The sequence below is a fragment of the Drosophila miranda genome, chromosome 3 (assembly GCF_003369915.1).
Source record: "Drosophila miranda strain MSH22 chromosome 3, D.miranda_PacBio2.1, whole genome shotgun sequence".
Taxonomy (NCBI): domain Eukaryota; kingdom Metazoa; phylum Arthropoda; class Insecta; order Diptera; family Drosophilidae; genus Drosophila; species Drosophila miranda.
The window spans coordinates 15878810-15950898 of NC_046676.1; the positions used below are offsets into that span (position 1 = coordinate 15878810).

Genomic DNA, 72089 nt, shown 5'->3' on the forward strand with positions numbered 1-72089 from the left:
CAGAGCTGGCCACAAAGCCGCCACCAATTGAAATTATCAGTGGAAAGATATTCTTCGGGGTCGATTCGTAGGAGGAAGGGCCACACAGTGGATCAGATACCGAGTTACTCCAAGCTTCAATCTTTAACCGTATCTAGTGGAAAATATTCAACGAGGACACTTATATTGTGGCTCCCCTGAAGCATCAGTAAACGCATTCATTCGATCTAAATCCCATTTTGCACATCCATCGTGTTGTATTTCATAAAATCTCTCTCCAATTTGCCGCCCATTGTGCGGGGCTGCTGGTGTCTTTTGCTGACTTTGGGGCTGTCTCCACTATTTGCTGGTGCACCTCCGAAACGCACAATTATGAGTAGATGGAGGCAACGCGACTCCAACAGCGCCAGAGCTCACAAATTGGCAATTTGACTTCATCCAGTCGGTGCCGGGCAGCACCGCCCTGCTGGGTACCCGACAACGTCGTCCGGCCAGTCAATACGATGATTTAGAGCACGGAAATCGTTGTCGCACAGCGCTGGGGCAGGGAACTAGAACTGGAGCTGCAGCCGGAGATAGAGCATTGGGTTGGGGTCGGGATTGTGGTGGGTGCTGACAGCGTCGTCTGGAAATTTGAGCTCTTGTTTTCGCCTGGTTTCATAAAAAACGCATTAATTCTAATTGGCAGCAATTGCATTGAGCCGCCCGCCCGGTGAGCGTTTAGTGTGGCTAGACCAAACCCACAACTGACTCACGGACCGACAGACCCCACCCATCATCATCATCATCATCATAGTCTTCGTCGTCAGTGTGAGAAAGTGTTGAACTGGTCAGAGAAAGATACACACCACACTAGCATAGAGAGAGGAAAAGAGAGACAGAGCCTGCCTTGCGTTCGGTTTTGTTTGCCTTTCGGTGCGCGGAGCGGCAAATGTACAAAAGGTAACACAGAAATATAGTTACACTACGATTTAGCGGCAGTTCAATCGATGAACAAATAAACTTTCTGTCTCTCCCTCCGAGGGTTTCGGGTCTTCTGTGTGTCCTCCCAATTCTCGTCTGTCTGCTAATTGTGTTTTGTGTGACTGGGTCGAATGCGTGCACTTTGTTTTAAGTGCAGCCCCGGAGATCTGTCCATCGTTCCAAGGTTGAACGGCATGAAAATATGAAAATTGTGCGTTCAATGCAATTTTCCATGGAATAGTATATAAGGCAGCAATGGGTTTAAGTGGGAATCAATGGGAACCAGCTTAACTATCAAAATCATGAGATTCTATGGCGCTGTAGGTCTTTCACATTCTAAGGACCTTTGGTGGATCCTCTTTGTTCCGCTTTGAGATGAGGAGAAGAACTTTCTCGACTCTTCGTTATGCAAGCTGTTTTCAATCCAATTCGGCGATGCGCAAAAATCAGAGGCCAAAGAGCGGAATGGCAACCGGGCTGCACTTAAAATATCAACCGCAAAGTGTCAAAGAGTTGGACACTTGAAACGAAGCACTTCTTCACCCACATGAGACCCCTTTCGACCCCTGAAGGCAGAGCGGCATTAACTTTTCGCTTTTCCTAAGGAATTTCAACCGAGCGATGGCTTAGCGCGGATGCGTAGGGTGGGGGCTGGGGAAGACATGCGATAATTAATTGCTTCATTACCGCAGCCACTGAAAGTAATGCAAAAGAACCACAAGAGGCAGCAGCGGCAGCAGCAGCACAAATGGGGGCAAGTTTGGAGCAAGACAGAGGGAGAGAGCAGTCCGATTTGATGGACGGCCATACACCGGGAGTTTGACAGGGCAGCTAATTGAATTGTCTTCCCGCAACGTCAGCCGGAGCGATTCTAAGATGTGTAGCTATCAAAAAATAAAATAAAATTCAACCGCAGAACCGAAAGAAAGCCAGCCGCAAGAAAAGAAATATTAACTCGGTCGCAGCCATTTTCAAAATGAATGGCAGCCACCGGCACCGCAGAGGGGCAGATGGGCAAAGCGGGTGAACGAAATAGTTTTGAAAATGTTTTCAAATTATTTTAATGCCCCACCGATGATGATGAACTAAATGTTTGCCGACTGCCGCCGCGTTGGCACAACAAAGCCCCGTTACCGCTCCCTTTGCCATCCCAATCCCACCCACTAATAGTGTCAAAAGTTTAATGATGAGCCACCGGCTGTCAGTTTTTGGGGCCGTTTACCATTAAGAAGTACAAAAGAGGCTAACGGACGGACTGACGGACGGACTGCCTTCATTCCGCTCGCTGCCAGCCATGTTCGTGTGCGGAGCAGCTGTCAGTGAAGGAAGTGACAGCCACTGGCCTGCTGTCCGTCTGTCACTTTGCAGATGGCGGCGTAGCGTCCTGCTCCATAGATCGCGGAGAACGGAAGTGCTTGTGGGGGAAAGGGAAGGAGGGACAGAAATACGGTTAATTAATGTATAGGAAAAAAAAATTTAGCAAACCCATAGATTCTATTCTGGGTACCCTGCGTACTTCTTAAAACCTATGCACATGGCACAGGACATTTCCTTTAATATTCACATATCCTCGTGATCTATTCCTAAAGATCTCCGCAAGCAAACCTAATCTTGATTAAAGAGTGCCATCTGTGGCACAAAAACCGCACATTTGTGGCCCTATCTCGATCCCACCCATGCCTCAATCTCTTCCATTAAATCTGGAGATCTCACATTTGCCTATCAAACAGTTGTGCGGTGACCTCAGAACTAACCTCAAGCCTGGGGATAAAAAGAACAGCGTCTACCGACTGTCTCTTTTACCTCGAGAGAGTCTCGTGAACACACACAGATAGCCATCGGAAGGATCCTCATGTGGCTGACACCTACAAGGGACCAGCAGCATGCACACAAATCCGCACATGTTGCTGTAAGACGAGGTGCTGGAGGAAGAGGATAAAGGATAGGGGGAGGAGCTGTGTACGTGCGTGTAAGGAGAGCACAGATCCGATCCCTATGCATATTCTGGCTACTATCGCTCGCCTGTGATCGCGCTGTGGATGTGCCTGGATCCAGATAGCATCAGGTTGGGTTTCTGCCGGTTCACATGTGTGGAAGCGAAGCCCAAATTGCGTTGTTAAAATGCGTAAGGCGTTGACAATGGGCATATCACAAGCAGCAGCAGCACACATGGTCGGGTTAGCTCTGCCCAGGAGTCTAGTCGCAGGACTTGTTCTGGATCGTTTACAAAGGCAAACAAAGAGCGCTGTCTTATCGAGGATCGGCTAGGGCCCCGAGATGGCCCTATGAAAGCAGTTGATAAACGCTCTGTCTTGGTCTCGTTCCCAGTCCCAGGGCCGATCAATGATAGCCAGACCTTCCCAGAGGAAGCAGCTGCTGCAGCTCAGCACCTTCTCGGGTTTGCCAAAAATCTGTCAGCCTTGATCGAGGCGTGAGCTTGGTGCGCATACCCTGTAATTACGGGCCGCGACTTGCGTCCCAGCAGGTGTCAAAATAATTAGGCGCCTACTTAGCGTTTGCTGCAACGGATGCCAAAGGAGAGCTCAGGGCTCAGAGCTCACAGCTCAGAGCTCGTAGGTATCCTAAGAAGAGCTTTCAAGTGACCGATGTCTGATGTCTGATGTCCGACCAATTACCGATGATTATCGTCAACACCTTGCACTCAGGGTGTCAAAATGTGCGCAGGGCATCATGCAAAATGGCAAAAGGCACTAAAACCCGAATACCCCGAAACACTAATTACGTGAGTGGCCCCGTCAGTCAGTCAGTCAGTCATTCAGCCAGACAGCCACCAAGTCAAAGTGAACGAAATGCAGTCTGAAATTATTTCAGCGAGTGTGAAGTTGATAGTCGGGCACCATCCATTAATCATTTGGTTGTTAACAAGGCACTTGATGGAAGTGACAGACCCTGCCTGGGACGCGGACTGGAACTCGGGTCCGCTCTCAATCTGTTTTTGGCTTAGCCACCTAATGGTATCTGCTGTTTTGGCAGCCTGGAGTCCTGGTGGATATATTCACTGGAGTTATGGATATGGGAACTCCTTTATTATAATCTTTCTGCGGTTTAAGAGTAGATCCATCATAGTTTCTTTCCAATTACTTATATTTAGTTTATGTTCGAAACTAGTTTCGGGCTTCTTTCAAGGGTTTCGCTGAAACTCCAGTTTGTCATTTGACGAAACCTACAAAGGGGCATTTCGCGAGGAGTGCAAGCTGTCCTCTGCACTACCACGAATACTAGAAGACAGAGTCAGTGACTAAACCAAGTTTAAGCCATATTTTTACTCACTTTTTAAGCTATTTGCAGTTTGCTGTCTGTTGAATAGATTGCGAATACATTCGTTGGCAAAGGTTACGTAGCATGTTCCATTCTTGCCACACATCGGGCTGTGTCTGCCAGGGCAGACCTCGTGTCCGTGTATTGTTAAACAAAAAAGAAGCACTAAGAAAAGCAATTTAAAGAAGAGTTTTTCGAAAATTTGAAACTGGCAAATACCATTTAATAGAGCTAAATAGAACCTCATCTTAACACGGCTTCTGGATTTTAGATGCGTTAGTTCCACTTGAACTGCCATTCTTTTCATGGATGATCTTTGAAATCGATTTGGTCATACTATTTAGAGATTACTGTACTCACTACTGTTAGCAATTAGTGCTACTCTTTCCGTATGAGAGTTTGCCTCGTATAAGATATTTTTACACGATAAAAAGCGAATTGATTAAGGCTCATTTAAGCCACGAATTGAGCCGCAATAAATAACACAATTAACGATAAAAAAATACCCGATGCGATGCCCAGTAACCTCTTTTTCGAGTTATTCGCGCTTACTTACCCACTTTCACCGTATCTATGTACGAGTATCTCTTTGTCTCTGCGTCGCGGAGTTTGTGGCCCACTACTACTAACCCAGTGGCTTGGCCTGGCCTGGCCTGGCCTGGCCGAGCAGTCTGATTAATGTTTATGGTCACACCTCCATCTCGCTGTTGTGCTCCGAGTGGTGCTGCTCCTGCTGCAAAGGTGCCAAAATTTTACACCTGCAGCACACGCAAAATTGCAAGTCAGACCTCGCCGAAAGCAGCAACGGCAACAGCGGCCACAATCTGCCCTGAGATACGAATCCAGAGTCGGAGTCGCAACAGGAAACCATAAATAAAAATTAGACAACGCGTTATAAGAACTACTGTCAGACAACATATGATTTGGAAACAATTTTCTAACGCCGACTGAGGATGGGACGCGCTCCTTTCCATTCCCATTCCGATTCCGATTCCCATTCCCATTCTGAGTCGGTCGCTGCAGGTGCCTTGGCTGCTGATTGGCCTCCATTTAACGCTGCGTGAGTTGGCTCTCTGTCTGCCCTGGCGCCCTTGGCCAAGGCAGTTTTTCTAGGCGTTAACTGTAGTTCGAGGGGCAGGCGGCAGGGCATGAAACAAACGCAGCAGGATCTGGCACCTCAGCGGCAGCCAAGCCAGCGGCACCGACGCGCAACTGGATGCGGATGCGTTGCCAAAAGTGTTTTCCTAAATTATGGGTTCGCTTTTTGGTTAATTAAAAAGGTTCGGGCGCAGCTGATGATGATGATGCGGATGATGGAGGATATCCTTGACCAGCAACACCTTCGGTTCACAGCTCGCTGTGATACGGCGCCGGCGGGCAATTAAAGTCTTGTTATAGCTCGGTAATACACGTTTATGATCCCCCATGGAGGGGGGAAATACTACATATATGTATGTATCCAAAATGATAATTTTTATATTATGAAAAGAAAAAGTGAAAGGAGTGATTCCTACGGCTCTGGCAGACTGATCTGCAATTAGTGATCATCTCTGGGATTGGCGAATCAGCCCAGCTGCCAGCGGATGATCCTCACAAAGAGATCCGCTCGTAAAGCATCACTTGAACTGATGACAATCAGCGGGCACTTAGACTTGGTTCAGATCTTTGCGTAAATTGATATTTTCCACTCTTCAAAGAGAAATCTAGAACGATGAAATCATCGTCTCAAGTCTAACCACGTCAAACGACAAAAAGATGACATAGAGAGGCATTCTTTGGTTTTCAGTTTTCTGTTCTCTTCTCTCGATTCCCATATTCACGATCGTAATCACATCTCGGGCTCCTCCCTACCTGTTCCAACAGAGATAACCACAAATTGTTTGCTGGCTCTTGCGAGGCTGTTTTCAATGTTTTCAATATTTTCCCTTGTGCGTTTCCAGATTCTCATCAGCATGCATCGTTGTCCTTTGGGTTCGACCGGGGCATTGTCAACGGCTCTTTGTCAACGCAATGTCTGAGAGGGGCTGGCTCACGTACGAGGCCGGGAATGGAACTGGTAATGGAACTGGGAATGGGTCTGGGTCTGGGACCTGGGAGGAGTTGGACAAACCGCCGTGGCAGTTACCCAGAGATTGCCTATGTCTTTGTTCTAGCAGATATCGATCATTAGATAGTTGCCTCCTCCATTGTTCCATGCGCCTCTGCCCCCGCCTCTGCCCCGTCCCTGTTTGTTTTCTTCCCTCACTGACACACACATTTGGACATGTCCGGACTCTACGTGTGTCCTATGTCATCAATTATTATGTAAGTCTTATGTGTTTGCCTCCTCTGCTCGTACCGTCCGCGGCGGACAGGTCTTGGGCTAGAGGCACATCGGCATTCGTGGAATCTGTCGCATGCCGCCCCTGCCTCCAGGACCACAAGCATGATTAACTGGAAATATTTTGGGGCGTGTGTGTTTGGGCCATGCATCTTCTCTCTGTCTGTCTTGCAATGTTTTGATTAGATGTTGATTTGGGGTTCTGTACAGTTGCCATACAATACATCGGTGGATCCAAATATGTCGTGTGAATATATAGTAAATGCCATGGCAGACTATAGGCGGTTGAATGAACAGTAAATTTCAACTGGAATTTCATTTTTGAAATCATGAAATTAGAGCGAAACGGACTGGCAGTCACCTCTTAATGGCCCATTGGCAGTGTGAGAACGGGAGAGGGCTCTTTAAAGCCAATCCCGTTTGCATGTAATCGATGCAAATTATCAGCTCTTTTGATAAACGTCCCGAGTGCTGCCCCCGACCTAACTGTACTGCTGGAAATTGAAAACTGATACCATTAGTGCGGTCAGCTCAAACTCCTCAGAAAGGTATCGTGCAGCATGCAACACGTGCTCGAATGAGTTATGGCCAGCAGAGTTCTTTGCTTTAATATGCAACAGACTCTGCCGCTGCTTGGGAGGGAGGAAAAGCTCTTTTCACTCTGTCTCTGCTGTCTCTACTCCTCTGTGGCCTCTTGAGACCATCTCCTGGTCATCTTGCACTAACGAACAGAATGCTTGCACGCTCTGAATGGCCAGGATGGTCCGGAGGCGAAGCAGTTACGCACCGGCAAATATGAGAGGCAGCGCCGCAGATCTGCGAATGTCAGCGATGGCCCTCCAACTGCACATCTCGTCCCTGTCGTCGATAATAAATAAATATGTGTCTATGCGGTGGTATGCCAGCAGGACACTCGGGGAGCCAGCTCCTTGGACCTGGTTAAATAAACGGAACAACAAAGCAAGGGACCAGGTAAGAAACTATTGCCAGTCCAGCCTGTCTGGGAGGCAAACAAAGGAAACAGAATATAAAATAAAACATAGGAAAAAAATAGAATAAGAGGGAACGTTATGGCATCACCGTTTTATGGCTGGGGCCACGGGCACGGAGGTCCGTATAATAAGGACATCGGGCCAGAACCCTTGACTTGTCGTTGCCCTGCCCAGCCCTGACTTGCCCGCGTACTAATGATGACACACATTTCATATCTTGATCCCTCTCAAGGACTGGGACTCGGACACTGCGCGCTTGTCAAAATAAATTGAAGCACATGCTCGAGCGCTCCACAATACTATTGGCATTGTGATGTGTACTCCAGAATGCCAGGAGCCGTAGCATGGCCAGGACGAGAGCATGAGCACTCGCACACTCGCACTAGGTAGACACTCCACTGCCCCACAGACACAGAATTGTGGGCGGCGACAAGGACTATCAGCGGTTTATGATCTCGGCTCTCGAATAATTTGTTGTGGACACTGCGTACTGGATGGTGGACTGCGAGAGTGGGGAACTGGAAGGGGCGTACAAATTGGCTACCTACGGAGTCCAAGTCCATGGCTTCCCATGGCTCGACTACTGTTTAGTGGCGCAGCTTCTTACAGGTGCTCGAACTACTGTGCGATGATGCTGCTGTAGCTGTAGCTGCAGCTGCAAGGCTCTGCTGGAATCCGTTTTAATGAACTTGGACGAGGGTTTACTTCATTTTAGCTGGCTGGAAGGAAGATGATTAAATTCGATATTCTCCTCCCCAATTTCATTGTCGTTTCAAGTACTTCCAATTATGTAAGCCTCTTCTTGTTAGGTCAGGGCTCAAGAGTTCAGGAAATTTGTCATTTCCGCAAAGATTGAGAATTGAATTTGCTGCCCCCCAGTAAGCGTATCTTGCTGCAGTGGCCTCGTGTATTCTTAATTACTTCATCAGCTTTTTGGGATGATTTCCATGTTTAATATATGATTGATGACATGCACAAATTTGTCCGAGATGCAGATACGGATACGCAGATACATGTGGACACTGCCCACAACAACATGTTGATGAATGAATCAACGAATGAAATTCTAATTCAGTTTCAAATTCAAAACACAGCTGTTCCAGCAAGTGCAATTGGCCAAGTGCAACATTATCCGGCGGCGGGGGCGTTCCAGCAAACAGATAATAAATCATAATTCACAGATGAGTTGTTGCATGCGTCAAAACAATACCGAGCCGCGCTTCGACATTTTTGGGCTTATGGAAAGTTCTGATCTATGCGAGTAGCAGCAGCAGCAGCAGCGGGCAGCGAGCCAGTACAAAAATTCTTTTCAAATGTCAAAAATTAAGTTATGACAGATGACCGGCCGCTCGGTTGGATCGGTTGGGCCTTCCCCCCCTCCCCCACCATCTCCCAGTCCCCCTGTCTCTGGTCGGCTGTCATCTCATCCGCTGCTTTACAACTTTGGGCGCGTTCATAAATTGTTCGAAAAGTTTCATTCATTTGGCTCTCATTTAAAGGGCGGTCCCCATATATAAAACGTATCCGAACAAGGGCAGGGGCCGTAACATGATGGATTAGTTTCAAAAATGCCCGCCGTTTTTCTACTTAGTTGGATATGTGAACTGTCGGTGGAGTTTGGTGCTTTTGAGTCGTAGCAAGAGGAGGAGGAGCAGGAGGAGTAGGCTGATGATAATCGCATCGCTTTTGTGAAATTGAGCTGTGAACCTGATTCTTACGTTTCTTTTGTAGAGAATGATGATGGTCTGATATGATGTGGGAATGGCCTAAATGAAATGGAAAATGTAATTAGGGAACGAACGCTTTTGGTTTTTTTGGGGCCAACGAACGGAGTAAAGATTTGCATCAATTTATGACTATTTTCCCTTCTGATTGGGGAATACCAATTGGCTTCAAAATAAGACACCCTCTGGCGGATTTTAAAGGAACAGATTGAGTTGAATTTCATTTTCGGATGGTGTGGTGAGTATGATTTTCTGATCCGATTTTGTGTGTATTCTAGCTTGATGCGAAACCATTAATGTGATTAAAGAGTGCATCTAGATGTCCTCCCAGTCGTGATATGCTCCAACGTTAGCCAACTTTAATGCCGCATGCCCTGGGCGATGCATTTTATCACTTCTGTCAGACCGTATAATTGAACGTAAAATCTCTGAGGCCAGGCGGAACGGAGGAGCGCATGTTCCTGCCACAAATGGTGACAACTATTTGCACAGTTGCCTAACTGAGGCGTGCCCCGTTGTGTTGGCCTAGGCATGCGGCCAGAAAGACACTGAGAGACAGCGCAGATAGGCCCTGAGGGAATAAGGGGTACACATTATCCGCGAGAGTTTTCTCTCAGTGGAATGCATCAGCAGGCATCTGTGTGCATAAATTAATATGAAAACATTTGCAAAAACAATTAGCACTCAGAAAAACAAAAAAAAAAGAAATGCTAATTAGCCGAACCGAATAATGGACGAGCAAAAGCATTTGTTTCGAATGGAAAATGTTTGGGGCGGCGTCTCCGTCAATTAATAGAAAAGGGCTGTACAAATTATGGAAAAGCAAAACAAAACAGAGAAATCGTTTATTTTTAGGCGCGAATGGGATGAAGCAATTAGACATTATGCTAATTTGAAGGCGGATGAAATGAACTCCCTGCCCCTGCCCCTGCCACTGCCCCACTCTTAGGCATATAGTTTAACTTCCGCCACTGAGCCGCTCACTGCCAAAGTTTAGTTATTATATCTTCTTTGGTTGGTTTCCGCTTGAGCCCCAGTTGAAGTCTAAAACAAGATTTATGTTTCGACTTCAATTTTTAATATGTTTTTTATTTTGTTTGCTTCAAAGACTCTGCTTTTTTGTTTGGTCTTGGTCTTGGTCATATAATTGCTTTCAAAGGGGTTCTTCTTCTGGCTTTTGGGTTCTCGGCCTTTCTGGGCTCTGTTCCCCCTTTGGTCCGTTCGGTTTGCGGCTGAGGTGTGTCTGCAGTTTTATTTGGAGCACTTCAAAGCGTTCCGCCGTGTCTCTGCTCTCGTCTACCCCATCTTCCATTGTTCGAAACGATATTTTAGTTATTTTTCCATATTTATTTTCTTTATCTGTGCGCCGCCCTTGGCCCCCAACCACCACCACCAACACCAGCAACAGCAACAACAGAAGCAGCACCGAGGCCGCACGACCGTCGGGAGGAGCGGCACATAATTAGTGTAATTAACGCTTTTTGGCTGAGTGCGTGCAGAAAATTGTGTGTGAAAGTGCGTGGCGCTCGTTGGATGTTGTTTTCCCTCCCGTGTGTTGGTGCTTCTTCGATTCTCAATTCCCGATTTCTCAGCTTCGGTTTCTGGGGTTTTTGTTTTCCATTCTGTGGGTTCTGTTTCGTTCCGATCCGTTCGGTTCGTGTTCCCCTGATTCATGCCCGCTCCAAGCCATGTGGAGGTGCAGCTCCAATGGCCCGGCCTGGCCGAATAAATGGCCATGCGGAGCTGTCGTGGTGTTAATTTGTGAATAATCTGTGTTGCACGATAGGCCAGACAGTGCATTGCAGTTGCAGTGTCTGTTGCTGTTGCTGTTGCAGCCGCCAAACGGGATATCAACATAGCTAACTGTATTAAGAGTTAATTAGCGCAGAGCAGATTGGCAAATAAAACGAACGATAAAAGATAAGGCCAGGCCATATTTCGGCGCAGTAGAGTGGACTGGCAGACCCCCCCAGAGACGCCTGGACTCCGCATTGATCTGGCCTCAGCTGTTGTCTGTCATCAGGGGATCCAACTAATAGAAACTATAAATTAATATGCGAACACAGTCCGATGGCGGGGCGGGGCCGTGCCCAGAGAGACAGTAATGGCCCCTTGTGAGAGATAATTAAAAACGAAAGGGAAACACGCCGAAGCCCCGTTTCGGGGACGACAAATATTAATTGCAGAGGAGTGCACCCTAGATGCTGTGCCACAGAGGCAGCAGACATGGAAATGAGCAGCAATTAATATGCTTACCAACAAGCACCGCCAAATGCATATTGCCTTCGTGCAGACCCGATCCCATGCCCGTTCCCTATCCCATTCCTATTCCCATATTCATCCCAGAAAAACACTCAAAGCAATTTGGCAGGAGAGACGTCTCAGTGCAGCTCTAAACGAAATCTAATTTACACCAACGGGTGCGGGATCTCCTTTTTGGATATTCGTTCCCAACTGAGCTCCATTTTCCATTCCCTTCATTTCATATTTTGTGCTCTTGTTTTTCTGTGGCAGCCGTATCATGGCTGAGTGTCATAAGTTTGACAGCACACAATTTACACGTTGATGGAAAAGGATACTGGGGATACAGATACAGATACAGATGCTCATGCTCATGCAGATACACACTCGAGAGAGTGCGAGCGATGGATACATAGATACGTGGAGAACGCGTCGCGTCGCATTTCTCGTCCACGCAAAGTGTGAAAACTCATTTGTATCAAATTTCTCTCGTTTCTGCTCTGGATGGATGGTTGGATGGATGGCAGGGCGGTACTGGGACTTGGACTGGGATTGGGACACACAAATTGATGTAATAAACTCTGTGCGACGGTGGCGCTGACAGGACAAACTTGTCGAAGTTGCGGCGGCTGACGGCGACGATGACGATGAGTTTGACACTGCCCTGTGGGGGTGCAAATCCATAGTCAAAGCCGATCCGATGCGTTGTGGCAGCATGCGGACTGACGACCCACTCACACTGCTCTCACGGCTCCCCTCAGCCACCCGCCCGTGGCCAGTCACTCACAGACTTTGACATTTTTGACACGGTTTGTAATTGACACTTGCACTTTGAAGAGCAAAATACGCGTATGTAGTCGTATCTGTGTATGGCTGTATATGTATCTGTCTCTGTATCCGTACAGCAGAAGCATCTCCATCTTATCATCACGTGCAGAGCGAAATGATTTATTTCATCACTTGCCGAGGTAGCGCCAAAAAGATTTTCTATACCATCCCCAGTTGCTCTTTTCGGTGAATGTCTGTAAGAGCAAAATAATGGAATGAGCCATTATAAAAGTAACTTTCTTGCAGTACAGGAGTGTGCGCCATAGATTTGTCAAACGAGTCGAGGGCTGATACGAGTCTCAACTGTCATCTGCTGCATGCCCCAATTGACAGCTACAAATTGTGCGTGGTGATTTTTATTAGATTTAATGTGGTAAACAAGTCGTTTGTGGGTCCGAGGGTACAACAGAACAGAACAGAGCAACTCTACTCGAAGATGTCGTTTTGAGTATGCCACTAAGGAAAACGATCCATTTATCAGCAAGAGAGGGGCGTAGATATGGAATTCGCCCAGCTATAGATACATTTAGTAGTGCCTCTCTGTCTGGCAGTCCCAGGAGCAAAACGAGTGTTCTTAAATGTCATGTTTTCCAATATTCCCCTTCACTCAATAGACACATAAAAATGATTCCCCATTAGCCAGCCAGCAGCACACTCTCCGGTGCAGCCGTCTTAACTGCCACGACCCAGAGAGAACTGTCAAAGGAAAACTCACTGTTACGCTGCTTGGGCTAATTAATGAATCTCTTTAAAGCAGTCATCGCAAAAGGAACCAACCCGAAAACATCCAGTCGAGCGCCGCCAGAAGCTCCCTAGGCAAAGCACGTTGGGACCTCGGCGAGAATTCTGCGTAAATTTCGACGTACCGATGCGACGCCCATGTAATGGACAGGTTGGGACTGGATTGGAGATTCATGTGGATGGGTGGCGTTGCCGAGGACTTTAATTAGGGCAGGCGAGGCTTTGCCTTCGGGTCATTCATTTGGGGGGATTTCTGGGTGCGCCGCCGCCTCTGTGTCGCTGTCGATGTCGTGGTCGTAGTTGTGGAAAAGAGTAAACTGCAAGTGAAATTCACTTATCGCTGATGGCAATTTCTTTTCGTGTGATTCAACAAGCATTCAGTGCATTATAAGGCTGATTATTGATCGGTCTGGGTGCTGGGGCTCTGGAGCTGTGGACCTCTTGAAGTGTTGGAAGCGGGAGCCATTATGTTTCCGCTTTAGTGATTCGATTCAATTGGAAAGCGCGCAGGCGCGCACCTTTAATTTGGCCCACGAGAGGCGGCGCATTCAGAGTGGCATTCACATTCGCAATCGGAGCTGCCTCGCTCCATTCATGCACTCCTCCGGTACACCGATACACTGATGCAGTCGGGCAGGACGGGCAGGCTTACTTGTCATTTGATTAATGAGACCACGCTCGGCCATCGATCTCCATTTAGCAGAGTCTGAGACTGCTCCATACCGAAAACGAAAACGAAGACTGAGTCGCAGTCAGTCAAAGCATGAATAATGGGGGCGTTACCGGCAATAAGAGAGTATTCGCAGCACCGGCCACATTGTAGGTCCCCTTTTAATGGCGTTCTAATTGCGCAAGTGTGAGGCCATCTCGCTCTGGCCATCTCTCTCTCTCTGTATATCTCGCTGCCTTTCTCCCTCTCTTTAAGCCCGAGCTGCCATGTTGCCAGCGACTGATGCGTGAAATTTCTGGTGCCTGGCGGGAGGGAACCAGCCGAGGGGCGTGCCCAGTGACATGTCTTAACTGTCCAATATCTTAAAGCCAACGCAACGCGTCATGCGAGCTGAGCCATTGTCCAACATCCAACAGCCATTTGCAGCAGCTCAGAGACAAAGGAGCTTTGTAGGCTGCAGCCTGAGATACCCTTGCAGATCCATCGTCCGAAGAGCCGTCATTCGAGTGGCAACCGACTGCTGCCGCCAGGCTTACTTAATGCTCAATTCAGTGCCAGTTTTAATCAGTTTAAATCACAGATCTATCCGTATGTTTTGAATGCTATTATATTTCGAATAAATTTTGGATTAAAATCCCTCGCTTAGAATTTCGAATTAATTTCACTATTTTTGTATTTATGCTATTTTTCTGTCAGTGTATAACTTCCATAATCCATCACAACAATAGTTCCTTTTACTTTACTTCACTTAAAGACGTCATGTGGTGGAAATCTCTCAATTAAGGCCCCGTTGAGGGAATGCATTCCAAAGTTGTACTGCCTCTGCTGTGGATATCCCAACAGTAACAGAACAGAAGTGACAATTTCCCGAATCGTCTTAGCCCCATTCCCAGGGTGTAGCCCAATGAGAAAGTTGTGAGCAGAAATTTGTATTTCTCTCGCCTTTTCTCGCTTGTTTTTGATCTGTAATTGGCTGCAGGGCAATATCTGGGCACTATATCATTGCTCTGTCGCGATTAATGACAGCTCATGAACTAAGCCACAACTAAATTGTCGCTGCTGCTGCTGCTGTTGCTGTTGTGACTGGGCCATCCCAAGGCACTGCTAAAGTAGGTCCCTGCGACGACGCTATGGTCCGTTGTGTGCCCAGTTACCCACTAACACAGACTGCAGCTGACAATTAAGATGCACATACATAGATTGTAGAGCCAGCCCCACATCTTCTGGCACCAGCAGCAGCAGCCGCAGCAGCTACGATGTGCCACCTTTTATCCAATCCAATCCAATCGTATCCCATCCCGTCCCAGAGTATTCTATCCCATCCCATCCCATCCCATTCAGTACGCAATTTGGGCGAGCTGACAGTCGAGACTAAAGAGCCAGGCGGATGTGGCCCGAAAGTAACGGATAAATGCAGCAAGGCGACATGCAACCCAGCTCTCTACTCTCGACTCTCCGCAGAAAAACAGACACCAGAGGAATAGGAAAGATAGACCCAAGTAACACCGATTCGTGTGTCGAGTGCTGGGGAAGTTGTTGAAAATTGCGCAGGCGCACCTTTCGCCACAGAGCGAAGGACAGCCGGCCAGTCGGACAGACAGACACAATTGTCGCCCCATCGCCATCGTAAATCGTGTAATTCTCCCTGACATCCAAAAAACAGAAAACAAAAAACATAAGGAGAAGAAAACTGCAGCAAAAAACGGGAGAGACTTTTCCTGTGAACACTTTGAACTCAATGCTTGGGCCTCGTGGGCGTTGAAAGACGATAGAAGCCTGGCAAGTTTTTTAATTGATTTGTAGTTGTTGCTGTTGTTGTTACTGTTGCAAGCCCCTTGTAATTGCCTCCAGTACGAGTGCGAGTCGAGGCTGGGACTGGCATTAGTCATAAGTACACGCGGCATGCAACGTCAAGGAATTCGCTGTGCAATTTTCCGCTTGCCACTTAAATGTTTTGGGGTCTCCGAATGTTAAATTATTGCCAAATCATTAACTCGACCAGTCGAGCATATGGTCGATAAGTCTGTCTGTGTGTCTGTCTGTCTGTCCATCGGCTGGCTGGCCTGCCTGTCGGCCAGCAATTTTGTTTGATAATTTATTGGCACACAGCGCACAACGACATCAATCACTTTGTTGGCTGACTCTCAGCTCTGTGCTTTTCGGGTACGCTTTTCAATGCAACTTTTCCACTGAATGAAAACAAATGTTCAATATTGCCGCCAAAGTATGTAAAGTTTTTTCTTCTCCTCTCAGTCCTTCTCACTCTCTCTCTCTCTCTGCCTCTCTTTCTTCTCCGACAACATACACTATCACAGTGGGGTGGTTGAGTAATTGAGAAAGGCATCAATCAACTGGCTGTGGTACTCCTGGTGTAACTCAATTTGGACCCATTTCTAAAATGGTTTTTTAAGAGGATGAACATACAGGTACTTTTAACTTTAAAGCTTATCCAAAATCAAAATCTTTGCCCATTATTCCGTGTTAAAGAGCATTTCGACTTCGACGATATGGTAGTTTCCCTCGCATTAGTATTGTTTCTGCTGCTGTCTTCGTCTTTGTGCTAATGGTTTTTGCTTTTGATTTCAACATTGTTTTGTGGGCCATGTGCATGCGAGTCGAAACCCCACCTCGGACCCAAGTCGAACCTGCTTTATTGATGATTTCTTTCGTCGCTGACAGCACAAAGGAGTCTCGGAACTTACCCTTATCCTCAGAGTCCACCAGTCCACCAGTCCAGCAGACCATGCTGGGTCCACGTCCACTCCTTCGGGGTCGGGTCGGGTTTTTCTGATTTGACTTACTGCTCGACTTGAGTTGCAGTCGCCCCGACAAACAAAAAGCAAATTTGCATACAGTTGAGGTTGAGATCTTTGCTGACCAAAAATGGCAGAAGCCGCCATGCAAATGAGTCGGGCAGAGACCTTCTTCCTCAGCAGCCAGATCTGCATCCATCTCCCGTAATAAAGTGATATGCGTGCATTGGAACAATGGAAGTATAAAATTAGCATAATAAAAGCCAGAGGCCAACGCTCGAAGAAAGTACGCCCAGGATCCATCCAGAGAGCACTCAATCCCCGGCTCCCATCTCATGGTCAGGTCGACAATGGGTCCACTACAACCATTTCACGTTAACTGTCATCGGAGCAATTTGGGCCACGAAATAAAAATCATCTAAAGTGTGACACGCATTTTAGTCACGCGCTCCCTGCCCGGCTACGTGACGTGGTCTGTGGCCAGTAGCCAGTGGTTCAGCCTCGAACTCGTACTCGGATTCGGAATCGGATCCAGTGCTCTGCAGAGTCCAGAGAATCGACACCCAGCACCCAGTGCCCGCCTCCAAGTTGCGTGCGAAGTCTGGCCAAGAACTGGGCGACTAGGTCGGACTCGCGCCGCATACATGACACAGTTATGCGATTTATGTAACTGAGAATTATGCGTCAAAGCTGCAAAAGTGACAATGATGCAGTCCTTTGCTTTTTGTCTGCGCTGCTTGTGTAGCTGTTGGCAAGAAAAATTAGTCCCCAAACCCAGCGGAATGCAACAACGAAAGGGGAATGCCCTACCAGCTGTAGCCAAAGATCACTGCGGATGGGGAAAACATCCCTTTTTCCTTTTTCCAACCCAATGAAGGGAGATCATTCTAGAGAGCGCAACAGTCTGCAGCCTTGCGCTTTTCAACTTTCCGCCCTGTTCTAGTGGACAAATCAACGGCCAACAAAGCGGACCAGCAATAAAGTTGGGCCCGGGCACACAGGCACACAGGCACACAGCACACACAAAGCAATGAGGCAGTCAGTTGAACGCTGGGCGGCGACAGACGTGAAACGCCGTTCAAAGCCTATCGCCAGACTCCCGGACACAGTGGATACTGATATGCAAATTGCTTGCCCCGACTTCAAGTGACAAAGCTAACATGCGGACCACTCCAGAGCCAGTCGGAATAGGAGCGATGGCTGGGCAGGGCAGGGCAGGGCCGACAGATAGCTCCAAAGCGAAACAAAACAGTCACTTCAAATGGGTCAGACCATGGGCCACTGGCTGCATGGGTGCTGCACCGTTTAATTAAGGGGTCTGGCCTGAGAGGGAACCATTACGGGATGGATGGAGAGCCACGGTATGAAATTGAAAGTCGGCGCGAGTACGCGGCTCTCTGTAGAATGGTAGTTACGTTCGGTATTCCCTCATGTTGCAAGCCAAACAGTGTGCTTGCAGCGCTGCGTCATGTCCCACTGACGACAACTGACAATGAGTCCCTCCGTCTCACAGTGTACACCGAACTGTCCTGGCCCGAGCGGGGAGCGGAGTGGTGTGTGTCACTTGTGGGGGCCGCCCTGTGGGTCATTGGTTTGCTCTTTCCCAACCAGCTGTCCCGCTATCACATTTTCGGCCATTTGTTGCGCCATAATTCGACTCGCAGAGCCAGAGTCAAAGGCGGCTCTAATTAATAGTGGGCCGTTTGCAGTGGGCTCGATTTTTATCGTCCGCTTTTAGGCAATTTATGCCACACCATTATGGGGGGAAACCGAAAACGAAAGCCAAATTGATAACGAATTCCAAACATGATGCCAGGATGATGCCCATCGTGTGCATTTCAGATGAGCTGGTCAGAGGATGGGGCTGGGATCGGATGGTTGTAGGATGTAGGACCCGCATTTTCGTAAATTGAAAATGGCCGGGCCAAAGAGTTTGGTGTAACATAAAATTCAGAGCAGGTCAAGAGGAAAATCATTCTGGGCTGCTTTACCCCGCTCTCCCCAAAGGGGAAACACTGAATCGCTTTGTGGAATGTTTTCATTATGCGTCCGAAAAGCGGGAACGGAAGCGATGCCATTTATTTGCTTTTTTCCAACCCCCTTTCATTTTTTTGATAAGGATGCGTGGATCCAGGACCTGACTCATGCACTTTTAAATGGCTTATTGGCCACTCATGCCGCGCAGAGGTGATTGCCAGATCAGCAAACAACTGGCGGTGCAGGGGGTGCCTGCGAGAGGGAGGTGCTGCCACTCCCCGGTTGTAATTGGAAATGCAATTTGCCAATGGCATTAAATGGCCAGCAATTGTCGTCGGACTGCTGCTGGTGCTGCCGGGCGGGCAAGTACAGTGGCAATTTGACAAATTTTTTATTGTTTTCAGCATTGGCCATAAAACGCTGTTAATGCCCCAATGCATTGTCTATTGTGAGTGGCGCTTTGAGAGGGAGAGTTATGGCTTACACGACTCGGTCATATCGTGATCGAATGGAATTATAGTTGTGCGATAATTAAGAGGAACTATTATCGTTTATGCAACGTGTGAAGCGTTTTTCGCCGTTTTTCAACTGTGCAATTAGTTCTGGTTTACTTCTCTGACTGGTTTATGTCTGAGAAAAAGAGCCGGTATCCCCCTTTAGACCGTTCTAAGAACGCTGCAGCCCTGCATCAATTAATCCTTATCGGGAGGGGACTCTGCTGAAGGCCAGCCCAGCCCCACTGAACCCCTAAAGATTGTCAGACTCAACCACCCACAACTGCAGTTGCGAGAACAATAAAGGCACGACTTTTGCTGTGCTGTCAACTGAAACGCCCAGGAAATATGATAAATCAATATCTGTTCTGCAATATACATATGTACGTACGAATACAATCCCCCCAATATGCATATGCCAGATCTGAATAAATATATAAAGATTGTCAGGGGGAGAACGTGCCAAGGCATGGGCAGCCATGGTTTAAGAGGTTTTCCAGTGGGCTTTTGTCCGTTTGCAAGGTGCTGTCAGGTTTTGGGTGGGTAGGGGGCTGGAGAGGATATTTGGCGGTGAGTCAGCGCCGAGGACCGCCTGCTGTGCGGGACAAGAGCTGCTAGTCAGCGGCTTTTGTTTCTTGGTGTTGGCCGAATTCATTATATAACACCTACACAGTGACAGGCTGATTGGGGGAGAGCCATCGGGCGGTGCTGATCGGTTCGAAGGGGCCGCTAAACAGCTGTCCAGAAACTGCTTGGTGTTCTATAAATTTCCCTGATTGATTTTTATTGAAATGGGGCGCAGCTTGAGACCTGCTGACAGTTGCATAAATATTTCTCCTTGCATGCGGGTCTCGGTTTCGGTTTCGGTTTCTAAGTCTGTTTTTCCGATTTATGAAGTGGCAAAGGCTCTGGCTGCCAGTCTCTATAGGTGCGTTTATCTGGCGGTGGGTCCCCCTCCGAACCGGTTCGCCCCGCAATCGGCATTCGGCTGCTGAAAAATTAATAATTTCATGGGCAATTTTTAATCTAGTACGTGATTTAATTCGCTCCCCAGCAAACCAGGCAGTCGAGCGGATCCACAACGACTTTAAATACAATTTAGACGCTTCGTAGTCTAGCCTCAAGTTAATTTGCAAATGGCTTTTCAGGCTACTGGCTGGCCACGTCCTCCTGCTCCTCACGCTCCACACCCTCCTCTGCAGACGCCGTCGTTGATTGGCCACGTTTCCGAAATTAGTCCGCGCCGGGAACGTTGGCCGTCATAACGTGGTCTCCTCGTCGAATCCCGGCTCCCGGCTCCCGGCTCCTGGCTTCCAACTCCTGACTGCACTCGCAGCTCCTCTAGAGATGATGAAGTGGTCGTCGGGCTGGGGCCCGGTCGCAGTCGCGGTCGCGGTCTCGTGTTGTGCCTGTTGTAAGCCAAGTCAATTAACTCGGCTTGGGCGGCGCGGCCCCTGGCGTGGGTGGCGATAGAGGTGGCCGTCTCACTCACCGAGCTACCTGAATTTGTTGTTCTCTGGCCAGCGCTGTGCGCGACAATATTTGCAGGGCTTCGCTGTCTCTGCCACTAAACCTGCAGATTGCGCAACAATCTCCGTGGTGCAGAGGGAAAACACAATCCCTTCTGGGGAGTATGTTGCACCGATTTTTGTCGATATTTGTTCTGAGTATTGGAGTTGGCTAACAGCTCAATTATTTTCGCAAGTGCATCAGGCATCAGCTGAAATCAGCCAGTGCTCCGGTGGACGCTTTAGTATCCACCGCAGTGGATTCTCTCATACCAAACATTTGGAGAAGCCTAATGCTTTTGACCAGGCATTCAGATGGCGGAAACCGCAAAAATGGATGAACGCTTTTTTGTTGTGTCTCCTCCACGCACGAAGCTTTTTTCCCTTTGTTTGCTTGGCTTTGTTTGGTTCGAGTGCGGCCCCAACCTGTGGGGCAGGAAGGTGCAGACTGCGTGCCAGTACCAAGGTAATCCTGTCATTTTTCCGAGCTCAATTGTCCACCACGTGAACAGCGCGAACCAGACAAGGGAACAACAAGCTTCACGCGGGTATTTGGATTGCGGCATTTCATTTTTGGACTGCTCTGTTGTCTGCCCACTTGATCTCCTTCTGGCACCTGGACAGGCTCGTCATAAGCGCATCACTGCCGTAAATGCCGCATAGAGATGGAATTGTGTGGCTTGGTATGGCGTGGCATCGCACTGAACCCACGTCCAATATGCAGTAAAAGCTGTGAGGAGCGGGCCAGTTCAGTTGGGATTAGTTCGGGCCAGGGCAGGCCAATTAGAGGCAGGGAAAAGTGCCAACTCGACGTGAACGTGCCGCTAATGCTGGGCCTCCTCCTGGCGGGATCTCCTCGCCTCTCCCCTGCGCCACCCTCCCAGTAAGCACTCTAACGCTCCAGTTTGCATTGAGCCGGCGGCGGAATATTTCGCGCTAATCGAGTTGTTACATTTACGAGGCTTCGCAATGGCAATGGCCACAGAGCAACAAGAGCCATAACAGCCACGAGGAGAGCTGGCAAATGTCAAGAGTTCAAACGCCTTGAACTTGAAGCAAAAACGTGGCCAAGATGTGGACGTGAGCCATGAATGTGGGATGAGAACGAGGCCTGGCAGAGGCGAGGGGGCCCAACACCAACCTAAACTGCAGTTTATGGCTTTTGCTCCGGAATACTCTTTTCAAAATAAGCATTGCCAGCTATTCAATCCAAAAGTGAATGGTTTCCTTAGAGAAATATCTGTAGGACAGAATAAAGAAACTTGAAATATCTGTAGTGAGTGTAGAAATAAAGTGCATCTCCTATTCGTTTTAGTGTCTTCCTACTGCCAGATACTACTGACTCCAGATCTGGCGGTCTCTCCCGCGGTCTGACAATCGCGATCTCAGCGTGCGCATGCTCGACTGACTGGGACTCTGACTGGGTCTCCAACTCCGACTCCAACTCCAACTCCGACGCTGCGGCGGCGGCAGCTTCCAACGCTTCTGCCTGCAGGCCACGTCCGACGATGGGTCCAGCTCCGAGTCGGAGTCCAGCACAGCTTGAAATCGCCTTGGCGAAGTAAGAAATCATAGAGCGCAACTATTTTAGGCTTTTATAAATGCTGAAAGGTGTTAACTGAGCGGCCGTTTCGCGCAGTGTAGCAGCCGCTGCGGCCCATCAACGCCGATGATTATGATGCATGACCAGAGGACACAGTGGGTTAGGAGTTGTGAGTGAAGAGAAGAGAGCCTCCGACTAGAGTGGACTGCACTGGAGTTGGAGCGGAGTGGAGTGGCCTGGACCGGGACCTGCGTGTAGATCACATGTGGCGAGGCGGTGAACAAGTGAAAGAGATGCCGACGCCATGATGAACCCGATTGCTGCCTGGCCCATGGCTCACGGCTCACGGCCCGGCTGGGGCTGTCTTCATTTTGTTCCTGCGGTGGATTGGCGCGGACATAATGAAAGCCCCATTACCCCTTGCCGGCGACCCCTAGACGACCGCCGTGGGCACAAGGAAACGAACGGCTTTGTCTAATTACATAATGCAATGCAAATTGCTTTGGCCACGCCCCACTTCCATTTGCGTTGGCCACATCGCCGCTGCCATACAGCGAGCGGGCCCCGATTGCGAGACTTAACCCCAGCCGAGACCCCTGGGACCACCCAAAGTAATAACCAAATTAAAGCCAAAAAAATGCACTCGATTTGCATGCCAATGAAAATACATTGAAATAGAAATAGCAAACAATGACAGACAGTTTTAAAAGAATATAAAATTGTGGAAAAAATCCACAAAACTGAAATGGAAATGCAGCGAAACACGGCCAACGAGCAGCGAGCACTGAGCAACGAGCCACAACTCTGAACCCCAGATCGTAACCGAAACCTTGACGTTCTAAAATGCCAATTATAACTGGCGCAAATACCCGTGCAAAAAGCTCAAAAGCCAAGCCAGCTTCTCCCAGCTTCGAGCTCACTCGCTGGCAAAAACGAAAAATATAACAAGAGGCAGCCAGCTTTATATTCACCATTGTACCTGGCCTTTGTGGATGTTGTTTTTCATCATTGGGGTTTCCAATGGGCTTTCGGCTGCAGGCCTTAAACAATATTTGTCAAGGGGGGGTAGGGAAACTCTGTCGGACAGGCACAAAGGCTTACCCAGTTGATTTGTCAGAGCCAAATCGTGACGGGGATATATATACACACATATATATGCCCATCAACTTGATTTGTGGAATGACATTTTGGTAATGTCTCTGAATGGCGATTGAATACCGCAGTATTTATTGATATTTCTAAAAGAACAACTCTCGTAGCTTTACCTATGATAGCCATATCAATGGGTGGCTAAGATAAGAGTCTCACTCATGCGACTTTTTTTGCAGCTAAGATAAGAGCTATCATCTCCAACATTGTTTCATTCTCTAACAAATGTATTTGGTCTACGATAAGGTAACTAGTATTCGAATAGAACATAATATAATTTTCTTCTTCTGGTGATTGACCCACCTTAGACGTTCCACTCACATGAGCTCGGTCCACTCGGACCGACCCCCAATATCGCCAGCATTGAACTCGTTAAATATTCGACGGGTTTTTCCGAATGGAAATTTTGGCTTTAATCTTCCCAATTCCCCTCCTCTCCAGCAGCGCCCCCCTTGATTTAGTGGCCTGATAATTGGCAATTGTTTGCTGTACGAAAATCAGAGTTTTTGTTTTGCCTAATTGAAGTTGCAATTATTGATTGGATGCCAATTGATTGGCAATTGCCTAGATGCCTTGTGGGGTCTACGTTTCGAATTCCGACTGGCAATTGATTGCACCTGTAGCCACCTGCACAAGTTCTCCAAGAGCCGGGTTAATGATGCCCGAAAGGTGCACCAAGAGTGCCAGTTAAGGTGGAGTGGAGTGTTGTGGAGAGGGAAGGCCAACTCGAGAATGATGTTATTCAAAACTCCCTTGGCAAAGTCCTCCCGTACGAGTACTCGCATTGTGTGTCATGACAAATTTGCTGGGGTGCGTAGAGAACAGTCAAAAGACTGCATGCCGGCGGAAGTCAGACAACTCCAAGTCGGAGTTGGAGTTGGATTTGGGGGTAAAGCAGATGCGTACGAGTATGTAAACGATAGGAGTTACAGACCCGGACGGAGAGGATGCCGCATGTTGGCGGCTGTGCGTGTCTGGCATGGCAAAAGTTTCGTTTGTCTGGCAAAAGTTTGGCCTCTAGTTTCGCCCTGCAGTCGAGATTCTTATGTTAATTGTTGGCATAGGTGGAAGTAATAAAACATTTCTATAACATTATCAAGAACCGCAAGTTCCGCAAGGGTTTCTGCACAGACATGGGCCGTAATGAGCCACCACTCCAGGATGAGCACGAGTGCAGGCATATCAAATTAGTAGCCACTTGACGTGGAGGATTGTTAAATTGTTGACTTACCCGCTCTCACTCGAAAACAGTCACAGCTGAGCTAACTAGTAGCTACTAGTATAGAAAACCGAATCCATTTCATCATGCAAAATGACTTGCCTGCTCCATCAACAACAGCCCATGAACATGTACGAGTAATCGTTCGATACGAATCAAAATCGAAACCAAAAATCAAACAAAAATTATAAATCAAAAATCAATTCCCAGCCGTGGCTGCAGCTGCGTTGCTGCCATTATTGTTATTGTCAATGGTTATTATAATGTTTTACAACTGTTTCTGTCCGCACTGTCCGCGATCAACTGGCAAAAAACTAGACTCGAAGTGGTTCCGATTCGGGGTAATAACATATAAATGCCTATCACATGTGCCATGTTTCATGTTGCATGCTGAATTCTGCAGACCCACTTGATCCCCTCCCCGCGTCCATTCGGGCCATGATTTGGCTAAGGAAAATTGCGCATTCGCCGCGTTGACCCACATGGGGCATGAAACGCACAAAAATGCTGACCGTAAAGAATGTTTCGGCTATATGTAGTTAAAGAGATTACCAGAGAGCGATACGTGGGGCTATGGGCTATGTGTGTGCCCACATCGAGCGCAGGGAAAAATATTGCGAATGCAATTGGCAAATATAATTATGAACTAGCCGGGCCGCTTTATTTTCCACTAAGCGAGCAGTTTAATTGAATTTCCAGCGATTTATCAAGCAGTTATTGCGTTCGAATTTGTTTGCTACCGAAAATTGCTTTGACTGGCATTTGATTGATCCGCCCGGTTGATCCACCCCCTCTAAACACATTACTGCACTGCAGCGAAGTCGTGCCCAGCCATCATCCTCATCCAGATCCGTGGAAATCGCAGTGCTCAGATCTCCGTAAGAGGCTCTCCCACTCGCTGGCTGTCTTGAGGCCTATTGCAGATACCGATTTACGAGCATTTTCTGTGGCTGGGACAGAAAGTGAAAGGATTTACATGACTGCAGCGAGGGGCCCAGCATTTTATTGGCCGTTTCGCTTTCGTTACCCTTTTTTACCGCCGTCGCAACGGAGTAAAGCCAGGCTGGGTCTCGCTTGCATGTCAAATTAATTGCTCGCCCAGACATTGGCTCTGGGTCTCTGTGACGTGTCGAGAAACGCTCGGAATGGCGGCAGGTGTCGGCCTACTCCTCCTCCTTCTCTCGAACAGGTACACTACATCTGATCGGGCAGCGTGTTGATTGAAAATGAAAAGTCGTCTGTGGCCGTTTGGCATTTGCCGCCGACTAAACACATACAACGAATACACATACATTCATATAGTGAAAGTGAGCCGTGCGCGAATAGACAGCGAATTTATTGCCCCCATTATCTAGGGTAAATGAGCAGTTAATCGCCCCAGTACCAGACGCCAATCAGGTGGAAAACTCATGCAGGCATTAAGCCAGACCAGGGCAATGAATAACTCCTTATTCGAAATGCCATTCCTCGGCGGGAATCAATCGATTAGTGGCCAAAGGCTATTTGAAACACGATGGCTAGTAGGATTTCCGTGAGGAACTGCAAGTAAGACGCAACAGTACAACCTTAAGTTGATTGACTTCGATACAAAGTATCTTTTTGAGCCGAATTCAATACATATTCAGAGCTCGAATTCATATTAAAATGCACTCATGTGCTGCGCTATTTTAGCCACCATCTTCAATGCCGTAACCCCGTTTGAATCCAGTCAAAACGTGTGACTCTCTCCCTGCGCTGACTTCTGCCACTTGCTATCCGGCCAGGTGTCAAAAAATCCAGCTTTGTTGACAAATTTTTGAGGCGTATCATTGGCGTATTAATTTGTACGAATCGTTTGCATAATTTCCACATTAATATACTAATAATTCCCTGCCGACGGGGTCCGGCCGTGCCCAGAAGGCACCGCTGGCTGCATATTAATTTCCATCATAAATCACCGAAAAAGAAAACCCAATAAAGAGTTGTCACAGAACCCAAAAGAATATACATATATTGAAAAAGTAAGAAGTCGACTGCCATTTATTATGTGGGTTACAAATTCTAGGACTGGTTCCCCTTCTACCAGAAGCCGTGTGTGTGTGTGTGTCCGTGTGTGCCAGCATGTCTATAAAATATTAAAATTATATTTCATTTGCAATTGTCGCCAGCCAGCAGTTGGCGGAGCAAGAAGTCGTATTATTGCAAACGTTCGTTTCGCTCTTTTGGCGCCTTTGTTTGAAATATAATAAATGTCTGCCACGGAAGGCAGGCAGGCTTGCTGTGGCACCCCGCCCAGAGAACGGGTCCAAATTTATGCCACATACGAGAGTTTGTATGAATTGTGACCTGTCAGCGGCTAAGCGGGTCCGGCCAGAGATTTTTATGTGTGAATTTATATGCGAAACACTTTCTGATTGCCACCAAAAAATTGTTCGCGCTTTGCAAATGACATTTAATGGACACTTTGGCCAGAGAGCTTGTGAATTAGATTGAAAATGTAATCAAATCGTTTGAGCGGCCACTTCTTTAGTTCGCTTTTATGGTCCTGATTTATGGGTGGGTGATTGTGGTTCGTTAAAGTTGTCGAGCATGGACAACGGCTATGTTCCACGTGAGATCTGGCTAACCGTGAAATGTTGAGTGATTTTCGGTCTGGTTACCATATATTATTCGATTCTTCAGATAGTCATCAAAACAAGGCCGTAAATCCCACTTTGTCAGGTTGACTCTTTGGTAAACCTTGTCACGCACGCAAAGGCTCCCCATAATTACCTAAAATAAGCGAGAAAAATATGTTGAAAAATCCAAATTAAATATGAAACGTCCAATCGATTTGCATAATGAGCAAGAGAAAACAACGAAATGTCAAAACGAAATATGGAAATGACCAAAAGCCTCGCCCCAACACGACCGCCATATACATAATTAGTTTCTGACACCTCGAAAATATCCCCCGGGTCCGCATAGCAATGAGTACACGAGTATAAATAAATATTAGAGGTACATAATCGTATTATCGTTACGGCCGATGATGTATAGAAAATAAACATGTTTGGAGATGGCTGGCATGGGATGCGCGTTGCCTGGATTCGGTGCGGAGGAATGACAACTTAACATAAAATAACTATTAAATGCTGCAAAAGGGTTTTGCTGCTCAAGTTGTCCTCCGCGACCGCGACAACCGCGGCTGTCGGCTGCTGCTGCTGCTGCTGCTACTGATGCTGCTTCTTCTGCTGTGTCCTTATGACAACTCAGTCCGACTGCTGCCACAAAAAGTGGCAGACAGGCAGGCATAAATCAATGTTTCTCGGCGAGCAGTTGACGTACTCGATTGTCGATGGTTGATGGTCGATGCTCGAATGATCGCTGGCTGGAACGAGCGTGCCATAAATTATTGGATATTTGACAGTAGCGCTCATGTAATGAGAGAGAGAGATCACCAACTGCTTAATTGATAAGTTTTTGTCTTCGTCCAGGTCTGGTCTGTCCGTCTGTTCTGCTCTCCGGGACCTTATCACTGGTCGTGTGACTGCGTGATGTATTGTTAGCCGTGACCAAATCGTGTAATAAGCCGTCCCATAAAATTGCCAACTTCGCGGAGATAATGGCTTCGAACTAAACAACTGCCTGATGGTTTATCGCCCCTGTTAATCTGGCGACATTATGTCAAACAAGGACAGGCCATGGAGAGTGTGTTTGTGATATGGGCCCACGGACGCGTCCGCTCTGTGATCCGGCTCGAGGTCCAGAGGTCCCGGGCTCCAGAGCTCCAGAGCTCCACAGCCATCTCCTTCTCGCCAAAATGATCGATTGCGCGCAAACGCATTGACATATCGACATGAATCTTGCATTATTAAGCAACGCCAGGAATTTTAAATGAAGACCGAGACGAACATCCAGCTATCCACCTCGCAGCATCTGACATTGGCAACTGTTGCTGTTGCTGTTGCTGTTGCTGTCGCTGCCGTTTAGCTGCGATTGTTATCGTAATGATGCGTTCGAAGGAAAAGCAAAGGCGAAGGCAAACGCATTCCACACTCACCATCGCCGTTGCCATCGCCTTCGCCGTCACATTCACACGCCGTCCGGGAAAGGAAAGCCTGGACAGGAAGGGCTCGTGAGCCCTGGGACGACGAGCAATGCGAGAAAATTAATAATTTCGCATCGACACCCAATTGGCAGAGCCTTCTGTGCCGTCACAATGACAACCGGCTGATAATAAATTATATTTTATTTCTTTTCAATGCTAATGCAATGACGGGCCGCAAATTACAGTCCTTATTCCTATTTGCGGATGTTCAGGTGTTCCAGCAGCCATTTTGGTTGTAATTAGAAGAGGAATCTGTGGATGGAACCCTCCCCATCTGGTAAACCTATGCTCAGAGATTTACAAATTCTAAACGTGTAAATATGCTGGATAAACACACTCCAACTCCCTCCGTTGATTGGCGCTATACCCAATCCGAAATTGAAGTCATAATTGAAATGCAAATCGCAGTATTAGCTGGCCAGTTCGATTCGAAAATGCAAAATAATGAGCCAGCGCCAATATTTGTCTCCGCAATTAACATATTCAAATATGGTCGAGCTTCTATCTGCATTTCGTTTTATAATAAGTGCGTGCGTGACTTTTGGTTAAAAATAATTCTGCATTTCCCTGTCAGTCAGTCTGTCCCGGCACGATTATATCAGCAGTACAATAAGTCCAATCAATCAAACTGTTAATTAAGTTACACGCAGTTGATTGTTTTTTTGTTTAACCAGGTATCAGTTGCACAGGGTATATCTAATTTGAGGAGAGGTTTGTCACAGAAAGAACAGGTGAATAATGTTGCCGATGTTTGTATACCCGATGTGCAGGTATCATATCAGTGTTCCATACTATTAGCTGTACAACCGAAAACGAGTTATTATCAAGCTGAGTGTCTCTATGGGTGTTCACCGATTCGATTTTTAATTTCTGTAAATTGGTTTCTCTGCCGTTTCAATATACCTACTATATGAGAGCATGAATGCTTTACGTTTAACTATTTGCAATGAAATTAATTTCAAATTGTTATTACCAACAGATATAATTTGTTCTGCCAAATAATATTTCCCCGAGTCCATAAGTTGAACCAACGTTCACAGGGATTCCGAATGACATACGAATATCATATACTAGTATGTACATATTCCTTGTATGTGCATTCGATACTTCAAATATTTATTTGCACGCATCGAACAAATCCAATTTAAGCTACAGACAATAGTAATCAATTATGCAATTGGCAATTCAGTGCAGCCCAATATCGGAGTGATCCGTCCCAACCAAATCAAACCAAGCCAAACTAAACCCCTCTCTAACCCATTCAACTCTTTGGCCTGTCGGACTTTGCCAACTGTGTCAGCTGTCAATTGCATGGGACAGCCATCACATTTGCATGCTGGACTCGCTCTGTGCAGCAAGGTGGCACGGACCAGATACCCCAGAATGATATAGAAGTTATATGCAAGCGGGTACTGAAAAATTAAGTAGCCCGTGAGATTTATGGGGTCCGGCAGCAGGAGGACAACTGCAGGACTCGGACAGAGCCAATCCTAAGAAAGCCGAAGCGCCGCTTTCCAGCTGATTTTTTGTTGTCCTGTTCTTTGTTTCGGCCTTTTATTTGGACCGACTTGGGTGCACTTTGCGATTTGTCAAAGAGCGCAATGTGGCCAAGAGAAATGTCTGGGCAAGTTTGCTGGCGGGCTGCAACTTGGCTGCCAAAGCCAGCTAAAGTTGCTTTGCTTAGAATTTATCTACTGTCAGCTGTCTGACCAGCCCTGGTCGCCCTTCAGTCGCCCCGCACGGAACATTAAAAAAGTTATGACAGTGTCCTTGTTGACTGCGTTACAATTCTTTTTCTGCTCTGCTACTACTGCTTCTTGGACAGGCTTGGCCATTGTTTGGCAGCAAATTCTTGGCCAGTTGTTTTCCCAGATTGTTGTTTATTTGTTTACGGCCAGCCAGGAGCAACTTTTGATGTCCTGGCAAAAGACTACCACTCTCCCTCTCTCTCCAGCGCGGGTGTCTGGCTCTTACCCGTAATGTCAGAAGTTTTATGCATCCTTGGATGCTCGACTGGCATTCACTTGAGATTTATGGGTTGGAGCTTTCGCTCCCACCATTGCCTTGGTCAATGACAGCCATAAACATTTTATATGAAATGCCCTCTCAGCGCAGTGCTGCAACGCCCTCGGAGCTCATTAGCCGCATGCAGGAGCAGGAGCAGGAGCGGGAGCAGAAACAGTAGCAGCAGCAGATGAGGCTGGGGATGAGCAGCAGCAGCAGCCAGTGACCCAGGCAGAACCAGTTGTGGAACGATGTGACATGATTGCGGACAGATTGCAATATAAACCCGAGCCAGCCACTGCATCTCCAACTGTAGCGGCAGCAGCACCACCACCACCACCACCACCACCACCAGAAGCAGCCACTGGCACATAAAACACAGGTCCACACAAGTTGTCAACCAGTTGGCAGCTGCACGGAAACATTTGCTTCCTTAAACAGTTGGCCAAACACAGTGTGCACTAGTCCAAGACCAAGTCCGAGTACGAGTCCGAGTCCAAGAGCAAGACCACGAGCAAGTCCAATGCCAATGTCGATGGCTTAAATTATGGTCAATGGAATTTTTATAGATTTTCCAAAGGCCCACAGAGCTAAGGAGCTAGCTGTGGCGGAGCTGCTGGACCGCACAAAAAGTGTGCAACAAAATTAAATGCATTTCATAATTTCTGCAGCAGCCTGGAGATGTCTGGGTCCGCGTCTGAGAGTCGATGCTCCTCGTAGGGGCACCCGTTCTGCTGGGGCTGCGGCTGGGGCTGGGGCCGCGGCTGCGGTCGCTTTTGGCTGCAGCAAGTGCAACATTGTCTGTCTGTTAACTTATTGACACCCATATTTGGGATTGAATCATTAAAGCCAGTTTAGCTGCGCCTCTCTGGCTCTCTGGCTCCCGGGCTCCCTGGCCAGCGATCTATGTATGTATCTGCCCCATTACCGTCCCGCTGCGATCTGTCCGCAGCCCGTTTAGGCCTTGTTTATTTGGCTATTGTCTTGGCCGTTTTAGACAAATTTTATTGGTTTACGCACGCGTACTGACGTTGACAATGTGACCTTGTCAGCATTAGTGACAAGCGGCCAAAGCTGTTATCATATTTCTCTAGCGGAATTGGATTGAATCGGTTTTGGTTTGCTTCGTTTTTGGTATGGGAAAGAGACTAAATGGCTCAAAGAGAGAGGGTATTTTGGGATGAGCGTCCGTTAAGTCTCTTTAGAGCGTCTATTAGTGTTGGTAAAGCGCCATTTCAGTGTTGCAAATGACCGCATAACTCTGCAGAGGAAATATTGATGGATCTGGAATATCTACAATTTATCAATGACATCTCAACCCATTTGAACCAAATTGAAGCAATTAATGCCACACTAACCATGGGAAACAAATCAAGTTCCAGTTGTGTTCATTTTGATTGCATACCTAGCATTATAACACCGCCCACAGGGGCACAGGTACAGCACAGCTATCAAAACGATCTAATGAGGCACTTAATTTGCCTGCCACATTGCCATGCTGCCGGGGTGGCATTGAGCGTAGGTAGTCCGACAATCACACCTATCTAATAACTTCATTAACCAATCAATCAACCCGGCAACACACTACTCCCGGCAGTACAATGAGTCATTCAGTCGAATCGGTGGCACACGTGAGTGGCCCCCAACAAAGAAGAGCCCCCAGAAAGCTGACGAAGTTGTTTTTGTCGCAGTGTTGTTGCAAGTGCAGCCGAAAGCACAGCAGAACGGAGCTTAAAAGCCCCACAAGCTTCCGCGAATGCATGCAATGCTCGGCGCTGCCCGGTCACTTCCGGCTCGGTGGCACGAATGCACACGAACGCGAGCATATGTGGAGAAAAGCTCCCATGTGCGTGGGAGCCACGAAGAGATAGAGAGAGCGTCGGAGAGTGTGGGTTAGTTTCCCGGCCGCATGCACATAAGCTCATTTCCGCTCACTCTCCCACGCTCCCGACTGGTTGGGCAGGGGCTGTCAAAAAGATACCGGAAGTAGGAAATTCGGGTACAAAATGCATTTCGTGTGCGCCAACATTTCCGTTACGGACGCCGCTAACAGAGCCGCAACAGTACCGGAGCCGAAAGCCCTGATAGCCGGACACTGGAGCACCGTTTAGGCCGTGGCAACAGTGCAGGCAGGCAACAACAGATCACACACACACAAATACAGAGACATGTGCGTAGGCCATGTAACGGTTAAATGCACTCGTGTGTGAGCTTGGAACATGTTGGCCGTATGGTTCTTGTCACGGCTAAGCCCGTAATACGGTTTGACGGAAATGCATTTTGAAATCGCACATAGATTTTCCCGCCCCCACTCGAAATAAATTGTATGAGCTGCTGCCGCTGCTGCTGCTGTTCTCTGTTTAAATTCGTCAAATTGCAAAGTGCAACAATAGCTAGAAGCTAGATAGCACTGGTCTACCTCTACGAGCGTTCGAGGATGTTTAAAGAAACTTTTGTGACAAATTGTGGCACAACTCAATAAAAAAGGTTGTTAGGAGCGTGACCTGGAACGTGAAACGCTGTCGAATCGATAGAATAATCAAAGGTCTTTGAGCATAAAGTTCATTAAAAACATTTTTGATGTGTAAACAATTTTGTCTTATTTAATATTTCTAAATGAAGTGAATATATAGTCTGCCCTCATCTTTCTTTCTCTTGGTAAACCCTCATTGTGGTGGTGGTCTTGCCAAAGGAAGGGTAGTTGGTCCGCATTTTTTCCCAAGTCAAGGATTGGCATAGCCGCCAGCTGTTCCTAGATAAACCCTTCCAGTTCCCGCTCCAACCTGCCCCTTTGGCAGGGCGAATCCTTTAAGTAGTTTTGTGTAATTTGAATATAAATACTCATTTAATTAGCAACGCTGCTGAGAGACTGACTGGCAGACCTTTGATCTCTCCAGCAAATGTGTAAATATTTGACATTAATTACAAGTTGTATGCAGCCCCACATCGCTCCCCCTCACATTGTAGAACTCGCCATCAGGCAGCTCAGACAGCTCAGGCAGCTTGTGGCGGCAATAACTGGAAAATTTATTTAATATTCACTTATGAAGCCTGCTGGGATGCTGAAGTTGCGACGGTGGCAAATTGCTTAAGCGCTTATTTGTCAACTACGACGTGGGCGGGTGGGCCGCATCCACAGGCCTATAAATTATATACATTATGTATATAGGCAGTGAGAACTCATTAATAGGAAGTATACGTAAGTACGCCGACTCAGACGCAGCCGACTCTTAACCCATCACGGCATCAATTATTCAGGCGGCACGCGACGGAGACGGCGACGGCGACAGACGAGAAATGGCCGCCAGCAAAATGGCGGCAATGTCGAGTCCGTACCGTTACACACTTGGGAAATCATGTGCGTTCCTCTGTGTTTGTGTGTGTGTGTGAGAGAGGTTGGAGGATCAGAGCTTTTGGGGAGCGTGGTTGGTAAACAGCTTGAAAGCCCCAAAAGTTTACCCCCTGTCCATCGATGGAACTTCCAAAAATAAACAGTCAACTACTCGAAAGTGTGGATGTGGAGGCGGTTGCACTTGCAAAATGAGTACCCAAGTAATGGAAATGCTTTGTACACAGCCAAGGGGATTTCCCCGATGATACAGTCCACAAGTGGTAGTCATATTTACTCGTACATAGTATATCTTAAAGGAATTGCAACTTATTGCAATCATACACTGATTTGCACAAAAAGAGAAATTGTCTAAGCTTTAACTAGTTTTAATTCAATTAATTATTTACCTTCGGACAGAGGACAGTGTTACAGTGCACGGCTACATATTTCTTCATTCAGTTCTAGGCATGTTTTGCTAATTATGAATTATGAGCGTTAACCAGCAGATAATTGCTCGCTTGTGTGAAATATAACACTGTTAATTAATCTACCGTGTGGGTAGAGACAAGCCATTGCACATGTCCGGCACTCAAGAATTATCTAATGAAATTCAAGACTACACTTTTGTTTTCTGTGAAATGGCTTTGGTCTAATCAAAAGCGAAACTAGACTTAAGCTTAAATATTATCGTAATTATTTAATTCTGAATATTTGTAGGCACTGTGCACTTCTTTGCAAAAAGCAAACACTCATCTGGAGCTCTATTTCGCCTATATTTTATCCATTCTAGTCGGCCCTTTCCATGCTCTGGAAGCCCAACCTCCGTTTACTTTTAGCCCCAGCCTCAACGGCCACATCTAAGGAGGTCTGCATCGGCATCGCGGCCTGAAATTTACTCTGACCATTCGGCGTTTAACATGCACTAAATTCATCGCTGGCCACATCTTCACATGGACCGGGCCAGGAGTCGCTGCCCCTTTCGCCCCATTAATTTACGCGCACTTTGCAAGCACTTTGGCTGGTGGATGCTGCGCGATGCTTATCTGGCGGATTAAACCTATATCATTTCATTATTATTCGGCGGCTAACGGTGGACCATGGGGCGCTCCCTTTGGTGGGTAACATTTCTAAATTAATTAGCAACCCGGCGATGGCGGTGGCGGTGGCTGAGCCAAAGGCTTGGCTCCTCTCCGCTTCGGTTCGGTTGAGCAACAATTTTTGACAGCATCAGCCAAAAACAACAGCAGAAAATGCTGGAAAAAAAAAAAAAAATAAAAAAGAAAAGCCAGTTAACATTTCGGTAGTCGGAGGCTCTCTCTTATCTTTGGGCCACACGATGCCGGGCGACGTCGACGACGACGACAATTTATTGACAAGACAATGGCGCTCAACGTATGTAATTAATCTCGACATAATCTGAGTAGATAATTTTTGCAGCTCGTTGTTTGCTGCCACCGCCAGCGATGTTGGTTGGGCTCTTGTTTTTGTTGCTGTTGCCTGTTTGTGCCTGTTGGCGGTCTATTTTGGTGTGTGTTTGTCTCCTCGTCGCCCGCTTTGGTCATGTTCTTTTATAGCCGCTCCTGTGCCGGGCCCTGTCAGCTTTATGAAGTGCACATGCATCCCATATAGAGGGCCAGGGACAACCAGCGATATTGTCCTTTTACGGCCTTCCCCCACATTGCTGGCCTTTTTCAATTAAGTAAAATGCAACAAATGCAATCTGCAGAGAAATGCATTCCATAAAGTTGAGAGAATGCCTTTTTCCGCCAGCTTTTGTGGGCTGTTCGTCGAATCTGGGCTGGGCCTGGGCCTCGGCCTGGGCTCGGGTCGGACTTTGGCCTAGATTCGACCTGATGCCAAAAGTGCTCTAGTCATTAATTTTGTGCAAAACTCTACACTTGGGAGGAAACTGAGAGTATGTCCGACGCGATGATTCGGATGGAGAGGAATCATAAATCTAGCTGCATAAACAGTACTGGTAACCAACAACTTGGCTTTATTCGAACGCCCCTATCCAGAAATAGATTATATTTATGTTTATCTTATTACAGGTCATTTGCTTAGTCGGGAGCAGTCTCCGGACTACTCTTTTTTACACTTTATGGATTATGAGTACGTGGGAAAGTTGAATTCATATCAAATATTTAGTATGAAATGCTGTAGTGCAAGCAGAAACAGCCACACCCACTAGGTATCTGCCTCCCCCACTGCAACAATGAATTTACATTAATGATGAGGCAGCCCCAAATCCCGACCCTATCCCTCCGCCCTAAGCTACACCGCATCCTCAGCCGAACTTTGGTGGAATCGCAAAGCAAATGAAACTATGCGGGCACTCTTTTTGGTATTTTTTTTTGTTTCTTTTTTTCCTCTAGAGCTGCCTGTATGCAACTTTAATGCCAGGAATGGGTCTTCCATCTACATACGTACTGGCCTCCATCAGACACTGCCTGTCGTGCCTCCTTCCTACTGACTGCCGAGCGTCGTCTCCCTGGGTGGCCATTTGGTCGTTTGGCGTTGGCATATTTTATGGCCATGCATATTTCAGATAGCGAAAGTGAAATTATGAGCTGCTATTTTTGGCAAACTTTTGAGTGGATCTCTCGGTCGATGGCATGCCACACCACACCCCATGATGCAACAACCGCAGCAACAGTACTCAGCCACCTAATGTCAGTCAGCAGACGGTGCGGCCTTTTTGACAACTCATCAGAAAGTTGATTGCCATTTAAAAGCCGGGGTGAAAACGATATTAAAAGATGTTGGCTTGTAAAGTTGTTAAATTTAGTGGAAGTGGCACAGCGAAATGTCAACTGCCACGACTACTTTTCATAGTTTATGCTGCGGGGAGTGGCAGCATATCGGTGGTAATCTGATTTGATGTGACATCGAATATACAGCAGGGATACCCGCCAGAGACGCTGCTGTCTAGATAACCTTAAAATTCGTTCCTTATATTTGAGTATTCTATTGTTTCTGCCTAGAAATTCTCAGGTGCTAAAGACTAAACAGAATATAATTAAAACTTTAACAAATCATGTTGATATATAGATAAGTTCTTACAAATAGTATAACTGTAAAAATTGTAGAAACACACAATAAAAAGTTACTTCTCCTTACCCCAGATGGGACTCGAACCCACAATCCCCGGCTTAGGAGGCCGATGCCTTATCCATTAGGCCACTGGGGCATATTGTATGTGCTGACAAAAATCCGCCATAGGCTGCGCGTGTGCTGCCGGAGAGCAACGCAAGAACCAACCACTAAACAATAGAACATTCTTTGGAGGAAAACAACTGGGTAAATAAAGGTATTTTTCAATGGAAAAACGAATCAAGAACAATATTGACTTCATTTCTGGGTTATATTTGTTCTTTTCGTTATTAAGAACATTCGCCATTTGTGTATAATCTAAAATATGTTTTCTAATATTAATATTTAATATTCAAATATCAACGATGTTGCTTTATATTTCGATTTTACAGGTAAGAATGGAGGAACTCAAGGAACATAAAGTAAATAATCAACAGCTGTGTAAATACGCATACAGACTGCTGTACATATGTACATGTACATATATGTACAATCTGCTTTGCTATCTACGCGCATGTTCTGCCCGTAGATTGTATTCGCACTTAGCCACTTAGTAAGACGTGCCCCAGTGGCCTAATGGATAAGGCATCGGCCTCCTAAGCCGGGGATTGTGGGTTCGAGTCCCATCTGGGGTAAGGAGAAGTAGCTTTTTTGAAATTTATTTTTATTCTCTTTATCATTTAGTTTTCTTCTCGCTTGTTCAAAAAACATATTTTTTTCATAAAAATAATACTGGAAATACTAGAAAGATTTGTTTAAACATAAATAAGAAACACTAGAAAGGTAATTTCAAATAATAATGTTCTAGTACTAAAGGAATGTGACATAGTTTCCGCGCCTTTAGTTCGTATTAAAGTAGCAGGTTATTGGCCCATTTGTTATATGCAAATTGGCATTACATAAACAGCAACTGTCTGCTGCCTGTCTATGGGACTATTGATTTTTGTACTTGTGTGTTTTTCGGTTAGTGTCTGGAAAAACGGCGCATTTATTTATTACAACTACATTAAACCGAAAATGTCACGACATTAATTTCGCAAATGCGATTAATAAACGTCAGCATAATGTCATTGTTTGCAAATGCCCCAAGACTCGATGGTTGTTGTTGCTGTTGGTGTTGGTGTTGCTCTTTGGGGCAACCATTATGCACAAGCCATTGACCACAAGTCAAGCAAAGTCAAGTCAAGTCTAGGACAGACAGCGAACATGATTTACACCCATCCATTGTCTCTACTTGTACACAAACATTATACTAGGAGTCCGGGCACTGTCCCGGCAATGATGGAGACCCGAATTGAAGCCGTGCAAGGTGTCCGAATTGTGCGTGCTACTTGTAGCGCGACCCAGATCACCGGGTCGGTTCTGGGGTCTGGCCATCTGGAACATGGCACACTAATTAGAGACCGAATGGAAATTAAAAACTTGCAAATTGAAAAAGAGAGGCAGCAGCCGCAGTGTTTCGGTGCGGCATGGACCGACGGAGGGGCGTGGCCCGGAGTGGCATGTGCCCCGAGGCAACTGCTGCGAAGAAAACCTTGAAATGTCGCTCACTCACACAGAAATGAAAAGCCAACGCAGCGAAAAAGTTTTCCAGGCCACAAATCGCTTTGGCAGCCGGGCGCATGCAAAAGCCAATCTTGATTACAATCAGTATCAGAGGTCCGTCCGACAGTCAATGGAGATGCTGGGTGGAACGAAGGTGGTGGCAGCAAGGCGGCGAGGCGACCCGGGAGGAGTCAGGAGGAGGGCTGTGCCCATCAGGCCGCATGTTTGCATGTTGCCAGGCGATAAAGATCAAATGAGAAATGAATGTCGCCGACGCAGCCTCCAATCTCCACTGGGGGGGCTGCTGATGACGGCCTAGTTGCATGCTGCGTGAATATTTGCCTTGGACCCGGTGCACGGTGACAAGATTTGTGTGCCACCAGCTGCAAACGAGAGCAGGGCAATTTCTGGCCAGCAATTAACACAGCTCGTATGTCCGAACGATTCTCGAAATTCGCATTTATTAGCAAACTCCTGAGCAACACTATTCCAATCGAGAGCAAGAGATTGCCATTCGATATAGCCAAATGGGTTATGGAAGAGGATTTTCCAATTTAGAGTTGACTATCCCTCTGTTGTTTCCAAAGAGTTCTCCCTTTCGATTTCCACTGCAATATCACCACCGAATCGTTTTTCCATGATTACCTCAAAAATAATATTTTCCATCAAAACGAATTTTATTTTGGCTGAGCGCTTGCCAAACCAGTTCGATTCGATTCGGTGCCAGTAGACGACGTGTTCGCTTGATGTACCTACAACTAATTGACAGCTTCCAGTTCTGGCCACCTCTTCCTCCTACAACTCCGTCGCTCCTTCGGCCGGCACTAACTTTTCGGAAAAGCCGTTAACAGAATTTCGTGATATGTCACGCGTCCGGCAATGAGCGTATACAAAAAAAAGTTGCAGCCAGAAACCGAAACCTGCCCACATCTTCAGGTCCACCTCAATTATCTGGTCGTCTATGCGGTGGCAGGGAGGAGGGGAAAACTCAGCATAGACCGTAAATTATTTTGCTTGGCTGTGCAAATTAATTTCAACTAACTGACAGACTAGGCCGGTCCGGCCTGGCAGACTGGCAGAACACAGCATATTCGATTGGTTATGTATATTTTATGACTGAGACCCACACCCCACTCGCCCCACTCTCGATCCGCTCGGGGTCCCAGCTGCGGCTCCAAGCTCCGAGAGCTGTCTTGGAAAACACGTCACTTGCCCGCCAAATTTGGCTATCAATTTGGCCAATTCTTTCGTTGGCTAGCCAAGCCAGCCGTTCTCCTGCGGCAGTGACATTTTCGTTCGCCTGTCGCGTGCCTCAGACTCTCAGAGTTTCGGCCGCAGCCGCAATTAGCTATTGACCCACAAAAAATCATTGGGTATTGAATATGTATTTGGCAATGTGGGTTAACCGCTAAACCACGCCCAACACGCGCAGGGCAACAGTGCCGGAGTTGAACTATGACATGGTGGCCATGATGCAGATGGCATAAATCAAAGCACAGTTCATTGTAAGTCGTCTATGCCCCATAGACGACTATCAGGCTGGAAGATGCGCCAGGAAGAAGAAGTAGGTTTGGCTTTCACGCCGCTTCGAACGGGGCACACCTGAACTATTGAAACATCAGCGACTCAACGTTTCTGCTAACTGAATCGACTGCCGCAAAACAATGGAGACTCTCTACCATTCCCACATAGACAAAAGCACACACAAACACACTCACAGACGTAAGAAGCAAAAAAGAGCCGCGCAAATTAAAGTTAATCGAATGCCTTTGACCTTTTCACACACACACAGGCACACACAGGCACACAGGAGGGGGCATGGGACGGCTGCCCTTCTCCTGGCTGCTCCGACAAATGCATTGCACTGCATTCGATTTGCAATTTCAGATAAAACAGAGCCCAGAGCCAGCCCCAGAACGTTTGGCATTCGTCCAAAGTATAGATGGAAGTGGAGTACACCCTGTGATGTGTCTATTCCAGAAAAAGCGACGAGTGACCTCCAGTGTGGTGTGGCGGTAACGTGAATACTGGCGCCACTCTCCTGTGGTATGGCACTTGCCAAGGGTTGCCTTCGATAGATTGATCATTGATCGATGGTGGTAGTTCCATATACCCCAAGCTCTACAACGTGGTCAGAGTATCTCCCATTCGCATCATACCCTAGCCTCATACCCTGCCTTGAGAATATTCCCGCCTGGAAATGTTATGTGAACTGAAAATTAACCTTAATTAAATTTGTCATATCTGAGTTGTATAATCAGACAAAGGCTGTGTCCTGCCCGGACCGCAATCTGTGTGTGGGCCAGCGATTGCGGTTGCAGTAAGGGGCGGCGGCGACTACAACTGCCGCTAATGTCAACATGCCAACAAAAAAGTGTTCAAGCCCACAAACAAAAAATCAAAGAAAAAAGACAAGATCTATGTTCAAGCACAGACGATTAGAATCGTTTTAGCCGACTAAAACACACCTAATTGCTGGACACGCCGTCATCCGTCCGTCGGCTAATTGAAATCTCGCCCCCCCTCGCCAGCGACGTTTCTCATTCTTGTACCAGATTCTTTTTTTTTCAAGGTCCACTTTGACTAATTTGTGTGTGTGCGCACAAACCGCCTTTCTAGATAGCTTTATTTTTATTATTTCTGTCGCTGTACAAAATAATTTCAGTTTTATTTACCTGTCTTTGGGGTGTGGCCATCCACGTTTCGCTCTGGGCCCCCGTTCAGAGAGTCTACCTGGCAAGCGACCTGCATTCTGTAAACATGCAACGCGCGAATTTAGCGGCGGATATTAAATACTGGCAGTCGCATTCTACCATTTTTATGGGAATCAAATGGCTTGTTTAATTTGAATTGACTTTTTGAACTTGGAGCCTGCACGTGTCGCTCCTGAGGGATATCAAACACAAGAAGCAAATCTTGAATGTCGTTCCAGTTCAGTTTTTCTACAGAAATTTCCCTAATGATTTGATAGCGAGTGTCGGAACTGTGTTCATTGAAACCTGATATAGTTGTGCGATTATTGGAATTATTGGACTACCGGACAAGTACAAACAATCAAAAATAACATTGATTGCGAACCTAATGAGACATGAAAAGATTAGTAAGGTTTATACCTTTATTACCAAACATTCTACAAAATTCGAGTGTTTTTGTAGGCAATATATCTTATGCCCGATATTTAAAATGAGTATAGGGGTATATTAGATTTGTGGTGAAATTTTATATCCGGACTTCTGTGATATGTCACTGTTACAAGTATATTTCAAAACTTCGCTCACCTCCTTCCGCCTCCGCAAAGGACGAAAATCTGTGCCATCCACAATTTTGAAGCTACGGGAAAATTAAAAACGCACAATCATAGAAAATGACAATATCTACCAGATTGCCGAATCTGGATCAGATCAGATACATTTTATAGCCAAAAGGAAAAAATCTATTTGCAGTGGCTAAGCAGCGCCCGACGTCACGCTCAGACTGATTTTCTGTGATTGCAGTGCTTTAAAGCATTCTGAAAGTACCGAAAACAATATTGAAAAACAGTATCGTAGATAAAAACGTTTCAGAAAGTTTGCAGTGTAGGCTGCCAGGCAATTGATAGTTTTACCATAAGCTATCGCTGACTCGCTTTCAGAACTACAGCATGACACCCAAAAAAATACAAATAGAACAAGGGCCAAGCCCAGCCTCTGGCCGTGGCCCTCGCCACCGCAGAAAGGCAAACAAATGCAATCAGTGGAAAAGCTTCCTCCAGATCTCTCGTGGACAGTGGAGACAGTGGAGACAGTGGATACAGTGGAGGGAAAACAAGTTGCAGTTGGGCGGAAAAAGTGGGCCAGGTCTGGGGCAGGGGGTAGGGTGCCAAAGTTTGTGGCATAAACTTTTAATGAGTTCTTTTTATTTGCGATTTGCATGGCCACGCCCACCATTTGTCACACAAATGAAATCTGCTGGAGCGAAATTGCATTAAGTTGCCTCTGCTGCTCGTTTCCAAAAGAACCCCGCCCACTCCGATGACATTGCCTACTTTGGAGGCAAAGTTTCGGTCAAAGAGCCCCATCTCAGCCACATTCCCAGCTCAATGATGGGAGAAAAAACAAAAATTACGAAATAAAATAAATAAATATGCCTGAGCGCAAAACTTTTAAATTGAAAATGCGCTTTGAATATTTCAGCATTTTGCATTTTCGCATTTCTCGATCCTGCCGCTTGCTTTGTCTCCTGCCTCCTGCCCCGACGCCATCTTGTGCGGCATTGCGCTTGCTAACTGTACTTGTGCTCATCTTTGTCTCCATCTCCATCTGCGCTTCCTGCCTCCTTCCCCTCCCTTGTACTAGCCTTCACACTGTCGACGTCTGCGAAAGGCGAAAATAATTTGAAATTTTAATTAAAAGTATTTGGGCAAAAGTTGCTGGTAAAACTGCCAGCGGCTCTGCATTTCTATCACCAGACAAATACGGCAAAATCAAAAACACAGAAAAAGAATCAACGAAATCGGAAGCGAAATTGGCAAGCCAGAAAGAGACAGCAGCAGAGTGGGTGGGAGAGAGATGGAGAGAGAGAGAGAGAGAGAGACGCGAGAAACTATTTCCGGGCCTGCTTTCAGCCTTTCACTCGATGGCATTTCAGCTTAAATTTTAATATTGCCGCCAGAGGCAGAAATTGTGCACTTGAACATGCAGCGTGGATCTATGGAAAGGACGAGGGACGAGGCTTTTGGGGGACGTTGCAATTGTTGCCAACGCGACAAGTGTCCCCCTCTTAATGTCTCTACTCATTTCAAAATGGGCCGTTTATGCGGTGGAAAATGTTATTATGTCCGATCTTGATGTTTTCACTTTTTATCTAGAGGAAAGACATTAAATAACTTGAGTTATGGTTTCCCCTTCTGCCAGATCGTAGACCTAGTGCATGAACCCCCATTAGACATACATTTTAACGCTTTTATTGCATATCTCTGCGTATGTGATGCAAAATTACAACATCCTGCTGTGGGTGGGGTCTTTAGTTTTTTCTCCAGCTGTAATTAAAGCTTAGGAGCTAGAGCCAAGGGGAAGGAAACTTATAGGTGTCCAGAAGAGGAGAAAAACGGAAGGGAGACACTGTCTGCCGGGCGGGCTGCTGGCCGGGCTTGTCGTATGGAGTGCAACGACGAAAGAAACTTTATTAATAAAAGTTTTTCCTTTGGTATTTTGCCCAAGTATTATTAAAAACTTTCATACACGCAGCGCTGCCAGCTCGCACACACATACATATACACATAAACATACCCGTAGACGTGCAGATCCATACACGCACACACACAGATATGCGAAGACCCACACATGCAGACGCCAACATATGTCGACGTCTGTTGAAACATTCGAGCGTTAAATTGTGAGGCCCTTTTTATGCATGTGACAATATTTGTTACTCTTGTTTCTCTTTTAATACCCTTGCAAAAGGTATACTGAACTCAAGCAGATATTTGAGACGCAGGTCGACTTCAGTTTATCCTTTGCCATGAGCATGACTGATAGTCCCTCCAGCTTTTCACAGATATAAGGGACATACTCGAAGGATCAATCGGTCCTGTGGGCGAAATCCAACAAAAAGTTACTTATTCATATTTTAGTAAATAGATTCTGCAAGGGTATCTGAGGCATCGCCTTCCCAAGATGCAGGTTTTTCTTCTTCTTTAGCTGCTTTCTGTTTTGCTTTTATTAATTTTCGTTGTCATGGCAGACAGTCTTCAAAGTTGTGATGGTGGGTGTCGAATCAGGACCTAATTTGGCGTTGTTTTGAAGGCTTCACACGTCAATTTGTTGACGCCAGAGGGAGACAAATTTAAAAGCTCTTCCACTTTTTAGGCGAACAATTTCGAATTTAAACTTTTCAATGGTTTTTTAATATATTATTTCAATATATAGTATGCATCTTGCCCTTAACATATTTCTTTAATGCCTTTGTGGTTGTGTCCCCCCTAAAACAGAGTTCACTTTGGGGTCTCAACACAAATCCCGTAAACATCAAGCTCTGAGCCTCATCTCAGAACAAGCTGAGTGTATAGCTTTTGCAGTTGTAGTCGTATTTCAGCTCTCAAACTATTTGCACATTGAGTGCATGCTTATTAGCATCGGAAAGAGAATATCTAATGAAGTGCGTCCCGTCCATTAACTGCAGAACGCACTGGGGGCCTTCCCTCTGGGGTTAGTTCCATTAGAGAGGAGGCTGGCTGCCTCTGCCAATTGCCATCTGTCTCGCTGGCGTTTTAGTTTCACTTGTTTTTTTACGGCACTCACTTAGCTAGACAAACTAAACAACTAATTAAAGTAAACCAAAGGCATTTACACAGAAAATTCGTTGACCAGTTGGGCGGAAGCAATAGCTAAGCGCACACACACACATTCCCATGCAGACATTCAGATGCGGATACGACTGCAGATGCAGATATGTATGGACACATTGGCAGATCCTGCCCCAGCTGCTGGTGCTGCTTGACACCGACACACCACACACACTCGCCTCACACTCACCCTGTGCAACATGAATATGCAAATATGAGCCTGTCATCCAGCTCATTTCCATTCTCGTTTACGCTCCTGCCATTTACTTCAATTGGGTGCGTTGTTCATTAATTTGCTGGCTCTCGTAGATGGGAGATGGAGCCTGGATGCTGGATGCTGGGGCGATGGGAATGCTATCACAGCTGCTGGCCCGACATCGATATGGCAAACGGTTGACTTTGTTGGCTCTTAATTGATTGCAGCCATTTAGGCAGAGCTCTCTCTTACCATTCACATTCGTGTGAATCTTTGCACTTGGCTTTGAATTAATTAGGGAGGAGACACTCACCCAGTCCCAGTCTCAGTGCCGCTGTTAGCCATCAGATGCTGACGTGAGGCACAGAAATGCCTTCGAGAGTCAAGGAAAGACGAGCCCCACATCAGGAATCTTAAGTCTCCCATCAGAAATACAACCGTAAACGAGAACAAGAAGTGAGCAGAACATTGTTCCTACAAGCTTTCTTTATCATAAGTGAATTTTGTTTCCATCAGATATTTTTTAGCATACTCTACCGATCCATTTCTCTTAATCTTTGCTTTCCGCCGAGAAGGTTCAAAATACTTTACAACCTATCGGAATTTGTACTTAATATATGTACATAGGTACATCAACAATTTCATAAGAATCGGTCGAGCGGTTTGGGAGAAGGATGAGTTCATTGTATATAAATTTATATTTTATAGAATTTTCGTTATCTAACGTTTTCAACACTAACCATGTGATGAGTGTGTTTTAACATTATAATTAATCAAATAAACGTTATACTGACAAAAGTAAATTCCCTCTGAAAAATCAGGCACAGATTCACTGTCCGCCCATTCACTAAGTGCGACTTTAAAATTTTACTGTATGGTAGGGCCCCACCAATTAAATGGTGATATTTTATTAAAAGAGACACATTGCCTTTACCATTTCCCATTTACCAATTTCCATTACCATGGCAAATAGATGCTGCGATTTTCGCTCATTTTGCGGTGCAACTGAGCGTATACGCAACGAGGGGTAGACCGGTGCCTGCCACCATGGGCAGGTGTCTCGAGCGCCGCCGTTGGTTGCCATAACGCTGACGCTGACGTGGCAGTGGTCTCACACCTTCATAAATCCAAACCCAAACCCAATCCTGAGACCGAGACGGAGACCGAGTCCTGGTGACGCCTGCACTCCAAACAGCCGCAGGAGGGTTGCAGACAACGCTGCTATTTATTCCGGATTTGTCTACCTTGCCCCTTTTTTTATTTATGTTTGGCAGACGCCAATTTTCATGGCGGTCTCTCCGACCCCACAACGGATATGCAGCTCAGCAGTGTCTGCCTCCGCTGGTCCTGCTGGTCGCGTCTTCTTTTGCGTCGGATCTGGTGGAGAGTCTACATCCCTGCGATTTCTGCTGCGGCCATGCGGAAAATAAAAGAAAGCCAAGCCCGACCCCAATCCCAATCCCTAACCCCAAACTGTCGTCGTTGCCGTGTGCGGGCTCACCTTTGATTGTCTTAGAGCCGCTTGGCAATGCTGGTCAGACCTTTGGTTGCCGAGTAATGAAATCTGCCCCAAAGCAGGGGTAAACACGTAGGGGAGGGATGGATGGATGGATTGCCGGGGAGCCTTTTCCTTTGTTTGCTATCTGTACAAAACATTTTTGCTGTAAATATTTTAACTGGAAAATGCTTCTGCTTATCCTGGCTCTGCCTTTGTTCTGGCTTTTTCTTGTGGGCACATTGGAAGCGTTTCGAAATTGTTGCCGTTCAAAGTGCACTGCCACTGCTGCCGCTGCTCCGACTTATCTGTCTTCTGTCTGTCATTTGGCTAAACACTTTAAGGAAACTATTGCTGGCCAAGACTTTTGATTAAAAAACTTTTGGCCAGCCAACAGCAAACAAATTCAATAAGCGCCGCTCCGAAAATCAATACACAAAATCGCCCACAGATGCCAGACTTACTAATCTAAGCCACAAAACACAGCCGCAGAATGGTGCGGCAATGGAGAAGGAGATGCGACTCCAATGGAGTCGGTGTCGGAGTCGGGGATTGTTAGTGGGGGGAGGCACATAAATTCAAGATGTGGCCATAAGATTTATGACGATTGCGAACATGAACGTGGAATTTTTGGCGTCCCCGCCAGGAAGAGAGAGAGAAAGAGCAAAGCGGCGTGGCGCGGTGGCAACATTTGGGAGCCTCTGGCCTTTGAGCTTTGCTGTGGCTAGGACTGTGGCTGGGGTGAAGAGGGGCCTTAAGATGGCCGGCAATTTACAGTAGGCATATAAAATACACATAAAAATTGAAACTGCTCTTCGGGCCTCTCCAAGTCAGCAGACATGGCCGTCCGGCCGGCCGAGAGGGCGTATACTTTACGCATTTTAAGTTTCAATTCCACAGTCGAATTTATGGCCAAGGCTGCGAATGTGGCGGCCGCTGCTGCTGTGGATGCGGATGCGCCATGGCTATTTTATGGCCACTTCCGCTGACCAAAAGTCTAAGTGATTTCTGGCATAAAAGCATTACCTCCAGTCAGATAGAAACTTGCGGAAAGAGAGTGGCAGCAGAATATATATATCTTGGGCAATCCTTGAGCTAATGAAGAACTCAATGATGAAGCTCGCGACGGAGAGCAAATGCTTAAATCAAATTTTTCACTCCCTTATTTATCGGATGCTTAATGAAATCCGGGAAATATTTTTCCACGCCATTTCCATGGCCAGCAATCAATTGTCAACGTCATCGCGAGTCTCTCCTCGGCCGTGGACGTGGACGTGCCGCGTCGAGACGGAGGACCGACGACCTCCATAATCCGGCTTATTATGCAAAGTAAATGCCACCGACTCTGTGTCCCTTTGCCTGCCTCTGATAATCTTTGGCGATATTTCATTGTCGTCGTCGCCGAGCCTTGTAAATGCGTTAACAGCCCTACGATTCGTCTCCGTCTCCTTCTGCGTCTGCGTCCTTCTGCGAGTCCCCAATTCTGAAATACTTCCGCTTCCGTTTACCGCTTATGCACTTCCTCTGCTCATTTGTCGCCAGTTTGTTTCTCATATCTCTCGACCGTATCCTTGGACTTTTTTACGGAGATTTTACGCTGTTGCCGACATATTTTCATCACATGCAAATTTCCATTTCGCAATTGTCCCGCAGCAGCGTAATTTTACCAATTTCCATAAACTGTTTTCAGTTTCAGTTCCAGCCTCAGCTTTCTGTGTTATCCCATTTCCTCGCTCATATCATGTGTTGATGTGTTTTCCCTCTCGCTTTGATGGTCCGCCATCCCCGTTCCGGGGAAAGGACAAGCAGGATTTGCATTTGCGGCAGCACTTTCCCCTTTTCTGCCTCATTTCCATACTAAATGGTTTTTCTCGAAATTGATGAAGTATCAAATTATACGCCCAGCTCTGAAATGATTCCGATTCCCATTCAGATTCTTCGTCGCATTTCGGACACGTTTCATTCTATTTGGGTCTCAGCTGTGGGCCATTACTTAGCTCTAGGAGTGATATGATATTTTCTTGAATATTCCTATTACAGCCATTGCTTTTCCCCATAACAAATTCATTTTCGAAGTCCATTTGGGGGTCGCTTATGGCTTTCTCTGATATGTTTTTTCCTGAAAAGCAATTGATAAATTAAAATATGTTTACCATTATTTTATAGATCGAAACTTTATCGAACGGCTTTGTGATTATTTCTTTTTAAACTAATACAAAATATTTCCAAAATGTAAGCTAAATCTGATTTTCCATGTCCTATTTTCTCATTTAGAAAGTAAGCACAAATCTGATGATACAACCCCTTGATGATCCACCTTTAAAGATGCGATTGCATATTGAGCAGCTTCCCCACTTCCTGCCCCGTTCTGCTTCTCAGGAGATTTCAGGTTTAGTCATTTTTGGCCCGGCATTGGAATGACTTCATTTAGAGCTCTCCGACCGCCTTACCATGCAAATTCGCAACTGATTTTGCGTTGAAATCACATTGTCATGAAGGGAAGGAAAACCGGCGACGTATGGAAAATGCAAAAGCGATTTAAAAACTCTAAAATTAAGCCATCATAAGGTTTTACAGCCGGCCATCAAGCTGGAGTACAAGGTGGTAGAACCCACAGCGAAGCTCCACATAACAAAAAAAAGAAAGGCACAAATGAAAGGAGTCGAAACGAAATAAGTGCAGTGCAATGTCATTAAAGTAGACAAGCAGACAATGAGGAGGAGCATCAGGGACCAGGACGGTGGGAACGCTGGGCTATGACCAACATAAAATCACAACACCGAGCAGATAGGAGAGACAGTCGAATGTGTGGATGGGCGGGCGTCCTCGTCCTGGCCGCTTATCGGACCACGTTTGTGTGTGTCCTTCCACAGGGTGCTCCTCATCCTTCTGCTCTCTCTGTGTGTGCGTTACGTATACGTGTACGCTGTAATCTGTGCTTATAAAATGGCAAATGGCAGGGCTGCAGAGGGTTTTTAATTGTCTGTGCCGGATGGGCAGCCTTAAATGCTTCAGGCAGGAGAGCTCTTTCCTCACACAGGGAATGGCCAACGACTTTGTGGAACTTTGGCAGGGCGCAGAAGAAAAAATTTGGGAGGCAAAATACTCGTAGGGTTGGGCTCTTGGTTTTTTAATTAAAGCCCTCTCGTAATATTATGTTAATGTGTGGGCGGGCGGCTGCCTTTGTGGCACTGATTACGCATCTGCCAGAGAACCTGTCAACTCTTTGGCAAAACCAATTTCTGGGCGAGATTGAAGTGCCAGCTAGAAAGTTATAAAAAGTAATTGGCTGGCAGTCATTCCACCTGGTTTGGCCATTCCTTCTCGTCCGAATGCAAATTGAGTGCGCTATCAGCAACTGTCCCTGTCCTGTCCACCAGTCCTCCTGCCTCTGACCTGGCCAACTGCTGTGGCTGTCCCCGTCCCCGTTCCCACCACAACTATCACAACAGTGGGAGTAACGGCACTAACGTTGCTCACCTGTTTTGGCCCTACCAGGCTGCAGTGTGCCCTTTTTCGGGCGCTATCGCTCTCTCTCTCTCTCTCGCTCTGATGTCGGCAGATTTAGCGCACGTAGCACGATTTAATAATGCCGCCAATTGTCATATTTGTGCAACGAAAATGGCTCGCCATGCAACGGATCTGGCCGCAGTTCGTGTAGATCTGCCACAAATTGTTGCAATTACATTTGGGCAGCATATACAGCGGGTCTTCACAATTAAAAGTTACGTGCAGCGCCGTTGGTAATGCCGTTCAGGAGGGCTATAAAGATGTGGTTTCCTGATAGCTAGCGAAGAGTCTGGGAGTCCCTGGGAGAACAATTGTGGGCAAAAAACATCAAAGGATTCGTGGATTTCGTGTTCCGTTCCGATACTAAAATATCGGTAACAGGAATTTTGACAAGCCATGGATAGTTTCACCAGCCATAAGACCTTTGGTAAATATCCAAGATATGATGATGATTCGGAATTTCATTTGACTCTGATTTACTGTCGCTTGGGTATCTTTTCCTATAATCTGGAATTATACAGTTCTATATGGCTTACTTTTATATTCTATTTCTGCATTCCATATTTTATTATTTTAATATTATATATATTATATTTCTCATCTCCTTTTGTTGATTTTAATCGCTGAATTTCTTCTGGGGTGATTGTTGTTTGTTCTTAAGCAATCAATATTTGTCGACTTCAATTATAATTTGGATATACTATCATATTTTAGCTCGTTATTATAATACCATGGTATTATAACTGCAAAGATATAAGATCTAACTTTGCTATCGATCTATTTACAACCAATTGAAGTTTCGGCTACATTTCAGCCATCCTGTAATGCATCGCACAGTCTACGCCCATTTGCAAGAACCACTCCCTGGACAGCTAGTCAGTAAGTCAGTCATCCAACACTCGACGATTCAATGCGTTTTTATTGGCAATTTTCATCCACGTCGTTCTCCTCCGTGGACGCCCGCCCGCCATCCTGCCAGCCAGCCAGCCCGTCTGTCATATCAATTGTCATTTTTAATTGCTGGCAGTTGTCATAACTCGGTTGTTAATTTTACAACTGTTTGGATCTGTCCGTGGAGTCGTTTGATAGCGCCCACGACACATTTTGTGTTGCTTTTTCAATGTTTTTTATTTTTCCTTTTTTATTTATGGTTATATAACAGAAAATTGGCATGGATGGGGCTGGGACTGTGGCAACCATATTCGATGACGGGACCAGCTCCTAGCTGCTTAATATGCAACTTGCAGCCATATTGAATCATCTGAGAGGCCGGCCGCCCGGGGTTTCTGTCATTAATGAGTTTGCAGCTCGAGCTGGAGCTGGAGCTGGAGCTGGGGCTGGGCCTGGGGCTAGAGATGGGAATCCAGATGAAGTCGGAGCTGGTCATGCTGATAAGGTTGAGTCACAGTCACGTAGATATGATTTGAAAGAAATCATACATTAAATCGTTTGACTGGACGGCACGTTTAATTGCGGCCGATAAGGTGTTCCATGGAATCCTCTTCGCCACTGCGACAGCGACTGGGGCCAGAACAAGAGCAAGAGCAAGACCGAGACCCCTCCCTAAGCCGCAATTAGTCAAACGAATTTGTAGCGCCCGGCTGAGGAATTAATCAGAAGTGGGACCCATAGTCATCGCAGTCGTCGACGCACTTAAAATGCAAAATGCGTGCGCTAAATTACGGCGAATTCTGAGCCACAAAAGCCTAGACATTTTTCAGCATGTAAAGAGGCCCGCTCTCCTTTGCGGCCGCCAGTTCTTCAGTTCAAGCCAGACCCAGTCGCCAGAGTCGGCTGTGTCGTTGTCCAAGTAAAAGTTCCAGAGCTGATGATGACTCGCTTTGGCATCGTGCTCGTTGGCGCGTCTACATTTGAATACTAATTGCATTTTGCCTGCTTTATAGACCCGCCAATCTCCAGCGGCTCATTCCCTCGTTGCGGCTTGCGGTAAAAATGATAAACAACAAAGCGCGTCATTTTGACATTTGTCTGTTTTATGCGCCCACGTCTGCAACCACGTTGCCGCATTGCCACGGACCGAAGACGAAGACGGGCGACAGCCCTAGCTAGAGACTCCCACGATTGAGCCTCAGCCTCATCCTCAAGCTCCAGCTACAGCCCATGCTCGGGCTGTGTTGCTGCTGCTCCTTGGTAATCGCAAATGGATATGCGGCTTAGATAATGATCGGCCAAGCAGAGCCCCGTCTCGAGTCTTGGCGGTTGGCTTCTTTTGAACCTAAATGGGGCCTGTTGCCATTGGCCGTCTGCGGTTGCCATGTGCCGGCCAAAATGTTGCTTTTTGTGCCATTTTGAGGCTCTGTTTTTCCCTTTTCAACTCTGCTTAAGTGTCAGATTAGTTAGCTTTTCCTTTGGCTAATCCTCAAAGCTATGGCCATGAGCACGAGTTGGCTGCCATAACCATTTGCTCATAATTAAAATCTGTAATTATCATCTGTGGAACCGGACACTTTCCCTCTCTTGAACTTTGTTGCCTCATAATGTTGGCTAATTGATGTGCCACGAGCAGCAATGAAAGTCCGCGGGACCCGATTTGATATTGCTTTTGTGATTCTGCCTGCTAGAGAATGGGGAGAACGTTCTTTGAAGCACTGTATATGTTAACTTCGCTGTCGCACTTGTCTTCCTGTGTTTGATGCTCAAACGATTTATTTGGATGGCATTCTTCATAGTGGTGTCTGTCTGCCCGCCCGATGGCACGTATCTAAAAATTGTTTTGGCTGTGGAGGAGGATCAGGAGCAGGGGCCCAATGAATAATTACCAGCGCACAACATTGAAGCGCGGCACTTGTAATTCATTAAACAACAGCGAACATCTACAGGAGGCGGCATCGTCGAGAGCTGCAAAAATGTCTGGTAATTATCACTAAGACGCGCCGCCGCTGATTAAGTATGCGACGCCGGCAGTGGCAGTGGCAGCGGCAGCGGCACTGGTAGTGGTAGAGGTAGAGGCAGTCGTCGGGTCTGGTCTTAAGTTGGGGAAGGGATCCGGGGGTAAGACAGCTCCTCGAATTCTGACAGTTTTCGTACGGCTGACATGACAAGCTGCCAAGCGCTGAAGACGCTAAAAACTCGCCCCAACTCAGGTCCGAGTCCATGTCAGAGTCCAGAGTCCGAATCTGATTGAGTGAGCCGCCGGCTCCACTATGCTGCAACTGCAGCAGCAACAGCAACAGCAGCTTCAGGCTGAGTGACGATGGAACATCGAAGGATGAGAGCTGCTCCATGTAGCCAAGTGCCGACTGGACGACTGGCGAGTGGCGACTCTGGTCTGCTGACATTTGACTGGGAATCAGTGGACAGGGCCTGTTGCAGACACCGAGTGTTGCATATAAATGAGGCGTGCCCAATGTTGACAATGAATATTAACCTTGAGTAGTGCATTTTCAGCCGGTTTTTTCGCTCTTGTCAAGGTCAGGCAATCCAGAAAAAGCTCCAAGGGAAGATGTAGATGGTGTGATGAGATGGCCCCCGATAATTGGTATGGACATCAGCGGGAAGTGACCTAATGACGAATCCGTCATTTCATTGGCTTTTCAACCGATCGAATATGTCTTGAATGTCTTTAATAAAATTGGGTTTTAGAGGGTTTTCTCTAAGAGTTGTCTATTGGCAAACAGTGATCAATTTGTTTGGGTTTCTGAGGTTGATTTGGTTAAGAAGTGTATGTCCAGGACAGTTCTTGCTGGTTCTAGAAACATAGATCCCATATATGGCCCGTCTGCACGTGTTATCGATGGACTCACATGCAAAGTTCCCATTTAGCTGCCGTTACCTATTGGCCAAAAGTGGAATTGGAGGCTGTTTTTTGTTGCACCACGACATTAAACAACGCCAGTCAGTCGCAGAGGAGATCGCATTAACAGTCGCCAGTTAGCATGGAGTGCCGAATGCCATGGAGAACCGAATTCGGGCTGCTAACCCAGTTTTAATAATCACGAAATGGAAGTTATTTTACGGTAATTACCTTTTGCATTTTGCCAGATTTTTCAATTTTTTTCTCCTGTTGTTTTTGTTGTAGTTTTTGTCTTTGGTGAACAGCAAACACGAAAGGCTTGGAGGTGTCTCTGGCTCTGTCTCTGCCTCTACCTCTGTCTCTGGTTCTGCCTCTGATTGTGTCTATAACGAGGCACTTGGAATGGGATTGGGGAATGAGACTGGGACTGGGCTTGGGAGCGCACTTAGCTCTAACTGACGTATCAAATGGCACAAATCTCTAATTCAAATGAAATTTATTAATTTTTGAGAACAGGTAATGGTGTGAGTTAGTCGGTATTTGGTTAGGTTTTCACTTTGCGGCCAAACTTTTCGCCATCCTCGAGGGTCTCCGGCAGTGGCGTTCCCCGCGTCTCCGGCAAGAAGATCGTCCCCAGCACGGCCAGTATGGAGGCGATTCCAAAAATGAGGGGCGTGATCCAAGCCCCATACCAAGACAACTCGTTGATCAGGGGGCAACGAGGCCTCCAATGCGGCCCACCATTGAGCAGAGCCCCATGCCGTTTGACCGCACCACGGTGGGGAATAGCTCGGCCCCGTATAGGTAAACGTTCGGGAAGGTAATGGATGCCCCGAAGAGACCCACAGTGGCGCATATCACCTGGTATAACTGTTTGGACTTGTATAGGAAGACCAGCAGCAGCAGGCCGATGGCACTCAGTCCATTGGAGAGCATCAGGGTCAGCTTGCGTCCCAGGTACTTGGTCAGAACCACGCAAAGCAGCGTCCCGGGAATGCCCAGGAGGGCGGCGATCAATACGTTGAGAAAGATGTCGCCGCCCAGCTTGGCTATGTACTGGGCAACGCCGTAGTAGACCATGCACACCACCAGCCAGTTGTTGGCCATGAGGATGGTTTTCAGCCGTAGGTACGGGGTCCTGAAGAGGTCCAGCACGTTACCTTTCTTCGTTGGCTGCTTGCTGGCCATTGCCTGGTAAGCAGCCTCTATTTCCGGTTTGATAGTCTCTGTCGGGGCTCGGTTGTGCCTGGCAATCCGCTCCAGAACCTTGACACTCTTGTCGACGCGACCTGTGGTCAAGAGCCAGCGCGGCGACTCTGGCACGAGACAGATGTAGATCACAAAGATCGCCGAGAATATTGTCACACTGAACTGCAACCAGCGCCAGGTCCGGATATAGTAGGCGAACAGCGCCAGCGAGGCGTGGCCTATGTTGAATGGGATCTGATAGAGGATGCCGATCAGTTCCCGCTTCTTCGGTCCGATGATCTCCATTATCAGCACAAAGCTAAAAAAAACAGTACGTTTAGTGGACAAATGGCCAACGGAAAGGAGAAAGAACCCACCTGACGGTCATGGTGCCGCCGGTGGCGACGGCAACGAGAAACCGGAACACGCAGTAGAACCAGAAGTACGGCGAAACGCAGACAATCAATCCCGTGACCAGCTGCATGAAACAGCACAGCAAGAACGCCGGCCGCCTGCCCCATCTGTGTACGAGATATATATTATCGATCGCCGATACCCTGTTGCTGATGCTCACCCATCCGCCAACATCCCAAAGGCCATGCCCCCGACCATGATCCCCGTCATCACGATGGACTGCGACAGGCTGGCCAGCGAGTGCCTGTGACATGTCAGATTCCACTCTGTGATGATGGTCGTTTGGAAGATGCTCGTGTCGAACTCCATCTTTTTGCAGTCTTTGCTGCAGGCATCCGTGACATTCTCTGTGAGGCACTTTTGGGGCGTGGGCGCGGCGAGAAATATGTGGACGAGGGTGTGCCACCCGCTGCCGAACTTGCAGAGCACGATGATTAAGAAAAAGAAGAGCTGATAGCGCCGGAAGTCACCGATTTGGGAGATGATCGGATCCTTAACCTTCTCCACCGGACGCGGCTCATATTTTGGCTTTGGCTTTGGCTGAGCCTGCGGTGGTGGCTGCGGCGGCGGCTTGTCTCTTTGCGCCATCGTGGAGGTAGTGTCTCTTGTGGTTTTCTAAAGAAAAATCTTGTGATTATGGTAATACTATACAGAACTATCTATTATTCGTTTCTGACAGTGTAGGCCAACTTACGTAGGAAACTAAATCGAACTGGGGGTGGGGTGTGTTTTGTGGGTGCAGACTTTCTCAAATATTTGCTGGCTCTAGCACAAATTGGACATATCGAGCGATGCTGGACGTGGACGAGGTTGTATCGTGTATCGGCCCGGCTCACCGCAGACTGGCGTGAAAATATGGAGCCCCAATAGATGGCGATTTCATTTGCGGGCCCGGCGAACCGGTTTCCGAGAGCGCGAGGCATGGAGACCCACTCGACCGCCGCATGGACAGAGCTGCAGAGCTTCGGAGCACCAGAGAAGCAGATCACTGGGGCACCACTGAGAAGCAGCAGCCTCCAACGTGACAAGTGGAAGGAACAGCGGAGCAGCCAAGTGTCTGCCAAATGGCATTTAGAAATAGGAGTAATCTCTGCCTCGTCTCCAGCTCCATCTCCACTGCAATTGTCAGCAAAAGGCCAAGAGGCTGGGGCCAAACTTTTACTCTTTAAGTAGGTAAATGAAGTCTGTTGCTTCATTAATTGGGGGAAGGTGCGCCCCGGGACTAGACCAGGCCAGGCCAGGCTAGATACTCGGATCTAGCTGGCAGATTAAGGCATTGTCTGCTGGCAGATAGCGGCACCGAACCCCCGAGTCCCAGTTAACCATTAAGATGGCTTAATTAAGGAAACACTGCCAAAACAAAACTGCCAGTGAAAGTTGCCCAGAGAAGCACAGAGAAGAGAAAGAGAGAGAGCGTGTGAGTTGGAGAGAGAGTCAGAGACTGAGATTTGTCACCATCCACACATAACAAGTTCCCACGGCAACGGCAACCTGTCTGTCGGAGAGGCCTCTTTGCGCAATCATCTGTCGGGCTGGCTGGCTGGCAAAATGTCACAACAATTGCAGATAAATTATATATGCAAATTGGATGGCCAATCAATGGCCCAAGCCATACGGCAAACACACGCTCTCTGCATTATAATGCGATCGTCACATGATAGATCTGGCCATAAAGCACAGCCAAAAGTGCATGATCAGCAAACGGACGAGATGGCAAAGATTAAATTGATTCAATCCCTGGAGATCACGCCAATTTTGTATACTTACTTGCACTCCGAGCTCTTGTGTAATTTTTCCAGAAAACTGTCAGTCTGTCAGGAATAAAAAAACATATACTTAAAATTTAAAGTTATGGCATAACTCGAGCCTGGAATCCAGAATTGGTGCCAGTCTGCTATTCCGATTGAACTATGGTATATTATATATATATATATATATATATATATATATATACGCTCCAATTCTTGAGGGGCTTGTCCGGGTCTTCCACACTTCAAATGTATAGAATAATTTAATATTTTAATGAACTACGTCTTGGCAGCCTCAGTGCCACACAATCAATGAGAGGGGCCACTGACGAGTACTGGGTGGCATTCGTCTAAGTCTGCTATTAAACACTCGTAACATGTACTTTAGTCTTCCCTGATAAGGCAGCCATTCGACAAGCAAGCTGATAATCTCTAATCCCCGAGATAAGCTGTTCACAAACTCGTACATAGATAGGCTTGAATCTCTCATATTTTTCTTCTTTGCAAATCATTGCTATCTTATCTGATAGATACATACATCTCTCATGGGACAATATTGTGTTTATTTCGGCTATTTTCACAGCTTCTGTCACGATCATTCGAGTAAACAATGAAACAAGAATCGAACATGGAACAGAAATTAGAATCCGATAAACACACCCAGACCACGGCCGGTCCATCAGTGGAACACGTGCTTGGCATATGCGTGGCTAAGCAGTCGTTTCGATAGGGTTGTATCTATACGAAAACATTTCAGATGGCACCAAAAACACAGTGGAGCGGAGAAGTGAATGATTTGACGAGCAGTTTGAAACACAGGGAGGCGGGAATGGACTGTGCGTAGTCTAGTTGGGATTGACGCTTCACACCTTTTGTGGATCTGAGATGGAACTTGGCGTGGTGGCGCCAAAATAACTACCTCTGATATACGTATATGTTGTAGTAATCTGTTGATCAGCTTTGAAAGGATAGTGTGAACACAAGTAAACCAACCAGTATTTGTTCTTGGGTACCTACATATATACGTATTTATTTATCTACACAAAATTGAATATGATGCAACCATTAGATTGCAATTCATTCACTGAAATTATTCAGTTCTACACATCTCTTTAAACCAAATGGTCTCGATGGCTCTTTGGGAAGCCATGGGAGAGGTTTCGCTGCGCTGAACTATGAAATGGAGCCAAATACCATCATCGTGGCCGGAACTGATACGAGTAGATAAATTCAGTACAACCACGAGATGTAAATCCCAGTAAATTGGTGCATTTAATATTCTGATTTTGTGCACTGACAAGTGGCAGGCCTAAGCCGATTTCAGTGCAGTGCCTGAATGGGGGGGTGGGGGGCTCGAGGGCTTACGCCACATATTCCAGTGGGGTATTTACGGTCTAGCATGCTCCAATTAGCACACAAAAGGATTACAGGGAAATGCCAAAAATGTGCTGCTGCATAGCGCACAAAATGTTTTGGGACAGCTTTTACGGCTTTCTGACATAATTGCGGGCCAGCCCAGGAGTGGACGTGGGTCGAGTGGTCTTTTGATGACGGGGCCCGCCATTGAAAACCCACTTGGGAATGGGGCAAAACAAATCAAGCAGCGAGCATTTAATTTCAACTGCGCTTGGGTCGCTCCTCCACATGCTGCCCCATGCTGCACAATCACAATATTTTATAGGTTGGCCATAAAGAAATTCATAAAGCGAACGGCAGCAGCAGCAACAGCACCGGCAACAGCAGCAACTTGGCCAATTCATACGAAAATTGCCAACTCAGCGCTCACATATATCACTTTTATGCTCGGCCACGCCCCTTTCGACTCGTAGCAAATTGACAAATGCAGCGAAGGCCAAGAGCGGCAGCGTCTGTGAAATGTCTTTGCCACTATTTAAGGTCTGTTATGAGGCGGGGACCGGGACCTCAGTCCGAAGAGGCGAAGAGGAGCTGCATCGAAATGAAAAAGCGCACCAAAAACTATGAGCAACGCTTAGCGAAATAAAAATGCTTGTAATATGTAGTTAAAATCCAAGTAAGAAGAGCGCTTACTGGGAATACACGACTGGAAAATACCCCGTACGTTTAGACGAGTTGGGAATAGGATAATCTACTCTGACCGGAAGAGTTCTCGGTCTCTTACCGCACGTACACTTCCTAGGTGCCAAGCTGTTTTGCTTCAACTGAGTAAAATCGATAGCCAGACCGTACTATATGCCAGGAAAATGCCTGAAATAGCCCTAAGACAAAGACAAACACCTTCAACTCCCTTCTGCCTTATCTGCCAAGGCTACCTGTCAAAGGGGCCCGATAATCTACAGGTCACCAACTGAATGGAAGTGCTGATATGCCACATAAGATTGTTGCCAGGGTATGCGGCTAGAAACAAAGCGCCGCGTCAACGCTTTTGGCCCTGGCCCTCGTTGCCGTGGCTTTTACCCCAGTACAATGCTCTTGCGCTGCCCTATTCCTCTCTAAATCCTCTTTGATTAAGTGCTCAGTCTTTTATGTGGAGATTTTTTAATCGTTACCTCGTTCCAAGTGCTGTGAAGAGGCCAGCACAGTCCAGGACGAAGGCAGAGGCAGCGGTGTTCAGAGGAGATGCATGTGACCATGCCCCATAGATTAATCGCTAATCTGTCCCTAGAGGGCGTACTGACATTTTTAAAAAAAGTGCCCACAGATCAAGAGAGTCGAGTCGAGTCGCGTCGGGAAAGGAGATGGAGATGGCAACAGAGACAGAGCTAAAGACGCTGCCTCATCCCAGAGTGTCCCACCGCGCTTCCATGGCTCTATAGGGTTCTGTCTTTAGTTTTTATTGTGGTACTTCTGTTTCCATTTCCATTCCCATTCTCGAACTCGGATTCGCACCTCTTTTTGTGGCGTTGCACTTTTTGGCTTTATAAATAAATTAATAATAAATTTAAGCCCAACATTAATTATTGTGCGGCTTGGCCTCGGCGTCGGCATCGTCCAGCAGATTAATGTTTTAATTTCGCTAGTCAGAGTCAGAGCTCTGCCTAGTCCTGGCCTCGATTAATTTATGCGAGCCCTGCTTGCCTGCAATTTGTGCGCCATTTTTGAGTAATTTCTCCTGGCCGGGGGCGCAAAAGTGCATTAATATGGAACCCGGATCGAGGGAACCAGTGAACCACTGGAATGCCGCTGCGGGCAACTGAAATTGTTAATTTTAAAATGTAATAAAATGCGATCATAAGTTGTAGTTAGGCCCAGACGCTTTCAATTTGCACTCGGGAAAACCGGTGATCGTCCTAATGTGTGTCACATAAATCAGCGACTACTCGGAGAAGGCAGGCACATATTTCTGCGGTCTCGTTTCAGCCATCCTGGTTTCTATTCCATAAGCCTGGTGATGATGAGCCCACTGACAACACTTTGCCAATTGATGATGCAACAAGTGGGGCCGATGTTTAAGCAGAAAATACTCTCTTCTCTGCTGACGATCTAAATTGCGGGGATACCTTCTTTTTCTCCCCTATAAGTTGCTCACTTAAGTCATTTGTGTGCAAATCACTTCCGCATGAATGGCTTAATCTTTTCTGATCACTCTCAGCCACATTATTATTAGCTTTCTTGCATATTGGACGCCTAACTCTGATGGTACTTGGCCAAGGCAAGACCAGAAAGCATTCGGCTTCGCTTTCAACTCGATGGAAGGATATTTTCTTGTTTAAGCAATCAGTCATGACTGTGGGAAGAAGTGATCTTCCTGCCTTGCGAGTTTTATACTGCCATTAACACCAGTCGAAGCCGCTAATCAATTTGTTGGCCAATGGCCTCCGAGGCTGTTCTGTTGGCTGTTTTATGTGTGACGGGCACGCAATCCGAGGCGTTTAATTTCCGCTGCCGACAGGCGCTTCCACCGCAGACTGTCAGTCAGTCAGTCCGTCAGGGCAGCTGTCATAATATGCCACTCCTGGGGCCCCGTTCTCAGGATCTGTACTGAAAGAAGGGAAACAGCAGCAGCAGCAGACCATAAGGTAAATACAACCCGTGTCATGGTTCACGGCTTTATGCATAATTAGCTTCGGATCGGAAAACTTTGGCTCGGTGGAAACGTTGCAAACTTTTAATTTATGCACTGGCATCGGCTGTAAGAGTAGTTTACCGTTCGGTAACAGTGTTGCACTGAATATTGCATAAGCAAACATATTTTAATTTGTGGTTGTGTTTACAAGCTGCTCCATGCCACGCCCCAAGTCACACAAGAGCAACAGCAACATTAGGAGAAGCAATAATAAGAACAGGACCCAGAGCAACAACGGCATAGGCATCGGCATTTCCGTAAGTCCAACACACATACACATATACATATAAATATGTATACGCATATGTAAACTTCACTTTACACTGGACCACATGCAACGATTTGGTTGCATGTCGACGATCAACTTTTTATCAATTTCACCTCATCGAATCTTCTTCAAGTTTCTTTGTTAGCTTCCGATCTGCGGAGTACAGGGAGCATGGCTAATGGTTTTTTATATATTTCCCTTTTCTCTTAACGATTGGCGATAAAGATTTTCCTGGGCGACAGTGCTGCCCCACCTGGTGAGGTCAGAAAGACCTGCCACATACGCACGCATTCCAGTGTATTGTCGCCCGTGCCATATCAGACACAAACATAAATGCAAACAATAATATTTGCTTAAAATTGGCTCCACCTGGGCACTACGGGTGGTGGGTACTAACCGATATGCGGGGCGAAAGAAATAAGGGGCAGGCAACATGTGTTTTACATGAGAGAGAGAGACCGAGACCGATGGTGCTGCGAGCGACATGTTTGCTATTCAATCAGTCGTTCAGTGCATGGCTCCTCTTCTCCATGCAGCCAAGAGGGGGCATGGCGTAGCGCCTTCCGTTTGCTTTTCCTATGTGCCATCGCTACCCAGCCCCACATTGCGTATACGCCACGTTTGTTGCGGCTGCCCATTTGGCACCTGACATTTTTGCGCTGCACCCCTCCTGCTGGTATTGCTACTGCCTCTGTTGCTGTTGGTGTTTGCTACTGTTTATTCAAATGAAGTCGAGTTTCGTGAGCGTTCCCAGAATTGTGCTCTGTTTTCTGTTTTCGGGAGTGGCGGCCACACAGCACTACCGCACTTGTTTGCTGTTGTGACACAAAAAATGCACTAACATGGCTGCTTTTCAGCAAAGAATCCAGCTCAAGTGCCAGGGCCTAACGATGTCTGTCTGTTCGGGGAGTGGGAAAACGCGGATGTTGACTCGGAGCCATAAAATATGCATTTCCGGGCTGCGGCTTTCATTCGAAGAAATGAGGCTCTTCTTGCAGGAACTTTGAAACCAAAGGAATTACCTGGTCATGAACAATACGTGGCTAAGAAAGGGGATTTATTAGAGATTTGGTAGAAATGTAGGTCAAGCTGCGACTATTGGGATTATCATATGGTTGCATACGGGTTGCAGAACGTTGCACTCGTTCCGGGTATATAAGGATTTTAATCCTTTGGCCGTGCAAAATGCATTTTAATTACGCGCACACATGGACCGAGTGCACTTTAGCATACTTAACAGGGCCACTTGCTGAACTTCTGCTGGACTCGCCACCAACTATTCTGGCTGTCGATTTCCCCGCCTACCGCTCCCCTGTTAAAATGCACATCATAAATGCATTCATTTGTGACACTTGATGTAATTTGTTAGTGCGGTAATTGCGTAAAAGTGCAATGGCCAAACAATCACACACTTAAAAGCCTTTCCGTGCGCCGCTGCCGGGTAGCTCACGGCGTAGGCTAGTCCGCCGGGTGGCAACGGAGGGGACCTGGTTGCAGCGGCAGATTGGGAGCACTTCCGGTGCATGCGTGTGTGCGAAATCGCATTAAAATTAATGTAATTTACAACAATGACCATTAACTTAAATTAGCGATGAAATGCACTGTACATGGTGCGCGGTGCAGGGTGCGTGGTGAGGGAAGGCGGGGGAGTGCTGGCGCTGTGTGCCTTGCGGCATGTGGCATGTGTGGCATGCAGTCACGTGCAGTCGTCCCGTTGTCGTTGGCGTTGTCGTTGTCTGGTCAGTCAGCAGCCTTTGTTTTCAAACAGGCGCCAAGGAAACAAATCATTTGCACACAGTTCCCCCAGTTGGCATCCTGCTCCATACCGCCGCATCCTGCCTCCATCGCGTATCCCCACCCGCGTTCCCATGGCCAACAAATTAACGACCATAAAGCGCTTTTCGGCGGGGGTCCGGCGTCGCGACGCTGAGGGGAGGCGTGGCACAATTTACGAGCAGCTACGTTGTCTCCACTGCCGCCCCAAAAATTATAGCGCACATAAATTGTTAAATGCGAAATCCTTTGATTTTAATTACGCCGAGAATTTTTATTGCCAGACATGGAGATCCCCAATGGGAGAGGGAGGGCAGAGCCAAAACTGGGACTGGAATTCCGACCGGGTACTAGGTACTGGGTACTGAGTACTGGGTATTGGTAACGCTTTGCCAGCCAGCTTCCGGGATGCGTTTGTCCGGCTCCTCCTGGTCAGAGGCGCTCCTCTTCTTTCCTTTTTTTCTTCACTTTGTTCTTCCTTCTCAAGCCAGCTAGCCAGGCAAATTAATTTTAATTGTGGTTTGGCTGACGTAATTAATTGCAAGTGGAGGATAGGGACTGTAAAGGGAAAGGGAAAAGGTCGAATGGAGTTGGTCGAAGGCAGAAGCTCAAAGAAGGAAAAAAATTAACGAAAAGAAATTCATCTACAAAATTCCACTCACACCCTTTATGGCCGCCTATCAAAACAAATCAAATGAAACGCATATTTCCGCTTCAATTAATGGAATTAATTGAAAATTAATGAACTTAATTGTTTATACAGCTCCCTTACAAACGTAGGGCAAGACAGGACAGGACAGACCAGGCCAGGCCAGGTGTACAGGTGTACGGAGTACACGGGAAATATTCACAACGGAAATGGCAATGGCTCACAAAAATGGCCGCAAATCAAAATCAAAGGGACGGCCAAAGTACTCGAGGCATTTCCTCTGCTGAAAATTTAATAAAGTCGCCTCCAAGGCGCAAAGACAAAATGGCCACGCGCCTGTCAACGATTCCCACAGGAATCTCGCTTCCTCCCTTTTTTGGAGGGTGGGATGCCGTGGAATTTTATTTTTATTTTTGGAAACCCTCATCCCATCTCATCCCACTTCTCCGTCCCCGAGTCGGTGGTATTTTTCAATTTCTTGTGATTTTTAGTAGGGCCCAGCAAATGACAAAGACTCGACGTTTTAACAACGTATTATGGCTAAGCAGGATAATAACACTTGGACTTCCTTTCCTCTCTCTACACTTGCAAGCACTCTTATATGTATGAGTGTGTTAGTGTACGAGCGAGGAGAGTGTGTGTAAGCAAGTGCAAACAAAGCTGAAATAAAGATACTTCCGGGCCCGTGACCAGTGACAAGCACTTTAGTTGCGGCCACCGAACAATGCTGAAATTGGAACTTGGACGCCGGACCCCAGACCCCAGACCCCAGCCTGGTGTTGGCAGCCTGGCGGAATTCTAGCCAACTTTTGGAACTGGAAAAGGAGCCAGATATAGCTGGATTTTCCATTAAATGAAACCCAAGAATTGGGGCAGTTATAGTTTAAAATACAATTTAACCCTATCGGATGAAAGGATGAACCGTTGTTATTATTCCCTCAAAATAAACTTATACTCGATCTTATAAGTACAGTCTTGATGTATTTTTTAATAGTTTTCCCACAACTTTTTGTCTGCTAAGTTCCTTAGCCATGATTTTGGGAGCTTTTCAAATGCATTAAACATTATCATCGTTCTTTTTTTGAGTTTTTTTGTTGTTGTTGGTTTTAGCTTTTGTTTTGGCTTTGTCCGTCGTAAAAGCCATCTTGAGTTCTCCTTTCCGTTTGTTTGAGTTGGTCTTCTTTTTTTATGAGCTGTCATGAGGACGCAGGACGCAAGACGCAGGACTTTTCCTGGTCAACACTACACAAATTGTTGTGACCGTGCCCCGTGCCCCGTGTCCCGTGTCTTTTGTGTGTAATTGTTGTAGTTGTTGTATGTCATCTTCTTGTATGTTGTTTGCCGTTTTAGTTGCTGTAGATGTTGGCTCGCTCGTTCATTGTGTTTGCGCCATAAATCGCTTCCGTTTATGTTTTAGAGCCACACAATGGCCAGAGAAGGCAAAATAAGCAACAGCAGCAGCAGAATGGGACGCTGGGGCAGCAGCGGAGACTGCCAGCCGTGGAGCCGTGGCAGGGTCCTGTTCAGAGACCCGCTGCTGATCACAAGCGTAAACAATAAAGTTTAAAACAACTAAGCAAGATACAAAATGTTCTACGGAATTTCATTTCGCATTGCACGACTTTCTCTGGGTGTGTGTGTGTGTGTGTGTGTGCTTGTGTGTGAGGGATACGGAAGTCCGAGTGTGTGTGTTTTTGTGTGTGCGAATGGGATGTCTGTGTGTGCTTTATAGCCATGGCTCGCTTCACGCTCTTGACCATGTGACCAGCTAGCCGTGTCAGTCATTTTGAGCGCCGTTACGCTTTTGTGCCCCCGGAGAAGAGCAAATCTCATCTTTGTGTTTGCCTTGTCTTCGTCCCCACTCCTCCACTGTCCTCCTATCTGGGCGACTCACATTATCATTGTACAGGCCCTGGCCCCAGCACTGGCTCTGGCCTGCTCTACCCTGGAATAAAATAAGTTAGTCCTGGGCAAACGTCCTGTCCCAGGACACGCAATGGCGCAGCTCATGTTGACTTTTCCTATTTTAAGTCGGTTTTTTTCTTTTGTACTTGCTCTACCCAGCTTTTCCACTTTGCCAGCCAGTTGCTGTTGTTGGAAAATGAAAAGTTTTCCGGTCGCCTGCCAAGTGGCAGGACTTGCAGGAGCGAAAGCCATGCAAAGAAAATTGTATACTACATTTGCTTAGCACAAAACTTTTAATGATCCGATCCGAATGATTCGAGAACGGCTCTAGATGTAATCGGATCCAAATTGATGCAAAATTGTATACAGAATTATCTTTAAACATACGTACATACATTCGTAAGTAGATTCGTACACATGACTAATTATGGATAGTCATTCGATTTCTCTAGAACAAGCACTAAAACTTCCGAATAAAATGAATTGAAAAATGTCCTAACCATATTTTACTTATCGTTCAAAACCTCTGAGCTCCTACCGTCCTATAGGATATTTTGTACCTTATTATACCCCATTCTCATATCCTATTAATGCGATTTTTATACCCCATACACAAAGCCTCCCTCAAACGCGTATCTGGACGATTAACTTTATATTTGTTGACCCAGTTTCCGGGATTTTTGTCAACTTCATCGCTTTTCCCCCAACCGCACATTAGTTCCACCTTATCGACACCCAGTGACAGGCGATGGGAAGGATTTTTAATGTCTCATCGGGGGCCTAGGACTGTAAGCCATTCTATCCTCGTATTTGACTCTCGAACATAATCGAACTAATCAATTTGCGTAAATAAACTGCACACGGTCTTTCCTTTCCTTTCCGTTCCTTTTTTTTATCGACAAGCTGCCACGTGCCTTGGGCTTTTGGTGGCGCCCCCAAAGCGACATAAATCTTTATTTACAAAAGTGTAAACAAAAATTACTCATTCACGCGCATTTAAAAGAATGGGAGCGAAAGAGACGGCCAGACGTTGGGAAAGCAGGGGAAAAGTGAAAATGTAAAAATGTAAAAGGAGAAAGCGTGTAAAAGGATGAAATGGGGAAAATCAACGACTTCGATGGGGATACAAAACACAGCCTGAAGAGCCGGCCGCCTATCCACATCGTCACTGATCTGTATGTGTGTTTTTGTGTGTGTGTGTGTGTGTGTGTGAATTAGCATGTGAGCCATTACATAGCCACCCGCCGCTCCACCCTCTTGGCGGCTGCTAATGGCTCTCCAGTGTGTTTCGTGGAGCGGAGGACCGTGCCCCTGCCGTGCTGTTGGGGCCTGCTGCTGCTCCCGTTGAAAAGTCAACGATTGCCGCGTTGCGGAAATTAACGGAAAATCAGCAGCGTAGAAAGAGATGGAGCTACCCAAAGAGAGCGAGAGAGAGGGTGCGAGAGGGAGAGATGGAGACAGAGCGAGGGACCCATGACGTTAATAGCAACAAATGGCGAAGGATGCTTGATTTAATGTACAAAAGTTTTTGATGTTTTTCTGTTGATGTTGGCAACGATGTGAAGAAGTTGCTGCTGCTTCCCCTTTTTATACCCTTCAAGCGAGGCATATGGGTTTCGCCCAAATCTTTGCAACGCAGAGAATGAAGGACTTTTTAGCAAAGAAAAGGTGGATCGGGAATGGTATACCAGAGGACTTCGCTCAGGGTTTCTTCATTTGGGATGTGCGTGTGTTCTTGTGGGGGAAACGATGGGTTTCGGCTGGGAGGCGCATGTTCAATTTCTGCTTATTTCAAAGTAATTATGGCTCCTTTCTCTTTTCCTGCCTGCTCCGCACCACCGCTCCAGCGCTCTTCCGCTCCTCCTTTGCCGTGTCAGTGTCAGTCAGGGCGTCCTCCGGCGCTGCCTGCCGTTCTGCTGTCAGCCGCGCTGCCAACTCATTGAAGCAGAATGCAGCAAATCACGCACCCATACATACGTACATGCACGGAGGAGGACTCTGAATATTGTATGTATACAAATTATGCGTATTTATCAGGAAAATTCAATGAACTGTAAATGGTGTGGAAGTTGTTTATGCGCGTGTGTATCTGTCTGTATGGGTGTGCGTAAGAGTTTAAGGGTAAAGGTGTTTCTGCCATTGTAATTGTTGTTGTTCTGCGGTTGTATGTTACAACATTAAGCCACGTGAATCGGGGGTTGGGGTTCGGTTTGGGATTCGGTTTGAGGCCCAGAAACAGGGCTGAGAATGCTCACAGGTGTGTGTCGAAAGGCACCTGACAAGGCGGTTGATTCGAGGGGAGTTTCGAAAATGAGCAGGGGAATTGGCATGAACCCTGGCTGGGATACATGACCATTTAGATTTAATTGAACGGCTGGAACCGCTGGAATTACTGGAACGTCCAACATTAAAGAGTCTGGTATATGAAACCATATTTTACCTACGAACCGTCTGACTTATAAAAAGTCAGCATTTTGTTTTTCTTTGACTATATTTAGAAGGGCTTTTTGTTTGCCTTATCGCCGAATCCGTTCGAGCCTTCCCCTCGAAGGGCCCACCAATTACATGTCGCTGCTCCAAAGTTCATTGATTGTTCGCCTTTGACAACCTTGACCCCCCGTAGGCAGGTGGGAATGGCATAAATATTTCATGGACTCCAGTGACAGCGCCCACGAAAGTCGAATAGGCGGAAAAGCGGAAAACTTTTACTGCCAACAGGCCTTGCAACTGCCGCGTGCCAGTTATTAGTTAATAACTATTAGCTCTTTGTTTATTTATAATGCTTTAATTGCCCCGACGTGGTTCCAATGTTCTTGCCACCTGTTCTGGCCCCAAGTTGGGTGGATGGGGAGTGGCTCTGCTACGACTAACCATCCGGGCATTGTAATTTAATGGCCGACGCACAATTATTTTCCAATTCAAAGCCCAAAACCCAGGCTCGGTGAGGCGTTCATCGGAATTGGCCAACCCAATCCCAATCCCAGCTCCGATCCACCAGTTGTCAAGTTAATTTGCCTGGCACACACAGCAGGTGTTGAAGTTTGGCTAATTAATAGGCCGGCCGACTGCCTGACTGCTTCTCTGGCTGGCTGGATGGATGGCTTATGGGGCCACAGATTCTTTTCAGGACGGGTCACGTTCCCGCATCCGCATCCCAAACTATGCGGGCGACAGCTGCTCCTCTTTTCGGGCATCGGCCTCTCCTGCTCCTTTGCGTGCCTGGCATCGTTTTGTTTTGGGTCCACGTTCCCGGGTTATTACTAATTTTTAATTTATGTGCATTTAATTGAAATTCGGCAGGGGCCAAGCGAAGCGATGCGCTGCGAAGCTGCACTGCCTCTGCCTCTTACTCTCTCTCTGACTTTGGCTTTGGCTTTGACTCTGACTTCGGATGTGACTCTGACCCACTTGCCAGGCAGACACGCATCGCATCGCCTCGCAGAGCTGCTGACGATGGCCAGTGGAAGCCCCATGCGAATCGCGAATCGAACATGGCTAACAAGTTGCAAACAAGTCGTCGCCAAAATCGCAAGCAACATAAATTTTCGCACATTTTCGGGCTGCGTTCGACAAAAGCATGCAACGCTATGGAGCCACCAGCCAGCAGCCAGCAGCCAATCCCAAAGGCCAAAAAAACCCAAACAAAAAAGAGAGAAGAAAGAGTTATATGACCGCGAATTTTTTGTCTGCCTGCTCGCTGGCCATGGGCCATGGCAGGCCAGAAATTTATTACGTTAATTAAAATAATTCCTAATTAATAAGAAGTGAAGATGGGGGACAGCGCCGATCGATGGCCCCACGGCAGGGGAGGGAACCTTTTGATGTCATTCTGCAGTTCTGTCTAGTAATGCATGGTGCATCAATTATGGAAGACCAGCCGCCGCTCCCCCCTCTCGCTCACTGTTTAAGAACTGCAGACGCGCCCACTCGGCGAGTTTCTCACGGGACTCGCTTAAAAATGATTTTAATATGCTCTTTAGTTCAAGCGAAGGAAGAGCTCTGCTCCGGTGTGTCATCGGGCACAGTGGGGCACACCAATTGGGGACTTGGAACGAAGCTAAAGCATTTCAGATACAGAATGTTCCATCGACGGTTTCACAGAGGGCTTGATATCACACCCACTGTGCGGTCATGTAGCAACCTAAGCTGCACTTGTCCTCCATTCGCTGCCACTCATTACATTATTTTGGTGTGTTTATTGTTTCTTTGCTGTCTTTTGCCGCCACAGCAGCAGGAGAACCAGCCCCACAGTACCCCCAGAGCAGCAGCAGCGGTTTCACTGGCGCCCTATTGTTCCGTGTCTTGGCTGCCTGCCCCTCTGGCAAGTCCCTGCCGCAGTTTATTATGCAGCAACGCACCCCCAGTGCTGCGGAGGCAGCGGTAGAGCAGTGGCTGTTCTGGCCAACGGATCGGCTGGCCAACAGACAGCGCGCCTGACAATGAGTTTTTAGTTTGTGCCACGAGGTGGACGACGATGGCGGCGTCCATTCCGCTGCTTATCTGCGCCCTGGCAATGTTTGCTGTCATTGCAAATTTTCGAGTTTGACAGCTTACAAGCAGCCAGAGTTGCAGTGGAGTCACTGTGGAGTCGCCGCCGCCGCCGCAGCCACAAGCTCAACCTCAACCTCAAGCGATGACTGGAGCTGCTGGAGCTGCTGGAGCTGCTGGACTGCTGGCCTCGCGGGCGCTGCTTGACGCACAGCGTCTTCGCTTAAGTGGCGCTATGCGTCGGACGTCTCATCGACCTCATCCCCAGCCCCCATCCACATTCGCATTCTCATTCTCATCGTCGGCGGTTATTAGTTGGCCACTGCCTCGAGTGGATCCGTCGTAGATACGTGGATATGTGCTCTTAATGATGTCAGACCGAAACGGTACAATGGACAAGGCAATGGACAACTCTCCAGGGCGGCGGACAAAGCGGGGCTTTGGACCTGATTAGCCATTTTACCCCGGCCCCCGTTGGGGCTTGTGTCTTGCTCCGTACTGCATCTCGTACTATATTGTTAGAAGAAACACGTAATTAATGTGGACTTTTCAGTTTCGAACTTGGATAACAAATATATTTACCAGTCTAGCAAAGAAACACGTGGACGGTTAGGGGCTATAATGAGTTTGGGTTCTTGGAAAGGGCTTGACCATTTGGAACTTCAACTAAACAGGAAATTTTAGTGATGATTTCACTAAATTCTATCGATTACAGGTTGCTTGCAGCCACCATTTGAACAACACTTCCCTCTGTAAAATTAGGCTCGAAAAATGGTGTGTCAAACATTCCCTTAAATGAAATGTGTAAAACTCGAGTTATAGTTCAATTCCAAACTGAAGCAATTTATTGCTGGCAATATTACACATCAATTAACTTTCAGTTCCCTCTTAGATTTCTCAATACATTCAGTTACCGAAAACCCTTGCAATTTCTCGCATCAGCATGTCCTTCCAGCCCCTTGAGCCATTAGTAATGACGATGCACTTTGTAGAGGCCCCAGAAAACTGAAATCCGAGTCCCTGTCCATTTCTTTCAGTGTCCTTCACTTCTAATATATATGTTTATGCCAATTTTGCTAGTACATAAGTGAGTCAGCTGAAAAGCTGAAACCAACAGAGCAACTCGGACTCGAAGAGCAACTCCATCTCTAGGATGATGATGAAGATGAGGGAAACACGAGTACAAGTTGGACGTCTAACGCTGCTGCTCGAAGGGGAGTTTGTCAGAAAGTCAACTATGGCCAGGAGGAGGAGCAAGAGTATCGCATTGGGAGCAGCACCAGCACCGTACCGTCAGAATATCGAGTCATCATTACGTTGATTTGCAGTTCAAAAATGTATGCACTTATTTGCTACTGTCCATGATATTTCTCAGGTGAAATTCTGCAAACGGAATTGGATTGGGCCAAATCGAAACCAGTTGCCCCCAGGAGAACTGGCAGACTGGCGGACTAGCGGACCGACTGGTCCTTGACTTGCTGACCCAGTTGGCTTTTGTTTTAGCTGCTATTCTATGCTCCCCGAGTGCCTGATGCCGATGCCCCCCGCCAATAATGTTGTTTATCCATAAGATATTTATTTGCCTTGCTTTTCCATTGGGAATTTAAGATTTTCATTCGTCTGCCATTTATTGCTCTCGAGATGTTTTCACTTGGGAGCTCAACGGGTTGCTCTCCAAAGGTCATCCGTTGCAGCAACAGTTCCGTGGCAGCCGCCATTCCATCCTTGCCCAGTCATCCTGCCCCTCCAACTTTCACATTAGTTTGTGTGGGCTGCCAGCCCCAGCCCCTGCCGCTGTTTCCACTCGACGTGCTCTATCGTTCATCGCTTATATTATCAGCATCAGCATCATCATCAGCATCATCATCATCTTGGCCATCGACAACGTCATCGGTTTTCAGGTCTCTTCGCT

The 72089-nt window shown here is 46.9% G+C and overlaps 1 long non-coding RNA gene, 2 other non-coding genes and 1 pseudogene across 3 annotated transcripts; 1 reads left to right on the forward strand and 3 right to left on the reverse strand.

Moving 5' to 3' along the window:
• Positions 1–3967: 3967 nt before the first annotated feature.
• On the reverse strand, positions 3968–4512 carry LOC117188452. The gene is made up of 3 exons (XR_004472588.1): positions 4441–4512; positions 4234–4386; positions 3968–4181 (listed from the first exon to the last, which is right to left on the reverse strand). It is a non-coding gene; the product is annotated as an uncharacterized LOC117188452 (long non-coding RNA).
• Positions 4513–36901: 32389 nt separating this feature from the next.
• Trnar-ccu lies at positions 36902–36974 on the reverse strand. The gene has a single exon. It is a non-coding gene; the product is annotated as a tRNA-Arg (tRNA).
• A 465-nt stretch (positions 36975–37439) lies between these two features.
• Trnar-ccu lies at positions 37440–37512 on the forward strand. Its single transcript has one exon. It is a non-coding gene; the product is annotated as a tRNA-Arg (tRNA).
• A 16666-nt stretch (positions 37513–54178) lies between these two features.
• LOC117185686 lies at positions 54179–56618 on the reverse strand (annotated as a pseudogene).
• Between the last annotated feature and the right edge of the window lie 15471 nt (positions 56619–72089).